Here is a 58108-nt window from a genome sequence, read left to right as displayed (position 1 = left end):
TCTCGATCACCGTCCAGGAGTGGAATAAGCCAAAGAAGGCACGAATTGCTGGTTTCACTTTTGTCGATAAGAGAACAAAAAAAGATTGCTTCAAGAAGCTTATGGAACATTTCGTTCTACCTCCGGAATACAACAAATTCGATGAGGAGGGTAACAAGATTGAGGAAAACAAGGAGAGGAGGAGGCTAGTCAAATAGTTCGCTCTTCATAAGATGGCCGACGCATTCAGGAAATTCAAGCAAAATCTAGCCCATGACTTTGTCAAGCAGAACAAGACTCCGGATTTCAAAGGACAATATGAGAAACTGAAACATGATTGGCCAGAATTTGTGAAGCAAAAGAAATCGGAGCAGTTCATTCAAATATCGAAAAAAATAAGTAAAATGCGGCTAAGAAGGAGTGCAATCATATTATGGGGCTAGGAGGGTATCGCCTTTGGGAGCCTAGGTGGGAGAAGATGGAGAACGAGCTGAGGGCGCGAGGAATCCGTCCAGGTACGGAGGGATGGGACCCAAGGGCCAAAAGCTGGTGGTACGGGCATGGGGGAACGCTGAACCCGGAGACAGGGGACTGTGTTTACCGGGGCAAAATAATTAAACCCACCCAAGCCCTTATTGACGCAATGAGGGATGCTCAAGAGGGGAAGATCAAGTTCAACAGAGAGAACGACGCGCTGACAAAAGCCCTCGGGAATCCTGAACACGGAGGACGTGTATGAGGCATGGGGCACATTCCGTGGAAAATAGGGTTCCCCCAGAACGATGACCCGTACGGTTACAGAAGCCGGAAGAGAAAGATGGATCGGGAAGCAGATGTTGTGGCGCGGTTGGCATCGGAAATGGATGTGATGAAGAAAACCGTGAGTGTACTAGTAGCCGAACGAGATGCAGCTCGGGCGCAGCATGAAGATCATCCAGCGGATCTCAGAAGCCAGCAGCGGAGAAGCAGTATGGCTTCCACGAAGGCCCCACCGGCTGGTGCAGATGCACCGACGATCGAAATTACTGCACCGGAGCCTCTGGTGGTCGAAATTACTGCACCGGAGCCTCTGGTGGTCGAAATTACTGCACCGGAGCCTCCTCGCTACCCCGTGGACGATATAAAGGAGATGAAAGAATGTCATCTGTATTATCCTATCGGGAACATGTCCGTGAAGGTAGCCATCGGCAGTGCTTTACCATGTTTACCTGGAGCACTCCACCACAACACCCCCATTCAAGATGGCTATGCTCGTGTCACGGTGGAGGACATAGTCCAAGGGTTTGAGGACCTGGAGATTGACATTGCTACACCTGAAGGGGAGAAAAGACTTGGAGATGTCAAGCGCCATTTCATTCTATGGCAAAAGAAATTTATCAAGTTTCCAGGCGAGGCGCCAAGGACAACAAGTCCACCCCCCTACGGTGGTGGCGGTTCACCTACACCTCCGTCACGTCAGCCGACGCCCCCCAGTCCACAACGTCCGGCGGGTGATCAGACGCCGCCCTCAGTCCTCGTCCGGCGGGTGATCAGACGCCGCCCCCCAATCCACCTCCGGCAAAGAAGCAGAAGCAGTCCTGGATTATTAACCCGGACCCTTATGTACCTAAGACCACAAAGGTACCAGAGCCATCATTGAAGCCTCTACCCACAAGGCCTTGGGAACGTAGTGCCGAGGAAACTGCCGCGGCCGCGGCTGCTGATCATGAGAAATGGAAGGCGGACTGCAAGAAGAAAAGAGAGGCCGAGCCCAAGCCAGTATTTTCTGATGAGCAAAAGAAGTGGGCTAAGTCATTTTTGAGCACACCGTCCCAAGCCGTGAAGAATCTGCCTGACGACTATGCACGTGAACTTCGTAGGCAGGCACTCATGTTGAAGGAGAAGAAAGAGCGGGCGGAGAACCAGGAGAACAAAGCCTTGGAGGAGGCCGAGAAAACGGAATTAGAAAGTAAAAAAAGCGGGAAATGAGTTGCCCAGCTCGGGGAACAAAGTAAACAATCGATTGCCCCGCTTATAGTGAAAGCCGCCGGTCCGGATGACCCCGATATCATAGCAGCTGCGGCAGCACGTGGATTGACTGTAACGAGTGCCAGAGAACAAGCGGCCAACTTAGGTATTACTCTTCGTGAACTGTTAGGCCTTGATGAGGCGCCAGTGAAGGAGGTAGTAATTACATATGTAAAGAATGGGCCTCTCGTCGAGCCTGCGCAGGAACAGGATCTACCTCCACAAATGAAAGGTCTGCTGAAATGGTACAAGGGTTACATAAAAAATAAAAACGCCAAAGAATATATTTATGCGGAAGTTAGATATGAGCATCACTTCAAACATTACTATGTACAAATTCATCTGAGTGAATTGTTCCAGCTTTTCAATCTGCGCGAGCTCGACAAATCTATCATCAGTTGCTACGTTCTGTAAGTGATTTATTTCTACCCCATCTCGTTCATATTGCCTGCACTATATATATGTCCTAACTATATTGTTGTGTCCGCTATTATACATGCAGAATGAAGATTAAGGAATGCAGAGTAAGGAACATCCATGATGTTGGGTTCATTGACCCACACATCGTTAATGGATATGTGTTGGAGCATCACCCCGCCGACATGGAGGCAGACCTGTGGCAGTTTCTTACAAAGCAGGAACTCAAAAGTGATATTCTATTTCCTTACCATTTTGGGTGAGTGTTTCTGTCTTGAGCACATTCTCTTTTGTTTACTCCATGCATGGTATGTGGCCGGCTAATCGATGAGTTATGCATGACGTACTGTGCATGTATCGTGTCCGCAGGTTCCACTGGATTCTGCTAGTAATTAAAGTTGACACCTCAGAATGTCTCGTCCACGACTCTCTGAATAAGGATCCAAAGCTTTGGGTCGACATGAGAAGAATGCTGCAGAAGTAATTATTTTCATTCATTTGCGCTCTATATCGATCGGCCTATTTCGTTCATTTCCTAATATCAAGTAACTAATAACTCTCTTGTTCATTTAATTTTCTTTGCCTCGTAGGGTTTGGAGACGGTTCGTAGATACAAAGGTCGGTGAATTCAAAAAAGAGCTAGAATTCAAAAGGGCAAAGGCTAAGAATGGTGAGGATATTCAGCCAGCGGGGACCAATCTATGTGCATACTATGTCTGTGAGATGATCCGGAGATACACCTCTGAGCGGGTTCCGAGTGATACCAATGCTCAGAGGAATAACCTCCGGATGATGCTTAGTCCAGAAGCTCGCTTCCGACCACTTCAAGAGGAACTAGCTGGATGGTTCAGGAGGGAAGTCCTCCATCCTAAAGGAGAACACCATTACAAGGACGTAGAACTTTATATGCATTAAATTATGTATGGAAACTTGTTCAAAATTGTATATGGTCATCAGATGATATTGAATATATATTGTATATTCCTCTTGAATTCTTTTTGGTTCTAATTTCAAATTTGTTTGAAATTGTACATTCATATGCATGTATGTAGTACCGTAGAATATGTGAAACTCCTTCAAAATTAAAATAAAGCACAAAAAAAATAAAACAATACAAATTAAACAGAAAACAGGTTTAAGGGGGGGGGGCTAAAACCCTAAACCTGCGGCGGCCTTTAGTCGCGGTTGGCCAGAAGAACCGCGACTAAAGGTCCTCCGCCCCGACGGCCACCTGGCGCCCACGTGGACGGGCCTTTAGTCGCGGTTCTTAAGCAACCGCGACTAAAGGGTGGAGCCTTTAGTCGCGCCGTTCGGTCGCGGTTGCGCAACCGCGACTAATGGGAGTTGCGAACCGCGACCAAAGGCCCTTTTTCCACCAGTGTAGCGTAGAAAAACAAGCAGTCTACACTACCAAAACTTGGCATTAAGCAACATGTTGACGAAACCTGCCAGATGAGTCACCTAAACGTCGAGTCACCATAACCCTTGTAATAGAAGAAGAGAGGACAAGAGCCGTGCATCCAATCGAATTGTTCTCAAAACCGAAACGCTGCATAATTTCAACGAGGAACGGTAATCCAGCAGAGTCAAAAGCACAAGCTATATGAAGTTTGAGCATCAGAGAAGGCACCTTCTTGCGATGCAGTTCCCGGACGACTTGTTGTATCATAAGGAAATTCTTCATGAGAGCAGGGCTATGGGTTGTGCCTCCGGGCAGGAAACGAAGCGATCAAAGGAAATAACGCCGCTAGCCTCCGTCTCCGTGCGGCGACGGCGTCGTCTCGGGAAGATCGATAGATCGATCGATCACCAGGGTTGTGTCGATCAGGACTCGGGAGAGGCTCGTTCAGGAAACTGAGGAGCAGGCCCATTCGGGAGAGCCATGGGCCCTGTGCTAGCTGTGAAAAATGGCCCAAAAGGAAACTAATACTAAACATTGGCCCAAAATCGGGGGCCCCTAGAATTTGGGGGCCCTGTGCGGTCGCACAGCCCGCACATGCCCATGGACGGCCCTGGTTGCTGTAGAAGATGTTGAGGATCTGGAGCCCGAACCCAGCCTCGTAGTACCCGAGGTATGGGACACCGTCGATGCAGTGGACCTGGAACCCAAGTTGGGCGCACCTGTTCTCCTCCGATCCCAAGGCGATGCCAAATGGGGAAGAAACGGTCAGGTTGCCGCATCGCTCAGGCTCGCAGGCTGCTTGTGCTTGCACGCTTGAACTAATGTCTGCGATGCAAGCCAAACATACAGACAGGAGCAGCAACAAGCTGGACGGGTACATCTGGAAAGGTTGGAGATCTGTGATGAATTGGGTGGTCGATATATATGCAATGAGAAATAGATGGAGGTGGGGGACAGCCAGAGTCCGAAGCAATTGACTGGCTGAGCGATGATTTTTCAAAACAAAATAATTAGTTCTACAGAACCCATGGGATAAGTCTTGACTCTTGACTAATGAGATGGTGCGGTGCGATGTGACCGCCAACTGTGGGCAGAGTGTGCTCTGCAGCTGTAAAGACAGCAGCGACATGGACCCAAGGATAGTGTGCTCTGTATGCAGCAATGCCATGGTATGAAATTTCTGTTTCAGGATTCCGCATTTGAGCTTTCTTTACATAATAAGTTCCTCAAGTAATGCAAATCATGAGTTCAGTAATTAATCATGGATAATTAGTTCAACACCTGAAAGCAAATAATAAGGGGCGATGAGGAGAGAAGGAAGATGACTGATTTTGGCGTGAGAACTTACGTACAGGTTCTGCGAGAGGGAGCGGATCCCATGTCAAGAGAAAGCCATCGTTGATGAGCTGCTTGTAGTCGGACGCGTTCGTCTGGCCCGACGATGAGCCAAGCACCGGCGTGACCACAGCGTTGCAGCCCTCCAAAGCGTAGCCGCCATAGTTCCCGGTCGCGTCGTAAGCAACCGCCATGCAGTTGTACAAGATGAGGTTCAGGCCGACATGGTCGATGCTTAACGGTTGGGCCACTTTGACGGAGGTGTTCAATATCGTTACTCGGCAACTGTTGGAAGCTTGCAGTAATTCCGGAAGGCGTCGATCAACCACGCGCAAACTGTTTTCCTCATAAGAGATATCGATGATTGCAAAGCCGAAGCTTCCGAGTATAGAGCTCCGTAGACCTGCAAAACTATTGTTATGGCAAGCGACCTCAAAATCCATGGAACCACAAGATCTTCCCACCTCCTCGTAAGAGAGCCAGAATGGGTCAGAGATGGTGAGGTTGCCGCACGTCTTAGGTGAACCATTATGTAACCAAGTTGAAGCATGATTTATTTATTAATTGTTTTCCTTGTGAGTGACGAGGACATGTATTGGGGGTAGGGTAACAGGCCTGACCTAAAGACCCTACCCATGGGCACCGTACACTTTGTACTGGGCCCCTGGGCCAGATCGCCGTCCAGATGTACCGCAACTTGAAAGTCACTCGGACGGCATCAACCACATGGAGCACGTCACTCCACTCGACGAATTCATTCCACTCAGCCGTGTAACTCAATCGGATATGCGCAGACCAGCAGTCGACAAGGCACGCGAAGCATCATCTTAGTAGTAGGCTGAGTTATGGCATTAACGCCCCCACTTTGTAACATAGGAGATGAGAGGGTGGCGCACTCTATATAAGCCACCCCCACCGCTAGACTAAAGGGCTCTGGGCTTCCACCTCTCTCTCTTTTGACCATTAGTCTCAGGACTACGGGGATCTGTTCTCCTCTCATTGTAACTCTGGATACATACTAAGATAAACCAAAGCCTCTCCGGAGCACGAGACGTAGGGTTGTTATCTCCATCGCGAGAGGCCCAAACTCGATAAAATCACTGTGTCACCCATATGCATCTCGATAGATCATGCTCCTTTTTCCTACCCCTCTCTTACTGTCGGAATCGTTCCCACGACAGTTGGCGCCCACCGGGGGGCATGGCATCTATCGAACCATGGTGCATATGGTTTTTTCTTCAATCTTCAACAGCGGATCAACTACCAGCACCCGAGAAATTGGCCGCTAGAGCTCTGGTTATCGTGCCATTCGTACAAACAAAAGGATCAGGGAGTTGCTCATCTCAACTCATCCTCTTTACAATCAAACATTGCAATGATCTAACTATGATTTGTTCTTTTCCTGTATGCACACGAGCTCATACAAAAGGACGCCTCCCTTTGTTCCGATTGGTGACTTGGCTCCCGGACGATGAAGCGTCGTCATCCGCCCGTCATCATCTCGCATACTCATCGACGATGCCGTCACCGAGCGCCCACACACGCGCAGCCGCTAAATGCTCGGCCTGGTTCCCGGGCCAGTTGAACATGTCGACCGGTGGTCCGGTCAACCCGGCTCCTCGGGCGACAAGGCCCAGCTGACGGCACTCGACCCAGCTCCACACGCGTCGAAGCACGACTCCGACATGTGCACAACTCCGGCTCCCCGAGCAGCGAAACGCAAGCACCAGCGCTCGCGCCGGCCACGCCCTTGGATGCGCCGGTCCGCGACTGGACTGCGGAGCTGCTCATCCTCCTCATCGCGACCTCTAGGCTGTCGTCCGGTTCCGGCCAGACCGGCCGTTTCCGCCGCAGCGGAGCTCTCCTCCGGCGTCCGCACCAGGTCGTATTCTCTCTCTCCTCCTCTAATTAATACCAATCCATACGCATCACTGCATACAAAATATTTTCTTCCATCCTCGCGGTTGCATGTACACGGGATCGGTTAGGCTCCCGAGCCCTTAACTGCGTACATAGCGCAGCACCCGATACACGCCGTAATTGCAGCCATTGGATCGGTTAGGCTCACATGCCATTAACTGTGTATATAAGGCTGGTTGTAATGGGGAGTATCATATACTAGTATCATGCATATGATACTAGTGTATGATACTACCTCTTTAATGCATAGTACTACCTCCGTCCCGGTGTATAAGTCATTCGCGTAGTTCTAGGTCGATAATTTAACTATCTAAATATGTATTATATGTGACAAAAAATATATATTTAGAAACTACATCCGCGTGGAAATCTAGTGATATACTTTTCATGACATATAACACATATTTAATTCCTCAAATCGATGACCTAGAACTACGCGAATGACTTATACACCCGGACGGAGGGAGTATCATATGTTAGTATCATGTAGTACTCTATTTATTGCCATGCATGACACAAAGTAGTATAGCATTTAATATGATACTACACCCTCTTTTTCTTCATTTAATGTTATGACACCTCATCAAAATTGCCTAGTTGGCATGCATGATACTAACTATGATACTACCATTACGACCAGCCTAACGCATCAGCCCATGCATGTCGTCAGTACAACCAGCATTAAATGGGGACTTGATTGGTAGCATGCAAAACCTAAGCATGCAGCCATCATTGCATGCTAATATCATTTACTGTTGCCACACTTTCAAAACTCACGTAATTAACATTAATGCTTTGCCATGACCTCCGAGTTTCACGGACCAGTTGAACTGAGTATCTGCAGGTCTCCTGCGTATTTTTCACTCGGACTTGCTGACACACAACTCGGAGATGCATGACGTACATGTCCTGCTCTATGCACTCGGCCGAGCGTTGGATAACTCAGACGCTCTGCGTGACGCCACTCCGCGGGACGCGTCAACCTCACTTGGGCACCTGCGTGTCGTCGCTCTGCGGGACGCGTCTACTTCACCCGAATGCCTCGCGCGTCGTCACTCCGCGGTACGCGTCTACTTCACCCGGATGCCTTGCGCGTCACCACTCTGCGAGACGCGTCCACATCACTCGGACGCCCGCTCGTCGCCACTCCGCGGGTCGCGTCTACATCGCTCGGACCCCACGCGCATCGTCACTCCGCGGGTCGCGTCTACATCTCTCGGACTGGGCGCGGGACAAGTCTACTTCACTCAGCCGCCCCGCGCGTCGCCATTGGTTGATCACCTCATAACCACTCGGCCGCCCCGCGTGTCGCCGTCGGTTGGTCACCTTATCACCACTCGGCCGCCCCGCGCGTCGCCCTCGGTTGGTCACCCCATCACCACTCGGCCGCCCCGCGCGTCGCCATCGGTTGGTCACCTCATCACCACTCGGCCGCCCCGCGCGTCGCCATCGGTTGGTCACCTCATCACCACTCGGCCGTCCCGCGCGTCGCCATCGGTTGGTCACCTCATAACCACTCGGCCGCCCCGCGCGTCGCCATCGGTTGGTCACCTCATAACCACTCGGCCGCCCCGCGCGTCGCCATCGGTTGGTCACCTCATAACCACTCGGCCGCCCCGCGCGTCGCCATCGGTTGGTCACCTCATAACCACTAGGCCGCCCCGCGTGTCGCCATGGGTTGGTCACCTCATAACGACTCGGCCGCCCCGCGCGTCGCCATCGGTTGGTCACCTCATAACCACTCGGCGGCCCCGCGCGTCGCCATCGGTTGGTCACCTCATAACCACTCGGCCGCCCCATGCATCGCCATCGGTTGGTCACCTCATCACCACTCGGCCGCCCCACGCGTCGCCATCGGTTGGTCACCTCATCACCACACGGCCGCCCCGCGCGTCACCTTCGGTGGGTCACCTCATCACCACTCGGCCGCCCCGCGCGTCGCCATCGGTTGGTCACCTCATAACCACTCGGCCGCCCCGCGCGTCGCCATTGGTTGGTCACCTCATAACCACTCGGCCGCCCCGCGCGTCGCCATGGTTGATCACCTCGTAACCACTAGGCCGCCCCGCGCGTCGCCATCGGTTGGTCACCTCATAACCACTCGGCCGCCCCGCGCGTCGCCATCGGTTGGTCACCTCATCACCACTCGGCCGCCACCGCGCGTCGCCATCGGTTGGTCACCTCATAACCACTCGTCCGCCCCGCGCGTCGCCATCGGTTGGTCACCTCATAACCACTCGGCCGCCCCGCGCGTCGCCACTCGGTTGGTAACCTCATCACCACTCGGCCGCCCCCGCGCATCGCCATCGGTTGATCACCTCATAACCACTAGGCCGCCCCGCGCATCGCCATCGGTTGGTCACCTCATAACCACTCGGCCGCCCCGCGTGTCGCGATCGGTTGGTCACCTCATCACCACTCGGTCGCCCTGCGTGTCGCCATCGCCAAAATCCCCCAGTGGGTGACTTAGCTGCGAATCTGTTTCCCCTAAGTTCAAGAAATCCTACCGAGTGGAGAGCAAACCTCTCACTCGGGGGCTTAGCTGCAGTCTAGTACTCGCCTAAGTTTAAAAAAAAATCCTACCGAGTGGAGAGCAAACCTCCCACTTGGGAGGCTTAGCTGCAGTCCGGTACTCGCCTAAGTTTGAAAAAATCCTACCGAGTGGAGAGCAAATCTCCCACTCGGGGGCTTAGCTGCAGTCCAGTACTCGCTTAAGTTTGAAAAAATCCTACCGAGTGTAGAGCAATCCTCCCACTTGGGGGCTTAGCTGCAGTCCAGTACTCGCCTAAGTTTGAAAAAAATCCTACCGAGTGGAGAGCAATCCTCCCACTCGGGGGCTTAGCTGCAGTCCAGTACTCGCCTAAGTTTGAAAAAAATCCTACCGAGTAGAGAGCAAACCTCTCACTTAGGGGACTTAGCTGCAGTCTAGTACTCGCCTAAATGTTTGAAATCCTACCGAGTGGAGAGCAAGCCTCCCACTCGGAGGCTTAGCTGCAGTCCAAGGACTCGCCTAAGTAGCCAAAATCCGACTGAGACAAGAGCAAACCTCTAATTCAAGGAGCTGCATCACAAGTATAATGTGCGCTCCAACCCTATCCACAAGGACACCGAGACGAAGGTCGACTGTCACCATCGCCTCGTCACCACTCGGCCGCCCCGCGCGTCACCACTCGGCCACTCGCGCGCTAGACAGCTAAGTCATTTTACATTATGTTATTTCCGTCTTCCTGAGTATCCCTTAATTCACACATCACGTTCACTCGGAGGCCACGCCATCGAGTGTACCTCTACGCTCGGCTGTTTATTTTCACATACTTGCTTAGTACTGGTTATGTGACTCCTGAGTCCAACTTCCATTTTTCGCACACATCATTCACGAACACCATGTGTCGTTCTTCATTTCAAGTTTGCATAGGCCCTCCGGGGCTGCAACTCAGTCGAAACACTACACTTCCGTTTTATTTTAGCCAGTATTTCAAAGAGTTTAGTAGGATCTCTCGCTTCGACAAGTTCGAACGAATCCTTCGCTCTTTTAGACTCTTGTTGGTTAACCAGCAAGCCCCTTGCACTCCCAGCAGGTGTCTATGGGTATTATTCACACAAATCATTTCAGCACACATCAAATTTCCTCAAGAAATTATTTTGTTGACTTGTGCCATTTTTTACACAAGTTACGTGATCACTCGACGGCCCTATGCGCCAACTTCATCGCTGCTCGGACTCGGCCACCATACTGGTCCTAGCGCACTACAACACTGACCTTGTCGCTCTGTTGGCTTCAAACACATCCGGCCAACCCCTCTGTGGAATCCTCTTCATCGATAACATAGACCTCGTTAGGCATGAGACAGATAAGTCCCTTTTATAATTAAACTTCACACGTCACTCTTTTTGCGAGTTTGCCTCTTTTGAGTATCACTCGGAAATTTATCCTCATCCTTACCCGAGTCCGACTCGATGAATTACAAATTATCCATTCAACACTATATTTCCCGTATTCCGACATGTCCGTTGTTGAAGCCTGTAGTACGCTCGGGAGCTACGCCACACTCGGGGGCTGCAACTCATTTTGAATGACACTCTCCTGAGTGGTCGAGTGCTTCGTCACCAGTTAGATCCTTCACTTCAACAAGTGTATTTGACCCACCACTTTGACAAGTTTTATAATTACCCAGACGCTCTGCGCGCCATCTTCATTCCTACTCAGACTCAGTTGTCACGCCGGTCTTGTTGCATCGCAACCACACTACATCAACCTCGTCGCTACATTAACTTCAAAAGCATCTGGCTAACTCCTTCGAAGACAATTTCATCCACTTGGCTGGACACGTAGTCCTTCACTCGGCCACCTCACATATCTTCACTCGCCCGTCCCGCGCGTCGCCACTCGGTTGCGCACGTCTTCACCACTTGGTCGCTCCGCGCATCGCCTCTCGTTGTGCATGCCTTCACCACACGGCCGCAACGCGCGTCACCCGTTGGCTGGACACGTAATCCTTCACTCGGCCACCTCGTGCATCCTCACTCGGCCGTCCCGCACATCGTCACTCGGTTGTGCATGTCTTCACCGCTTGGTCGCTCCGCACGTCGCCTCTCGGTTGTGCATGCCTTCACCACACGGCCGCCCCGCGCATCACCCGTTGACTGGACACGTAATCCTTCACTCGGCCACCTCATGCATCCTCACTCAGCCGTCCCGCATGTCACCACTCGGTTGTGCACGTCTTCACCACTTGGCCGCTCCGCACGTCGCCGCTCGATTGTGCATGCCTTCGCCACACGGCCGCCCCGCGCGTCACCACTTGGCTGGACACGTGGTCCTTCACTTGGATACCTCGCGCATCCTCACTCGGCCGTCCCGCACGTCGCCACTCGGTTGTGCACGTCTTCACCACTTGGCCGCTCCGCGCATCGCCTCTCGGTTGTGCATGCCTTCGCCACACGGCCGCCCCGCGCGTCGCCACTTGGCTGGACACGTAGTCCTTCACTCGAACACCTCGCGCATCCTCACTCGGCCGCCCCGCGCGTCGCCACTCGGTTGTGCACATCTTCACCACTTGGCTGCCCCGCGCGTTGCCACTAAGTTGTGCACGTCTTCATCATTCGACCACCTCGCACATCATGACTCGGCCACTCCGCGCGTCGCCACTCGGTTGTGCATGTCTTCACCACTCGACCGCCCTGCGTGTCGTCATTCGATTGTACACATCATCGCCCCTTAGCCACCTCGCGCGTCACCATCAGTTGGGCATGTCTTTACCTCTACACCCCCAGCACGGGAATGACTAAGTTACTCATATGATCAAACCTCATATCACACTCTGTAGCAAGCTTACCTCTTTCGAACATCACTCGGGGGCTACGCATAGTCGTTGGCCATGCTGCCCTCAGGGGTTACACCCATTCGATCAACCCATTGACCACATCAGGAATATCTTTCTTACCATACGTGCTCGTTCTGCTGAGCATCTATAAGGGTAGTACTGTCCACTCGAACGATCGCCCAAATCATTTCTTGAAGTCATCTTAAGGACTGCAAAAGGGTGAAAATGGCGGTCCTCTACGGATACACTTGGCCCTTATCCTAGGCTCCAAGGCCTCAGTCTCACAAACTTAGACTCAGAGATGGCATGTGCTAGTGTTCCCCCGGGATAATGAGTGGCGTCTCTCAGGATAGTCAGCCCACACACTAGCCTCGCCACTCGGGTTTCATGGCACGTCCACGTCAGACCACTAGTCTATCTCCTTCGGGAGAAATACGAGTGCCACCGAGTTTTTCCTTGCAGTCAACATACCCCGATCAGTTGGGAAGCACGTCTACTCGGACAAACACCCCTTTCACGCAAAATCTAATGGTTATAAGAAGTATTACTGGAACGATTACTCCCTGGAGTGTCCAACTTTTTTCTACAGTCGGCAATTTCAAAGCCGAATTCATTCACCATGCCGAGAGCACAAAGATTCAACTGCTTGACCGAGTTCCAGGCTGAATTTATTCCATGCCGAGTGCACGAAGATTAGTTCGACTGACTCAGCTCCCGGCTGAGCTTACTTTCCATGTCAAGCGCCTGAAGATGCATCTAATTGACTCAATTTCAAACTAAAAGATATTTACCGTGTCGATTGCATGGAGGTTTACCAGGAGACTTGAACCCTCTGCCTGACTCATCTAGTCCGACAGAGGCTCGGGGACTACACCCAGTGGGTGCACTCAGCGTGCCCCCACTGGAAGAGAACTCATAAAGAAACATTTTGCTCGATGCAAAACAAGATCCAGAATTACTTGACCTCGGAGTCAGAGAAGAACAAGTTCGATCAGTACCAGCTAAGAAGATTTTTAGTTCTCTCAGACCCCCGCCGACTGCCCGCAGTCGACGGTGGTCTCGGGGAGTACACCCATTGGGTGCACTCAGCGTGCCCCCACTGGAGTAATCTCCACTCGGTACGGCCTGACCAGTCCGAGTGATGAACAACAACAAAAAAGATAGGCTCTAAGACTCCCACCGACTACCCGCAGTCGATGACAGTCTCGGGGACTACACCCAGTGGGTGCACTCAGCGTGCCCCCACTAGAATGGTATCCACTCGGAACGGTCCACCCGGTCCGAGTGACGGCCAAACAACAAAAAAGACACGTTCCAGGCATGAAGAAATTTTGAGTAATCAGTTACTCGATGCAGGACCAGCTCCAAACTCAGCGGGCCCCCACGGGAATGGTATCCACTCGGAATGGTCCGCTCGGTCCGAGTGACGGCCAAACAACAAAAAAGACACGTTCCACGTGTGAAGAAATTCCGAGTAATCAGTTACTCGATGCAGGACCAGCTCCAAATCTCTCCAAAAAAATTGCTATATGGTGAGTTTAACGCTCCTCCGCGGACCCGTTTGATCTCATTTCACTCGGACACCATGCAGTCCAGAAACCGTCAAGGCAACATGCGGAGATAAGACCGCCGGGTGACTAAAGGGAGTTCATAAGTGCCTCCGTAGCACTCGACTCATCTAAGAATTCACCTCGACTTGACCCGCTCAACCTTGACCGATTCGGGGGCTAATGACGAGGACATGTATTGGGGGTAGGGTAACAGGCCTGACCTAAAGACCCTACCCATGGGCACCGTACACTTTGTACTGGGCCCCTGGGCCAGATCGCCGTCCAGATGTACCGCAACTTGAAAGTCACTCGGACGGCATCAACCACACGGAGCACGTCACTCCACTCGACGAACTCATTCCACTCGGCCGTGTAACTCACTCGGATATGCGCAGACCAGTAGTCGACAAGGCACGCGAAGAATCATCTTAGTAGTAGGCTGAGTTATGGCATTAACGCCCCCACTTTGTAACATAGGAGGTGAGGGGGTGGCGCACTCTATATAAGCCACCCCCACCGCTAGACTAAGGGGCTCTGGGCTTCCACCTCTCTCTCTTTTGACCATTAGTCTCAGGACTACGGGGATCCATTCTCCTCTCATTGTAATCTCTGGATACATACTAAGATAAAACAAAGCCTCTCCGGAGCACGAGACGTAGGGTTGTTATCTCCATCGCGAGAGGCCCGAACTCGATAAAACTACCGTGTCACCCATATGCATCTCGATAGATCATGCTCCTTTATCCTACCCCTCTCTTACTGTCGGAATCGTTCCCACGACAGTGAGTGGCGGTCGGAGACGAGCGACGGTCTTTTCCTACCAATCTATCCCCCTAGGAGTATGCGCGTATTACTTTGTTTCGATAAATAATAGATTTTTTTAATAATTATGTGAGTTCTTTATGACTAATGTTGAGTCTATAGATTATACGCACTCTCACCCTTCCATCAAGACCACGCAACTTTCGCCGGTGCTATACACCCACCTATTACATTCCTCAAAACAGCCATCATACCTATCTATTATGGCATTTCCATAGTCATGCCGAGATATATTACCATGCAACTTTCCACTGTTCCATTTTATTATGACACGCACCATCATTGTCATATTGCTTTGCATGATCATGTAGTTGACATCGCATTTGTGGCAAAGCCAACTTTCATAATTCTTTCATACATGTCTCTCTTGAGACATTACACATCCCGGTACACCGCCGGAGGCATTCATATAGAGTCATATTTTGTTCTAAGTATCGAGTTGTAATTCTTGAGTTGTAAGTAAATAAAAGTGTGATGATCTTCATTATTAGAGCATTGTCCCATGTGAGCAAAAAAAAAGAGGCCAAAAAAGCCAAACAAAAAAATAAGAGAAAAAGAGAGAAGGGGAAATGTTACTATCCTTTTTCCATACTTGTGCTTCAAAGTAGCACCATGATCTTCATGATATAGAGTCTCCTATGTAGTCACTTTCATATACTAGTGGGAATTTTTATTATAAAACTTGGCTTGTATATTTCAATGATGGGCTTCCTTAAATTGCCCTAGGTTTTCATGAGCAAGCAAGTTGGATGCATACCCACTCCTTCTTGGCATCCAACCCGTTGATATGCCTAGTTGATGTGAGACTATCTCCTTCTTTTGTCTTCTCCACAACCATCATATTCTATTCCACCCGCAGTGCTATGTTCATGTCTCACGCTCATGTATTGCGTGAAGGTTGAAAAAGTTTGAGAACATCAAAAGTATGAAACAATTTCTTGGCTTGTCATCAGGGTTGTGCATGATTTGAATATTTTGTAATGAATTTTTGTAGGGATAAACTTTCTTTGTCCATGTTATTTTGAGAAGACATAATTGCCTTGTTAGTATGCTTGAAGTATTATTGTTTTTATGTCAATATTAAACTTTTGTTTTGAATCTTATGTATCTGAACATTCATACCATAATAAAGAAAAAAATTACATGGATAAATATGTTAGGTAGCATTCCACATCAAAAAATTCTGTTTTATCATTTACCTACTCGAGGACGAGCAGTAATTAAGCTTAGGGATGCTTGATAAGTCTCCAACGTATCTATAATTTTTAATTGTTCCATGCTATTATATTACCTGTTTTCGATGTTTTATATGCATTAATATGCTATTTTATATTATTTTAGGACTAACCTATTAACCTAGAGCCCAGTGCCAGTTTCTGTTTTTCCTTGTTTTTGAGCTTCGCAGAAAAAGAATACCAAATGGAATAAAACATTCGCGATGATTTTTATTGGACCAGAAGACACCCAGGAGACTTGGAGTGCAAGTTAGAAGAGCCACGAGATGGCCACAAAGGTGGAAGGCGTGCCCCCTACCTTGTGGGCCCCTTGGTGACTCACTAGCCTAGATCTTCCTCCTATATATTCACATATATTACCAAACCACCAGAAGTACCCACAAAATCACTTTTCCATCGCCGCAACCTTCTGTTCCCGTGAGATCCCATCTTGGGGCCTTTTTCGGCATCCTGCTGGAGGGGGATTCGATCACGGAGGGCATCTACATCAACCCTATTGCCCTTCCGATAAAGCGTGAGTATTTTACCACAGACCTATGGGTCCATAGCTAGTTGCTAGATGGCTTCTTCTCTCTCTTTGATTCTCAATACCATGTTCTCCTCGATGTTCTTGGAGATCTATCTGATGTAGTCCTCTTTTGCGGTTTGTTTGTCGAGATTCGATGAATTGTGGATTTATGATCAGTTTATCTATGAATATTATTTGAATCTTCTCTGAATTATTTTATGCATGATTTGATATCTTTGTAGTTCTCTTCGAACAATTGGTTTGGTTTGGCCAACTAGATTGGTCTTTCTTGCAATGAGAGAAGTGCTTAGCTCTGAGTTCAATCTTGCGGTGTCCTCACCCAGTGGCAAAGTAGGGGTAGCGAGGTACGTATTATATTGTTGCCATCGAGGATAAAAAGATGAGGTTTACATCATATTGTTTGAGTTTATTCCTATACTTCAGGTTATCTTACTTAAAGCGTTACTCTGTTCTTCGTGAACTTAATACTATAGATGCAAGCAGCAGTCAGTCGATGTGTGGAGTAATAGTAGTAGATGAAGGCAGGAGTCGGTCTACTTGACACGGACGTGATACCTATATCACGTAATCATCGCCTTGTATACCATAATAACTTTGCACTTTTATATCAATTGCTCGACAATAATTTGTTCACCCACCGTATTATTTGCTATCATGAGAGAAGCCTCTAGTGAAACCTATGGCCCCGGGGTCTATTTTCCATCATATAAGTTTCCGATCTACTATTCTGCAATCTTTTATTTTTAGATCTATAAACCAAAAAACCCAAAAATATTTACTTTATGTTTTGTTTATTTTTATCTATCTCTATTAGATCTCACCTTTGCAAATGACCGTGAAGGTATTGACAACCCCTTTATCGCGTTGGGTGCAAGTGTTTGATTGTTTGTGCAGTTATTGGTGATTTGTGTGTTCTTCTCTTACTGGATTGATACCTTGGTTCTCTAACTGGAGGAAATACTTATCTATACTTTGCTGCATCACCCTTTCCTTTTCAAGGGAAAAAACAACGCAAGCTCAAGAAGTAGCAAGCGGCCCCATGCATGCATAGAGCGCGATGGGTGGTGTAGCTTGCTGTGTGCATGAGCGGACCAAAGGCCAGCTCAGCTTCCCTCCATGCCTGGTCTACCATCACATCGTATCCTTCATGCCTAGTCCACGTTGCCTCAAACTGGAAGAGGCGCGCTACACTCGTCCATGCGTCAGGAGCCATCACCATAACACGAATCAAAATGGCCATATGATTAGATTCTATAGTAGTGAGGTTCTCAACATTTGTAGCTGGATACATGGACATACAATTACTATTGCACGTTGCCCTGTCCAGCCTGACTTGGATGTTTTCATCATTCTCTCTCTTATTATGCCATGTAAATGAATATCTTGTATATCCCAAATCTGCCAAGCCGTAGTCGGATAGGCAATCTCTCAAATATTGGGTTGCCACCGCACTGCTCCTCCTGAGTAAGAACCTCATTAAAATCCCCCGCACACAACCACGGGAGCTTATCTTGTGCTTTCAAGTACCGCGGAGCATACCACGATTTTCTCCGTAACTCCATCTTTGGCTCCCCATATAAACCAGTGAATCTGATGGTTTTGCCATCAACACTCTACTCCGCATCAATGAATCACCTTTCGCCACCCATAATTGTTTTAGCATGTGCTTCCTCCACTCCTGACTAGCAGAATCATGTGGTTCCTTTGGACACACCCCATCCTCCTTCCTTTGTTTCCTAATATACCCGCCCCTCCTCTTGCCTTCCCTCTCAGTTGATGCCTCGAAGTTACTCACAGTCTCTTTTCCGCGATGCCTAGCTTCCTTGTCCCTCTCTGCATACCTATCATTCTTCTTGTTGAAGCACTCTTGGTGGAAGTCATTCTCCCTCTTTCTGTCTAGCTCATACCATAGATCTTTCGCTCTGGCTTCATCAGCTCTTCTCCTATCCTTGGGAGGACTATGTACTTCTCTCCTCTCCCTCCCGTAACCCTCACCAGTGTGGGATTTATTTGACCGAGAGAACTCTGAGGCCAAGTTTCGTTTTGTAGGGAGATCCCTAACCCTACCATGCATGAATCTTCCTTGGTCACTCCCGCTAGTGCGAGAGTTTTCAACACTGTTGTTACTGTTGGTAGCTCCACTTCCCATCCCTCCTTTATAAGATGCATTCCTACTCAGGGAAGCTAACATCCACTCACCCCATTGAGCTGACTTATCAGACGGCAGGCAGTGGCGGAGCTAGGATTTGAAATCAGGGTGGTCCTTCTCAAGAAACTTTTTTTTGACAACAAACATGACATATGAAGGTTCTAAGCAATTACCAATACCACACATAAATAGATCAATATAGCCTTACAAACATACTAAAATTCTTAATTAAGTCTTAGGTTCGCATAAAAGAAGCCTACATAGTAAATACCTTGAGAAGTTAAAAAGACTATGTTTCTGGCCTATGCTATTGCATGGGCATGAAAGTATCAATTATACCAGCTTCATTCACCTTGGAGAAAGCTTGATGACCCACAAGTATAGGGGATCTATCGTAGTCCTTTCGATAAGCAAAAGTGTCGAACCCAACGAGGAGCAAAAGGAAATGATAACAGTTTTCAGCAAGGTATTCTCTGCAAGTACTGAAATAAGTGGTAACAGATAGTTTTGTGATAGGATAAATTGTAACGAGCAACAAGTAAACAAAGTAAAATAAAGTGCGGCAAGGTGGCCTAGCCCTTTTTGTAGCAAAGGACAAGCCTGGACAAACTCTCATAATAGGAAAATCGCTCCCGAGGACACATGGGAATATCGTCAAGCTAGTTTTCATCATGTTCATATGATTCGCGTTCGGTACTTTGATAATTTGATATGTGGGTGGACCGGTGCTTGGCTGCTGTTCTTACTTGAACAAGCATCCCACTTATGATTAACCTATATTGCAAGCATCCGCAACTACAACAAAAGTATTAAGGTAAACCTAACCATAGCATGAAACATATGGATCCAAATCAGCCCCTTACGAAGCAACGCATAAACTAGGGTTTAAGCTTCTGTCACTCTAGCAACCCATCATCTACTTATTACATCCCAATGCCTTCCTCTAGGCCCAAATAATGGTGAAGTGTTATGCAGTCGACGTTCACATAACACCATTAGAGGCTAGACAACATACATCTCATCAAAATATCGAACGAATAACAAATTCACATGACTACTAATAGCGAGACTGCTCCCGTGTCCTCAGGAACAAACGTAACTACTCACAAAGCATATTCATGTTCATAATCATAGGAGTAATAATATGCATAAAGGATCTGAACATACGATCCTCCACCAAATAAACCAACTAGCATCAACTACAAGGAGTAATCAACACTACTAGCAACCTACTAGTACCAATCCTGGACTTGGAGACAAGAATTGGATACAAGGGATGAACTAGGGGTTTGAGATAAGATGGTGCTGGTGAAGATGTTGATGGAGATTGCCCTCTCCCGATGAGAGGAGCGTTGGTGATGACGACGGTGATGATTTCCCCCTCGCGGAGGGAAGTATCCCCGGCAAAACAGCTCTGCCGGAGCCCTAGATTGGTTCCGCCAAGGTTCCGCCTCGTGGCGGCGGAGTTTCGTCCCGAAAGGTTGCTTATTATTATTTTTCTCGACGAAAGACTTCATGTAGGAGAAGACGGTCATCGGAGAGCCACCAGGGGGCCCACGAGGTAGGGGGCGCGCCCCCACCCTCGTGGACAGGGTGTGGGCCCCCTGGCCTTCATCTTTGGCGAGGATTTTTTATTATTTATTTTAAGATATTCCGTGTAGTTTCAGGACTTTTGGAGTTGTGCAAAATAGACCTCAAATATTTGCTCCTTTTCCAGCCCAGAATTCCAGCTGCCGACATTCTCCCTCCTTATGTAAACCTTATAAAATAAGAGAGAATAGTCATAAGTATTATGACATACAGTGATGTAACAGCCCATAATGCAATAAATATCAATATAAAAGCATGATGCAAAATGGACGTATCAAAGCTCAATGTATGTGAATTTATTTGCTGATTAGAATGACAACATGCACGTCAATACTAAAGAAACACAAGATGCACCAACTAAATCGGACAAAGACCAAGGTAACAAGTAGGGTACTCCAGCAACATTTGTAGAAAGTATATAAGGATTGCTCTACACCAAATAGCCCACTGGTGACAACGACAGAGCCTAATAGGCAGTTAGCAGGCTATGTGGCTAACACAAACAAATACGGGGGGATCTCATAATGCAGAGCTTAGCACAAAAGCAAAGAGATTTTGGCTGCACGAATCAACCCTGCCGGGCGCCGGTGAGCTTCACGTAGACGCCCTTGTCGACGAACTCTCCTTGCAGTGGCAGGGGTGGCTGGGCACGCCCACGCCGACGCTGTTGTGCAGTAGTGTCGCACTTCCGGTGGAGTTGGAACCGGTAGCCGGCAGCCCGGCAGGGACTGGCGGGAGGGGCCTGCGAGGCGGCGGCAACGACTCGGGGAGGCACTGAGGCAGGCGGCTGGCGGCGGATCGAAGCACGTAGAGCAAAGGGGATCAGAGGAATCAGCTGGCGTCGACCGTCGAGAGGCACGGAATGCACAATGTATGCAGTAGGCTGTTGCTGGGCTCTTTTTTCCTTGGCCCATCCTCCTAGCAACCCTATGGTATATAGGCTGGCCCAAAATCCCAGGGTGGGCCGCGGCCCACCCTGTCCACCCTGTAGCTCCGCCCCTGATGGACCAGTCTACCACATCTCAGGCAAAAATGTGGTATCTTCTCATTGTAAAAATTGAACCATGTACCCTCTTCATCATCTTCCGATGCGTTCCAACTGAAACACCACACCAGCGGTTCATAACAGAAATCTTGGCCTGAAATCTCAGATATTTCCCCCTTACAAAGCTATCATCTTTCACATCAACCTTCACCACATGGCCCAACCAATTACCCAAAGCTTCCCCAAACTCCTTCGTCCTTTTACCCAGTGGTAATCCTCTACAGGGACCCAGACTTCTATCGTATTGAAAATCATCCCTGAAGGCCTGGTCTTACCATCGTAATCGTTTAGAATCAGAACATTAAAATCAGATTGCCAGGGTCCGTTATTTCTTGCATGCTTCCGGTCTCCTTCCCCTTCAAAGTGAACCAGGAATAGATTGTTTCCCATATCCCGAAATTGAGCGTCTCGGTGTAAACCCCACGCCCTCCTCATATAGCATTCCAGGGCGATCTTGTTCATGGGTCTTGACGAGCACACTTTTCTGAACAGAGACCACCTCCTCACGGCCGGGATCTCCTCCACTAGTCCTTGGAAGAGGAAACCCTACATTTCCTTCTTTGTTAACACCATCCTGCCGAGTCTGGTCGAGAGGCTTGCCGTCGCATCTGGCGTTCTGCTCACGCCAGCGAGTCCGCGTCCTTCGATCGCCGCGTCGTCTCATCTTCCTTAGCTGCGCCCTGCGCTGTCGATCTCGGGGTCGCCGTCTTCTGCTGTGATACATCAACTTGCCGCCCGCCTTCCTTCTCTGCTATCGCCCCCCATCTCACCCTAGTCGATCCGTGCTTTGGGAGGCGCCGTCGCCGCCCAGATCACCACCGTACCCCGAACACCTCTGATGAGAAACCCTAGCGGTAGCCCGGGATCGCCAGTCGATCGCCTCTTGTCGCCTGAGGTGGACGCGCGTCGGTCTATCTCTCGTCATGGTCTCCCATAAATGTTAAATAATTTTCTGTCGGTGTAGCATTTCTAGTATGAATGTGTGCATCTGCGGATCAAAGCCTTGGAGGAGCCATTCTTTTTGAATGGAAACATAATCATAAAGCGATCTTCTAAAAAAAAGAGGAAAAGGAAAAAGTAAGGCCGTAAGGGCAGAATTGGTTTGCGAGAACAAACTGGGCCTGGTTGCTTCCTGGGTCGTAATACTACTTGCCATCTTCGAGAAGGGTTGTAGCCCAAAACCTCCGACGTGGATCGACGTTGCGCCGCCGCTGACTTGCCGGTGTGTGCCTCAGGGTGGACACGGTCCGGGCCGGTCCGGTCCCGGTCCGAGCCGCCACTTGGACCGGCCGCCGGCGGTCCGGTCCGGACCGGACTGAGCTCTCCAACGAGCTCCTTTTCTGGGACCGGACCGTTTGGGGGTCAGCTCGGTCAAGCCCGAGAGGACCGAATGGACCGGCCAGTCACCTTGCCTGGCAGACTGTATTTTGCTGCGTATACGTCATATTTAGCTGTTGTTTATGCAGTTGCAGGTAGCTGCCGATCGCAGGATCCATCCCATGACCTGGTCTTGAGCGAAACTAGCTGAGCTACTGACTGTACGTGGACATATGCATGTGCCGGTCCTATTATTCAGAGAAGGAGCAAAGTGTATGCTAGAACATGCAACAGACTAGTCATCAGTTTAGGCATCAGTTTAGGCAAAGTGTATGCTAGAACATGCAACAGACTAGTCATCAGTTTAGGCATCTGTTGTATGCAAAGTGTATTTAGCTGTTGTTTTTTGGACATCAAAACAACTGATTTTGACAGCAAACATAGCACAAATCAGGTTAAGCAACACAAATACCACATCCACAAACATAATGTCTTATCATCATTGAACGACACGATTACAAACTTGCAATGACAATTTCAAGTCCATGTCAATTGGCAAATTGAACATAACACAAATGAGCGGTTCATCTCCAAGCTAGTTGTGACATTTCACAGTTCATGACTTGACAAGTTCGAACATAACCCAAATGCAAAAGTAGCCTTCCCATGAGAAAGATCACTTTGACATTCATCTCCAAAATAGCAAGATCAAGATCAACATCCACATGATGAGCATCTACAAGATAAGCAACATTCACATAAATAATGTTTGGTATCGTATGCCAAGTGAAACATGTAGGAAGAATTGTTACCAATCGTTGATCTCCTCCACGATGGGTAACTTGATGGTTTCAACATCATCCTCTTCATTCTCATCCCTCGGCTACAAGTGTGGAAGTTCGACAAATGCTCACATCACAACAAGACCAAGAAAGAAAGAAAGAAAAAGGTAAGGAAAAGATGGCAAACATACCACCAGATTCAAGTCAACGTGAGCACCCTTGATATAACTTGCACCACAAACTAATGCCTCCACCATAACCGGTTTTAACGAACTCCTGTAGTCATCTAATACACAAAAGTAGACAAACTAGTTTGAGGATGAGAACTTGACAAGTTTATATCCAAAGTTCATTAGTACTAGTTGACATACCTAAAATCCTTCCGGTCGTGCTCAAGGTAGATTCTGAAGACACGGAGGTAGCCGGGATAGTAAGGAACCTCCTGGCTATCTTGGCCATAATTGGGTACCTAGGAGTATTGACTTTCCACCAACCAAGAAGATAAAGAGCCTTGTTGCGAGGTTCAACCGCATCCTCTAAGCAGTTCCTCAACTCACTCTTTGATATTCTTGTTGAACGGGACGATAAGAAGGACTCATACCCAGCTTGAACCGGGATACTAGGAATGTTTGTAGAGGAAGATACACTTTCTCCATTTCCAGCTCGCTTATCTTGGGAAACACATTTGTCATACAAGGTCGCCAATTCTTTCTCCACGATTTTCATCTCAGTCCTACATCTCGTACTTCCTACTCCATATAGTTCTCCAAAGGCCCACTCTATGTAATTCATCTTGTACCTAGGATGAAAGATGATAGCATTGGAGTGAATTAGCAAGCACATGAATAAAAAAACAGCAAGCACAAGAATAAAAAAACAGCAAGCACATGAATAAAAAAACATTAGAGTGAAAACAGCAAGCATATGTACCGTGGATCAAAGACGGTTGCGATCACCATGGCATTGTTCTTTTCTTCCCAATATTTGTCAAACTTCTCCAACATTGCTTCACCCATTTCCTTGTAGTGGTCACTATCACTAGTCATTGCACGTTTGATTGCATCCTAACAGGAGCATTGGCTCTTCGCCTCTTGTTCTTTTTCCTTTCTCTTGCCTCCTCCTCACTAGATACAACATGCACAAGTGATTCCTCGGACATAGTGTCCCCTTCTAGTTCATCAGCTGATTCCTTATACCCTTCTGATGTATCATCATCCGACATATCAGCACTCGGTTGTGGCGGGACTATAAACAGATTTTGCTCCTCATATTCCTCATCGTCCTTGTCCTTGTCCTTGTCCCCATCCATGTCCACGTCCTCGTCCTCATCCTCCTCCTCGTCCTCATCCTCCTTCTCCTCGTCATCTACCACCTAACACACATGGGCACACAAATAAGCATCAAGCATCACCTATATGATTATATGGAAATATGGCTACATCAAGCATCAAGTAAAGCAATCTTACAATAGTAGAGGCAGCGGCTTCCGCGGCACGCACGCCGGCACCGGTGCGGTCGGGGAGACGCCTCGGAGGTGGAGGGTGTTTTTTTAACCTACAAATCAACTCTCCCGTTGGGGCATTGGGAAAGTCTTTCGCCTTCCTAATCTGCACCTTAGGCTTCCTCTTCTTCCTCGGAACCGGCGGAGGCAACGCCGAATCTTGCCTAATTAGGTAATTCACGCTTTTCTCCTTTGCCTTCGCCTTCGCATTCTCCTTACTAGCACCCTTTCCCTTCTCATTCCCCTTCTCCTTCACCATTATCTACAAAACACAGTACATAACTCAGATTATCAGGTTACAAAAAACAGCAAATATCTCAGACCATGGTACACATCACAGGGAACGAGTATGAACAAAATACGCACAAAATCAGGTTGCATCATACAAAATGAACAGGAACAGGCTTTTGTAGCATAGAAAATCATCTACTACTAGTGAAAATGAACATAATTATCTCCTGAATCCTGACCATTATCTAAAAAAACAGCAGCACCAGGGGATCACTAGCGGCATTCTCGAACCTGCGGCTGCTGGTGTCTAAGAATTTAGCTGAAAAATCAGGTTCGAGAATGAACACCAGCATCACACAATTCCCCTCTCATTCCCCTTCTCCTTCACCAATCACCATTATCTCCTGACCAAACACTACATCTCCAGATCTCCTATCTAAGTTTCTCTGAATCATCTCAGTTTGGCGAGGGCCGAGGGTTACAGGTTAGGGACACATTACCTTTTCCTCTTCGTGGCGCTCGGTGAGGAACCAGGGAAGGACGGACCGACGGCGTGCTGGCCTTGCTGCCTCCCCGACGTAGATGTGCTCCTCCAGCTCGGACTCGGAAGAGATGACGCCGTCGGTGAAGGGAGATCCGCGGGCAACGGCGCCGTCGCCTTGGGTTAGGTTAGGGATAGAGCAAAGGAGGAGGCGCCTCTGTTTGTGAGGAGGGGGAGGAATCGAGCGAGGAGGGAGGGGATGGAACGAGGCCACGAGGGGAAGGGGTGCTCGGCAGGGCCTCTATCGATCTGTTACATTAGATGGGCTGGGCCTTGCGCCATCGGTCCGCTCGGTCGGCCCGGTTAAAAACCGGACCGGACCGAACTTTTTTCGGTCTGCTTTTCTGGGCTCGGACCGGCACACTTTTCTATCGGGCCTGGACCGTACGGGCCGGTCCTAAATGGGCCATGAGCGGGCCGGAAAGCCCGCTCGTGCCGTCCAGGCTGAGTGTGCCCCTATTCCCCGCACCATCTCCCACCGCGCTCGCTCCCTTGCCGGCGCACGCTGCAGCGTGCGGCTGCCATCGTGGCCCACGCAGAGAAGAGCCTGGCCTCTCGCCGCGGCGTCCCCTGGGGCGTGGACCTCCGCCAGTCCGCCACCACGGATGAGATCACCAACCAACCGCTACGGACCCGCTCGGCGGCTACAGCGGCGAATGAGGGGCAGCGGAGGCGATGTTGTCTGAGAAGCGGCGCAAACCCTCGGCTCGCCAGCGGAGGGAGAGGAATACACGGGCGGAGTTCGGCGGTGGTCGCCGGCAGGGTCCTGCGCGAGTCAAGGAAAAGCACGGCTACAAACTACGGAGAAGAACGGCTTGATTGAGTGGATACAATCTACGAAGAGGACCAAGGGCTTGTTCGGAGTCCCTCCCGCTCCGTAACTCCGCTCTCGGAGCAGCCGGAGCAGCAGTTTAAATTTACGGAGCGGGGAAATAGGTACTCTGCGGATCTTTGAATCTGGCGGAGCTGGAGGCTTCCCGAACAGCTCCCAAGTATGTATACGCGTTCCGCTTTTACGATTAATCTGTTTGCTATGAATTGGCATATAATGTTACAATGCTTAGATGGATATACATTGTATGCATCCGGATTATGAAATTTTGGGGGCTGTAGTTACAGGCAAGAAGGCCTTGGTGGCTGTCTGCCTCCGATGCCTTTTAGCAGTTGGAAGTTGGAACATAAAACTCATCACAATAAATTGTATTCCTTCTGTGGTCGGTAACTTAGGACGCTGGTACATGGACGCTCTTGACTCTAGGTCATGCATATATGGAATATGGTCTACTACAATGCCGAATTTCACTGCGCTTGTTCAATTTCTGAATGTACTCTAGTACAGGCCACCTTCTCACAGTCTTGATTCACAAGGCCTATCTGCTCAAAGAGTTGGCGATTGTTGTAGGATTTTTGAATTCACAAGGCTGATCTCCTCAGATCTAGTAGAACTTGAACTTTGTACATCCATATTGTGAGCTGAACTTTCACTGTAATGAGAGATAAACATGCAGGTCAGGTTGTTGCAAAGAAACAAACTAACAAAAATATGAGAGAAATATCTTACAGTAGTTCACAGAAGTTCTGCTTTGGCGGCATGTCCAGATCATCTAAGCTTCTCTCAAACATTTCTAGAACTTTGGTTATAGTAGGGCGATACATAGGTAACACTTGTATGCACCACAAGCCAATGAATGTCATCTTTCTCGCAATCTCCTCAATTTCTCTTGTCACTTCACATGCTTGTAGTCCATCATCTTGTGCAAAGTGATCGTAAATCCAATCTGGAAAATACTTTTCGCTGGATTTTGCAACAATCAATTTTACGTTTCTCCTACCTCCGACCATCTCCAACAGCATCATTCCGTAACTATAAACATCCGACTTTGTTGAAACCACCCCGAAGGTTCGAGAGTGAACTTCTGGGGCTATAAATCCAATTGTTCCTCTAGCTCCAGTCATTGAAAGATTGCTCTCTTTTGTATGACACAATTTAGCTAGACCAAAATCAGCAATCTTTGGGCTAAAATTTTTGTCTAGAAGGATATTTTTGGGCTTGATATCGAAATGGACAATACGTGTATTACAGCTATGGTGCAAGTATTCGAGGCCACGAGCAATCCCGATTGCTATCGCATAAAGCCTCTCCCATCCTAAAATTTCTTTGGGGTGCTCTGAATAAATGTACTGATCCAAGGAACCGTTGGGCATGTACTCATATATAAGAGCTCGTTTTGATCCCTCCAAACAAAACCCAAATAAACTAACAACATTAACATGAGAGGTCCTGCCAATGCTCATGACCTCATTCACAAACTCGTCCCCATTTCCTTTGCAGTCATGCAAGAATTTCACAGCCACCAGACGACCATCATGTAGTCTTCCTTTGAAAACCACACCATAACCACCTTTCCCAAGCTGATTGTTGCGAGAAGACGTTATCTTCAACACCTCTGAGTACGTGTATCTTGTTGGAGCTAGGGATCCATATGACACTATCATTGCCTCGTAATTCTTTTCAGTGTTGCTGCTAGTCTTCTTGCAAAGGAGAAACCATGGTCTTTTTCCCTTTCTATGCCATATCAGCACATAAAGACATGCAAAGAGAAATGCTGCAGCTGCTGATGTCATACCTGAGATGGAAGCAGATGTTATTTCCTTTTGTAAAACAGAAGTTATAATACTATGATTTCCAGACAGTCAGTAGTTTAAATTTCTCCTTCCACAAGAGTACATGGTGGCAAAACTAGCAGCATTATTTTTGCCACACTTGACTAACTTGAGTTGCTCAAATTGTTAGCCACACTTTGCCTTGCCTAAGGGAATCTTGCGACACTTTTTATGCGTATGACACGTGGGGTTCACTTCTCATAAAAAAAAAATCTTGCCTTAGGTGTGGCTCGAACCAAACACCCACCTAACTTGATCAAATTTGCTTAAGGTGGGGTGTGGCAAAGTGTGGCAAGATGTGGCTAGAAACCAAACAGCCCCTAATTGTCAAAAATTGACCAGTCTTGTTATTAATCACAAACTTAGATTGATTGTTTCAGATTGGAGACTGCTTTTTCTAAACACAGCCGCACTGCACCCCTTATCTGAGCTTTTCAATACTGCTTTGATGTGTGCTACTCAACTAACTTACTACATGGAAGTTTCTCTCAAATGAAAAAACATATGGACTTCAGACTTTGCAGATCAACAAAATTCGGAACTACAATGTGTGAAAAAAGTTTCATAGTCTATTGGTCCGGAAAAAATATACGAAATCAGATTTTTCGGTTAAGAAATATTATTTGTAGTATATATGATGTAAGAAAAAGTCGAAAAGTTTTTTTCCACACATTGTAGTTTTAGTATTTTGTTGACCTGCAAACTTTGAAATTAATGTGCTGCTTCATTTGAGGGAAACAAAAAAAAAATGTAAAGTTCATGCACGGATCAAAAACCAACAAATAGATGGTTGGATAAGGGGGTGCAGTGTGCCTGAGTATAGTCACAACCTTCTCTTCAGTTTTTTCTTTTAGAATCAATTTTCAGTGATTACAGACATGATAATTTTTTCTAAATGTTTAAGTTCTTATTTTATCATAAAGAATCACTATTAGTGAACTACTTATATTCAAATTGTTATATATGAAAAAATGGAAAAAAATTACCTACCTATTACCATAATCTTCTTCCCTCTCCTCTCGCGACCTGGAATATAATGTAACAATTAGAGTAGAAACAATGTCACCTAATAGTACTACATTGGTTACTTTTCCAAAAGAAAGAGATAAGCATCGTCTATGAATATCCAATATTCTGCTGATGAAGTATACAAAAAAAATCATTGCAAGATAGTGAAGAAAAGAACATGGGCTTTCTTTTGACTTAGCAACTATGTCGCTCAAATACAGGTTTAACAAAAAATATACTTTAATTATAGGCCTGCGTAGATTTGATAGCCAATATAAGAGATTGCATAGACTGTGAATTATGAGGATGTGTTTCAATGACATTGCAACGCGGTACCAGCATGATCCACAGTGCACCAAAACGGAAGAGTACTTAGGGTACAGAACTGGACCGATCGCACTAGTTATTACTACATTTTAGTACGAAGTGTAGTAATTAGCAGGTATAGATGCATCATGTGTTCACTTCTCCTGTAAATCTCCTCTATACCAGAAGTTACTTATTTTCAGATAAAAAAAAGAACTTATTAATCTTGCCAAAACTGAACTAAACCGCAAATGTTCAAACTCACTGTCGCTATTATACGTGTGAAGCTCACCGCAAATGTTGGACGGAGACACGCGGCCTTTGCAGGTGGCACTCGAAGATATCGTAGGTGGTATTAATCAGGCAAAGCCCTCCGCTCTCCTCGCACGCCTTGCAGTCACCCACCATGTACTCCAGAAGAAACCCGCTCTGCATCAGCCGCCCGTAGTCCGCCCCGGACGTGCCCTCGTACCCCATCACCGGCATCATGGGCACCCTGCAGCCCCCTGGCACCGGACTCCAATGGCCGTTGGGCTTGTACGCTCCGGCAAGCCATGTGAACGAGTTGGACGTCGGCAAGGTGAATCCATCCGAGCAGTTGACAGGCGCCCACGCAGGTGGTGGCGGCTGTGACCGGAGCTCGGTGCAGTTGTTGAGGAAGAATAGCTCCTGGTTGGTCGCACTAATGCGGAAGGGCGTGAGGCCGAGGTCGGAGGAGGCATTAATGTTGAGCTCGCTGTCACAAATGCCGCCGTAGGAGATGTCGGGCTTGATGACCCGGAATGACTTGTCTTCGTAGGAGATGTCGAAGATCTGGTACGGCTGGAGGTACGCCCTGCCATCTACGCACCTGACCTGAAAAGCGCTGTAGCCGCACTCTGGCGGGTGTGTGCCGTTGAGCCAGAAGGGGCACACGGCCGGCTTGCAGGACGACAGATTTTTGGCACTAGTGGTCGTGCTAGAAAGGAGGCTGAGGGCGAGCAGAAGCATGGCTGAGCCGAACATGGCAGTTGCATCAGCATGGACGTGAAATGGATCCATCTTCTTGCTCTTGCACTCTAGTAGTAGTAGGGGACTGGAAGGTAACACGGAGTTGGAAGACTTGTTTACGCGGCTTAGTTATTGACCAGGGAGTTAGTGACCAGTCCACGGGATTTTTTTTTCAAAACTGTGATGATTTTTATAGCAAATTCGGAATCTATACGTTCTCACGCACCAAAATCAAAAGTAGCACCTCGTCGGCCTCCAGTTGGCCGAAGAGGGGCTCTTCGGCCTGCGGTTGACCGAAGTGGGCTCTTCAGCCTCCCGTTGGCCGAAGAGTGCCCCAACTGGGTTGAACAGGACTCTTTGGTCTACCGTAGGCCGAAGAGCACTCTTTGGTCAACCGTAGGCCGAAGAGTCCTCGGGCCCCAACTTTTTGCATTAACAGGAGGCCGAAGCTGCATGGCTGCGCTCTTTTGCCTATGCTAGGCCTTGGGCCCCAAAGAGTACTCTTCGGCCTACGGATGACCAAAGACCACTCTTCGGCCAACGGTAGACCAAAGAGTACTCTTCAGTCCAGTTGGGGTACTCTTCAGCCAACGAGAGGCTGAAGAGCCCACTTCGGTCCACCGCAGGCGGAAGAGCCCCTCTTCGGCCAACTGGAGGCCGACAGGGTGCTAGTTATGATTTTCTTGTGTGAGGACGTATAGATTCTGAATTTGCTATAAAAATCATCACAGTTTTGAAAAAATATCCAAAGTATCGTTATCCTTTAGTTATGAACTTTGGGATGACTATACAAAATCTTGAGTGATCATTTTGGTCAAAGTATCGTTGTCATTTTCCACCGGCATTGACCGACTGTTGCAGGTGTCACATCTACACTTTTTTTTTGAGAAATTCTTTTATCACTCCAGCTTGTTTTCAACTATGCTCTGTTAGTTGTGTAAACCTGTTGTAATATGGTCGTGGTAAAACCTGGAGGGTGCCCATGTGTTGGTGCACTGTGGGTGAGTGGAGTGATGGTGAACTGCATCTGTTGCAACCATCAGTTCACGTAGTGGGTGTACTGAGTGTGTACCCAAGTATTGTAGCAGAGTGTGGGCTGTGTGCGTGCACTGGTATGGCTACAGTGGTGTTGGTTTCTGTAACTGGACATCAAAAGAGTAGAGCCGGAGTGTGTCGCTGGTTTAGTAAAGGAAAAAGGGCATTCGTTGCCTGGAAAACCAACCTGTGTGTGTGCTGCTCTGCTCCTCCTCTGTTTTTGCTTGTGTCCATTTTGCTCGAACAGCTTGCGTGCGTGTGTGTATCCACCCAGAACTAGGCGAGAGAGAGAGGCTCTTGCCAACAATTGGCACCAGAGCCAGCGAGGGGTGATTGGCGGCCATGGACAAGACGCCGGAGGCGGCGTTCAAGGCGGCGGAGGATGCGCTAAAGGAGGCGGCGGCTGCGCGAGCGGAGGCGGACGCAGCCAAAGCCGAACTGGCGGCGCTAAAGGGGGAGATGGCTGGTGCAGAGCAGAAACCGGGGGAGTTGATGCCGGTGGCCCAGGCGCTGCCGGTGAGGCCCCGAGGTCCCATCAACTACCCGCAGCTCACCCGCACCAACTATACCCTCTGGGCGATGCAGATGCGGGTGGCGCTACAGTCAGCCTGCGTGTGGGAGGCAGTCCACTCCGACAAGGTGGAGTTCGAGCTGGATCGTGACGCGCTCCTGGCAATTTATCAAGGCGTGCCGGAAGATGTGCTCGCGTCGCTCGCCGGCAAGGACACGGCGAAGGCGGCGTGGGAGGCCATCAAGTCTGTGCACGTCGGCCATGACCGCGTGCGCGAGTCGAACCTGCAGGCGCTGCGTAAGGCCTTCGAGGGGCTGGAGATGGGCGACAACGAGCAAACAGAGGTCTTCGCCACGCGCGTGAACAAGATGGTGTCATCCATCCGTGCGCTCGGCGATGAGGTGAAGGAGATCACCGTTGTCCAAAAGATGCTTCAAGCAGCGCCAGCGCGGCTCATGCATTTGGTCACCGCATTGGAGCAGTGTGTCGATCTGAAGACGCTCACGGTGGAGGACCTACTCGGGCGCTTCAAGGCGTATGAGGAGCGCATTAAGCAGCGCTTTGGTGATCCTGTTGATGGACAGCACCTCATGCTGACCAGGAAGCAATGGGAAGGTTACGTCGGGAAGAAGAACTGGGGCAGCAACGGAGCAGGTGGTAGTGGAAAGGGAGGCGCTGACCGTGGAAGTGACCACGGAAGAGGCGATGACCAGTCGTCGAGCGCGAAATCTGCTGCAACTCCGAAGAAAAAATTCAAGTGCTATAATTGTGGTGAAAAAGGGCATTTCTCGAGGGAATGCACCAAGCCAAAGAAGAAGAAGCAAGAAAGAGCCATGGTGGCTGAGAAGCAAAATGAAGAACCTGCTCTTCTACTGTCAGAAACCTGTGTAATATCAGGTAACTCAGTAGAAGCAAAGGGCAGGGTGTACCTCAATGAAGAAAAGGTGAAACCACAACTTAGTGATGATGGAAGGTATGACACTAAAATGTGGTATCTTGACACTGGAGCTAGCAACCATATGACAGGCTCCAAAGCAATGTTTACTAGTATTGATGATTCAGTTACTGGAGTAGTCAAATTTGGAGATGGTTCCCTGGTTGAAATTGAGGGCAGGGGTACCATACTTATTACTACAAGAGATGGGGCTCATCGTGGGCTAACTGATGTTTATTACATACCAAAGTTGAGAAGTAATATCATTAGTCTCGGACAGTTGGAAGAGTATGGTTGCAAGGTCATATTAGAAGATGGGTACCTGCAAATATTTGATCAAGGGAGAAAACTGCTAGTAAAAGTACCAAGAGGAGAGAACAGGCTGTATATACTGAATATTAGTTTGGGCATGCCTGTGTGTTTACTGTCATCTATCACTGATGTGTCATGGTTGTGGCATGCTCGTTATGGTCATCTAAATTTTGATGCCTTGAGGTCTTTAGCTCAGCATGACATGGTTAAAGGGCTTCCTTTAGTGTGCCACAAGGACAGGGTATGTGACGGCTGCCTCATTGGCAAGCAGCGTCGACTACCATTTCCAAAGCACGCAACTTTCAGAGCAGAAAAAAGTCTTGAGTTGGTGTATACAGACCTGTGTGGTCCAATTACACCTGCAACTCCTGCCGGAAATCGCTACTTTATGCTTATAGTAGATGATTTCAGTCGGTTCATGTGGGGAGTGCTGCTGAAAACCAAAGATCAAGCATTTGTTGCATTCAGAAGGTTTAAAGCAGCTGCAGAGTTGAAAAGTGGGCTGAAGTTGAAAGTGCTCAGGAGTGATAGAGGAGGAGAGTTTACATCTGTTGAATTCAATTCCTTCTGTGAAGATCATGGAATTCAACGCCAACTCACTGCACCCTACAGCCCTCAGCAGAACGGAGTTGTGGAGAGACGCAACCAAACTGTAGTTGCAATGGCACGGTGTCTGCTGAAAAGCCAAAATATGCCGGGCTGTTACTGGGGGGAAGCAGTTGCTACTGCCATTTATATCTTGAACCGAGCCCCCACGAAGAGTGTTGCTGTAAAAACACCTTATGAAGCTTGGAATGGCTATAAACCAAATGTTGGCCATCTTCGGACTTTTGGTTGTTTGGCTCACGTCAAGGTAACAGGTCCATCTGGTGGGAAATTAGCTGACAGAAGTATTCCAATGGTATTGATTGGCTATGAGAAAGGCTCAAATGCATATAGACTTGTCAATCCAGAGACAAATCGTGTGTGTGTATCAAGGGATGTAGTTTTTGAAGAATCAAAAGGTTGGCAGTGGTCCAGTGGAGATGATGTCACGATCAGTGATGACACTGATAGGTTTCTGGTTCACTTTGAACCTGAACAAACTGAATCAGTGAATGACCATGCTGCTCAAGAAGGTGAAAATGCAGAAAACAGGGAAGGTACAGAACCAATTACACCTAGGCAAGCAGTGCTTCCAGGGTCACCTGTTATACCTGCTATGGTGACACCAATATCCTCTGTTGCTGCAGAAAGTCCTGAATCATCTGCTCCACTGAAAATGCGCTCCCTTGATGAGATTTTCGATGCTACCTCTCCACACTGGAGTCCAGCTGATTATGACCATATGGAGGAACTTGAGTTGTGTATGCTAGGTGCAGAGGAGCCAACTCACCACAATGATGCTCTGAAGCATGAGCATTGGAAGAAAGCCATGGAGGAAGAGCTGAAATCCATAAAAGAAAATGATACATGGGAAATGGTAACACCACCTACTGGAGTGCGAGCCATTGGACTGAAATGGGTATTTAAATTGAAAAAAGATGTTGAAGGCAATGTGATACGCCACAAGGCAAGGCTAGTCGCCAAGGGGTATGTGCAACGTCATGGCATTGACTTTGATGAGGTCTTTGCACCTGTGGCACGCCTAGAAACTGTGAGGCTACTAATGGCATTGGCAGCAAATGAAGGGTGGAGGGTACACCATATGGATGTGAAATCAGCATTCTTAAATGGAGAATTGGAGGAAGAAGTGTATGTAGCACAACCTCCAGGTTTCATTGAAACTGGCAAAGAAGGAAAGGTACTGAAACTCAGGAAAGCCTTGTATGGGCTTCGACAGGCTCCAAGAGCCTGGAATTTGAAACTGGATCAGACTTTGTTGTCTCTTGGTTTCATTAGAAGTCCTGTTGAACATGCGGTGTACATGAAGAATTCTGGAAATGCACGACTGCTGGTTGGAGTATATGTTGATGATTTGATCATAACCGGTTCTAGTGCAGAAGAAGTGGCTATGTTCAAGGAACAGATGAAAGACATGTTCAGTATGAGTGACTTGGGTCTACTTTCATATTATCTTGGCATTGAAGTTGCGCAAGTTGAAGATGGCATTTCACTCTGCCAATCTGCATATGCACTGAAGATACTAGAGAAGACTGGCATGCTGGATTGCAATCCTTGTCAAACACCCATGGAAGAAAGGCTGAAGTTAAGTAAGAATGGAGAAGGACCCAAAGTGGATCCAACATACTACAGGAGTGTAGTAGGAAGCCTCAGGTACTTGGTTAACACCAGACCTGACATCTCCTATGCTGTTGGCGTTGTAAGCCGATACATGGAGAGCCCAAATTCCCAGCACATGGCAGCGGTGAAACAAATTTTGAAGTATATCCGTGGAACTCTGAACCTTGGATGCAAATACTCTCAGAATAAAGGAGAAAAGCCCAGCCTGCTTGGGTACTCTGATAGTGATCACGGTGGAGATGTTGATGACCGAAAAAGCACAACTGGAGTACTCTATTTCCTTGGCAAGAGTCCAATTACATGGTTGTCCCAGAAGCAGAAAGTAGTTGCAATTTCATCATGTGAAGCTGAATATATTGCTGCCGCTAGTGCTGCTTGTCAGGGTTTGTGGCTTGGACAACTACTTGCTGAGATGGAAGGGAAGCAGCCAGTTCAGGTTGAGTTGTTGGTTGACAACAAGTCGGCTATTTCATTGGCCAAAAATCCTGTTCACCATGATCGCAGTAAGCATATCGATATACGTTATCATTTTATCAGGGACTGTGTGGAGAATGGCAAGATCGGGGTGAACTATGTTCCAACGGGAGATCAGCTGGCAGACCTACTTACCAAGCCCCTTGGGCGTTTGAAGTTCCTGGAGCTCAGACGAAGGATTGGCATGGTGGTTGTCAAATGAAGACAACAAGGTTTAGGAGGAAGATTGTTAGTTGTGTAAACCTGTTGTAATATGGTCGTGGTAAAACCTGGAGGGTGCCCATGTGTTGGTGCACTGTGGGTGAGTGGAGTGATGGTGAACTGCATCTGTTGCAACCATCAGTTCACGTAGTGGGTGTACTGAGTGTGTACCCAAGTATTGTAGCAGAGTGTGGGCTGTGTGCGTGCACTGGTATGGCTACAGTGGTGTTGGTTTCTGTAACTGGACATCAAAAGAGTAGAGCCGGAGTGTGTCGCTGGTTTAGTAAAGGAAAAAGGGCATTCGTTGCCTGGAAAACCAACCTGTGTGTGTGCTGCTCTGCTCCTCCTCTGTTTTTGCTTGTGTCCATTTTGCTCGAACAGCTTGCGTGCGTGTGTGTATCCACCCAGAACTAGGCGAGAGAGAGAGGCTCTTGCCAACATGCTCCAGCTTGTTTAAAAGTGATGGTTTGCACCCTATGGCAGACGATTTTGATCATCTTAGTGAATAAAATTGCTGCGCCGAAGCATTGATCCTAGGCACCTAGCTAGTACTCCCTCCGTAAGAGTGATCTAAACGCTCTTATATTTCTTTACAGAGAGCAACTGCCTAGAGAAGTATTTCACGACGGATCAGTGAGCTTACCTCTAATAAATGTCGGGAGAGGGGGCTGATCCCATGTCAGGAGGAAGCCATCTCCGATGAGCCGCTCGTAGTTGCTTGCATGCGCCTCGCCCGACAAGCTCATCACCGTCATGGCTGTGGTGCTGCAGCCGTCCAAAGCGTAGCTGCCGTCAACCCCGCTTGTCTCATTGTACTGCCCTCCCACACGGACAAACGTGTTATTCCGGCACGCCGTCTCCACCAGCCCCGCCGTCGCCGGTACCGGTGCCATGGTGCAGTTGTAGAAGATGAGGTTCCGGTTGAAGGTGCTCATGGAGAATGGAGGCCCGATCTTGGTGACTGTGTTGGCCCTCGGGACATGGCAGCCTTTGTGGCTTGAACCATCGAGATCTCTGAGCTTGTTGATGTCAGAGACACGCAGGGAGTGGTTGCCGTAGAAGATTACGAGGATCTGGAGGCTATACCCGCGGTCGTTGTACCCGAGGTACGCCGTCGGTGCTGCAGTGGACCTGGAAACTGAAGTGTGCGCACCTGTTCTCCTCAGGATGTGAGACGATCCCAAATGGGGAGGAGATGGTCAAGTTGCCGCATGGCTCCGGCGAGCATCCACTGTCTGCCGTCGCCGCGAGCATCGGTGCCAGCATTCCGGAGACGATGACGAGGAAGAAGAACAGCATGGCCCGACACGTGGGAACACACGAGGAGAATTTTGGTCAATGATTTCAGTGAGACAATGGTCTATGGCGCAAGGAGGATAAGTTTTTCGCGTAGATGTGAACCAATCCTGAACTGGCATAACTCATGGTAGGAGGAGGGGATATGAAGAGGGAGAAATTGCGTGGATGATACCAAGATAAATAAATGGAGGTGAGATGCTGAACGAAGGACCAAAGAAGGGAAAACAGTGAGGTTGAATACATGCCAACAGTCTGATTTGAAGATGTAATATTGATTGAAGGGCGATGATAAGGGAGAACAACTCTGATTTGAACATAGTACAAGTGGTGCTAGCCAACAAGTTTGACTGGTTCTGTCGACTGAAGATATAATTTTGAAGGGCGATGATAAGGGAGAACAAGTCTGATTTGAACATAGTATAAGTGGTTTTAGCCAACAAGCTTGACTGGTTCTGTCGACGCATTTACTTCTCCATACCCACTACCACTATAGATACTCGATGCTGTCGTGCTGTTTTGGGTGCTAGTGGCGGTGCCAGAGAGGAGGGTAAGCAGAAGCCTGGCTGAGTAGAACATGGCAGCTGCAGAGAAGTGGAATGGATCCATCTTCTTGCTCTTGCACATGGCAGTAGCGGAGTATTACATAACAGTGGGCAAACTAGATGAGAGGCAAGAAGGTCTCACTTGGCCTAACTATTCCTGCACTCATCCACTGTCAAAGTATCGTTGTCTTTACTTTCTGATGACTTCAAAATCTTGATTGGTCAAATATTTTCTTGTGTGTAGTGGCAGATTGGAAGGACCACCGCATAGGTCGACGGTGCCATTTTGCCGCTAAGAATGCCTGACGGTGACAGGTCTGGCATCTCTCACTTGTTTTTTTTTTTAGGAACCCATATCTCACTAGCTAGTCATCTTAAACGTATTCTCATTTCTAATCAAATCTTCAACTATGCTCCAGGTTGTTTGAAATATGGGACTCAGACGCCAAAGGCAGGCGATTTCGATCATCTAAGTGGGCTGAACTGTTGCGTCCAAGCGTCTAATCCTGGGCACTTTTCTAGTGCCTGGCGCCTAGTTGCTTCACTAAAATGTATTTGACGACAGACAAGGACGAGTAAGCTTACCACTGTGGTAATTTGGCGGCTGCCATGTCAGGAGGAAGCCATCACTGATGAGCTCCTCGTAGTCGCTGGGGTTCGCCTCTCCAGATGCCCCCAGCAACGGCACGGCGGTAGCGTTGCATCCCTCCAAAGCGTAGCTGCCGTCTATCACGCCGATGCATTATAGCGCCCTCCCGTGCGGACAAACATGTTGTTCCGGCACACCGTGTCCACCAGCCCCGCTTGGGCCGCCGGCGCCCGGGTGCAATTGTAGAAGACGAGTTTCTGGTTCCGGGGGCTTATCGAGAACGCAGGCCCGATTTTGGTGGCCACGTTGGCCTTGGGGACATGGCAGCCTTTCTCCCCGGAGAGATTGAAGTCACCGAGCTTGTGGACGTCGAAGACGAGCAGGGAACCGTTGTTGTAGAAGATGTCGAGGATCTGGAGACGGAACCCAGCCTCGTAGTACCCAAGGTATGGGACACCGTCGAAGCAGTGTACCTGGAACCCAAGTTGGGCGCACCTGTTCTCCTCCGATCCCAAGGCGATGCCAAATGGGGAAGAAACGGTCAGGTTGCCGCATCGCTCAGGCTCGCAGGCTGCTTGTGCTTGCACGCTTGAACTAATGTCTGCGATGCAAGCCAAACATACAGACAGGAGCAGCAACAAGCTGGACGGGTACATCTGGAAAGGTTGGAGATCTGTGATGAATTGGGTGGTCAATATATATGCAATGACAAATAGATGGAGGTGGGGGGCAGCCAGAGTCGGAAGGAATTGACTGGCTGAGGGATGATTTTTCAAAAGAAAATAATTAGGTCTGGAGAACCCATGGGACAAGCCTTGACTAATGAGATGGTGTTATGCGATGTGACGGCTAACCGTGGACTAAAGATGGACCCAAGGACTAAGTCTGCTCTGCAGCTCTACAGACAGTAGCGATACGGACGGCCCAAGGATTGTGTGCTCTGCACGCAGCAGTGTCATGGTACGAAATTTCTCTCTCAGCATTTCACTTTTAAGAATCGGCATTTCAGCTTTCTTGACATAATAAGTTGTTAAAGTAATGCAAATCATGAGTTCCAGTAATTAATCATGGTTGAGCATAGTTAACCACTTCAAAGCAAAGAGAAGGGGTGATCCGTAAAATATCTAACAAAAACAAGCATATCACAATTTAATTGATTCCTTGCTAGATAATGGAAATCCAAGCAAATTAGGCACTGGGCGCCCTAGCTCACCTACGAACTAATTAAAAGATGATTTAGCAAGTGAACTTACATGGAAGTATAGAGGGATGAAGCGGGGGATCCCATGCCAACAGGAACCCATCGTTGAAGAGCTGCTCATAGACGCTCGCATTAGCCCTCGCCGACGAGCCCGACACCGGCACCACCACGGCGGCACAGCCCTCCAGAGCGTAGCTAGCATAGTTCCCGGTCGCGTCGTGAGGTACTCCCGCGCGGACAAGCACCTCCCACTTGTTCATGCAGCTCACGTTCATCTTCACCAGCTCTCTGTTCCGACGTGCCGCGGCCGCTGCTCCGTCCTCCTCGGTGCAGTTGTACAGGATGAGGTTCAGGTTGACGGGGGTGATCCTGAACGGGTGGTTCAATTTGACTGAGGTGTTATAGAACACCGCACGACACTTGTCGGTGGCTTGCAACACGTCCAGCTTGCCCAGATTGACTGCATACAAACTGCGTTCCTCGTAAGAGATGTTGAGGATTTTGAAGCCCTTGCTGAAAGGTATGGAGCACCGTAGAGATGGATAACTGTTGTTAGTACAAGCGACATCGAAGTCCTGGTAAGGAAAAGCACCGCATGATCTTCCAGTCTGTATATCGGTGAGCCAGAACGGACTAGAGATGCTGACGTTGCCGCACTTCTCGTCCGAGCAGTCTCCACCCTGCTGGTCCTCGGCCACCACGAGTATCAGTGGCAGCCACCACACCCCCACAAAGACCAAGAACCAGCAGGCCTTAGCCATCGAACGATGAGCCATGAAATTTGTGCCAACAACAAAGAGAAGGGGAGCAAACTGGATCGATGATCATGCACGAGCTGTGGGGAGATACGAGAGAGAAATAATGCGGCTAAGAATGAATGATGTACGGATGGGGCAATGGAGTCCTTTGGTAGTCATCTTCCGCTTAACATGGGAACTCCTTGAGTATCCCACTTGACGGGGCAAAGGGAAGACCTGGCACAAAATTATGCGTGGCTGCAGATCAAGTGGGTGCATGACTCTTCAGACATGTCGATATCGCCATGGTTGGCGACACTTGCGTGATCGTGTGGTAAAGCAACACGAAGCGTTGACGTGACCTGCAATGACGATGCCTCGAGAAGGGAACAACGTTCGAGACACCGCCGTCGTCCGCCAAGACCTGGGGTTGCCGCCCCAGCCGCCGCCTTCGGATCGTACGAGAGAAGCCGCCTGCCGCCTCAGATGAGATCCACAGCATCCACCCGCGACCACCGGGCAGGCCCAACGCAGCCATCACCTCGCGACATGCAGGACGCCATCGCCGCGCCGCGCACGACCCCGCCGGGAGACCCGCCAGCCGCACCACCGCACCCCACGTACGCCCGGCGCTCCTCTCGACACCGCTGTCCCACGCCAGCCAAGACGAGAAGGATGGGGAGAAGCCAGACAAATAGATGAGCATTGCTATGCAGCCGATGCTTTTCAGACGATACTCAGACGAAATTGATGTACACACGACATGGTATGGCCGATGTGCAGCCGACACAGACTCTACACCGTGTGATTGACGTGAATCTAATTAACAAACGGCTTGGTGGGCAACGTCGTCTGAGTATCGTCTGAAAAGCATGGGCTGCATAGCAATGCTCATATATGGAGGTGGGGGACAGCCAGAGTCAGAAAGAATTGACTGGCTGAGTTATGATTTTTCAAAAGAAAATAATTAGTTATGAGAACCCATGGGACAAGTCTTGACTAATGAGATGGTATGATGTGATGCGATGTGACGGCCAACTGTGCACTAAAGATGGACCCAAGGACTGAGTACGCTCTGCAGCTCAACAGACAGCAGTAATATGGACGATAGGGCACGCAGCAATGCCATGGTACGAAATTTCTCTCTCAGCATCTCACTTTTAGTTTTTTCGACAAAGGGTGGATTTTAACTCAGAATGGAGCATCAAGATGATACAAACACAATGAGTACACACCCGGCCTCTGCATAGATAGGATGCACACAGCCAACAACACACACACACACACACACAAAAACACGCCAACAAAAAGCAAAGTCATATAAGACCAAAGCTATGCGTAGGCGATGAAAAAAAAGCGATCAGATGCACGATCAGCAAACTACAACAATGACCATATCCGCACCAATCATCTCATGACACCACACGGATGAGGAGGTTCTTCAACAGCAACGCCTTCGAAGGGAGCAGCACTCAAGCGCCGTCGTCACCGGATCCAACCACCCATGGCTAGATCTAGATTTTCATCTTTTAGTTAAGAATTGGTATTTCAGCTTTCTTGACCTAATAAGTTATTAAAGTAATGCAAATCATGAGTTCCAGTAATTAATCGTGGTTGAGCATTAGTTAACCACTTGAAAGCAAACAGAAGTGGCGATCTGTAAAATATCTACCTAAAACAAACATGTTACAGTTTGATTGATTGCTTGTTCGATACGGGAAATCCAAGTAAAGTATGCACTGCGCGCCCTAGCTCACCTACAAACAAATCAAAACATGATTTGACGAGTAAACTTACGTGGAAAGATAGTGGGATGAGGCGGAGGATCCCATGTCAAGAGGAAGCCATCGCTGAAGAGCTGCTCGTAGTCGCTTGCGCTCGCCCCTGACGATGAGCCCAGCACCGGCACCACGACGGCAGCACAGCCCTTCCGAGCATAATTGTTGTAGTTCCCGGTCGGGTCGTGAGGCACTCCCGCACGGGCAAGCACCACCCACTCGTTCGGGCACCTCACTCTCGTCGGCGCCAGGGCTCTGTCCCGGCTTGCCGCGGCCGCTGCTCCGTCCTTCTCCGTGCAGTTATACAGGATGAGGTTGAGGTTGACCGGGGCGATCGTGAACGGGCGGTTGAGCTTGATTGAGGTGTTATAGAACGGGGCAAGGCAGCTGTTGAAGGACTGCAATATGTTGAGCTTGCCCAGATCAACCGCGTAGAAGTTGCGTTCCTCGTAAGAGATATTGATGATTTTGAAGCCCTTGTTGAAGGGTATGGTGCTCCGTAGAGATGGATAACTGTTGTTAGTACAAGCGACATCGAAGTCCTGGTAAGGATCAGAACTGCATGATCTTCCCGTATCTTTGTCATAGAGCCAAAACGGGTTGGAGATGTTGACGTTGCCGCACTTCTGGTCCGAGCAGTCTTCCCCCTGCTGCAACTCGGCCGCCACGAGCATCAGTGGCCGCCACCACACTGTGACCAAGACCAAGAAACAGCAGGCCTTAGCCATGGAACGATGAGCCTTGAAATTTGTGTCAACGACAAAGAGAAGGGGAGGAAACTGGATCAATGATCAAGCATGGGGTGTGGGGAGATACGAGAGAGAAATAATGTGGCTAAGAATGAATGACATTTGGATGGGGCAATGGAGTCCTTTGGCAGTCATCGTACGTTTAACATAGGAACTCCCTGAGTATCCCAATTGACGGGGCAAAGGGAAGACCTGGCACAAAATTATGTGTGGCTGCAGATCAAGTGGGTGCATGACTTTTCAGACATGTCAATATCGCCATGGTTGCCGACGCTGGCGTCGTTGTTGTTGCTAGGACGGAGAGGAGGGCGTGCAGCAACGGGCGATCCATCGTGCCGTTGGATCGGTGGACCCGTGGGTGGCTGGTGGACGTATGGCTCAAACTGCAACGAACAGTATTGAAGCACGAAGATAAGGCAGAAGATGTTATGGATGGCGTTAGCCAACTACTTTGACTGGTTTGTTAGCCAACGAGTTTGACTGGTTCTCTAGACGCATTTATTTCTCCATATATACCAGCCAGAGAGAGTCAACATCCAAATGTCTCGATCCATGTCTAGTTGGTGCAGTGTTCCACAGTTTTATCGTGAACAATTTTCCACCATAGAATGCACTGTTATGTTTAGAGCAAGGAACTGGAGGCACGGAACGTTGTCAATGTCTGTATAATCCCATATACTCTTTGAACCAAGTGGAGCACTGCTCGTTTTGGGTGTATTAGATCTACATCAGGTTTTCAACCAGCGGGGTGTTGTCTATTTTTGTGAGTTTAACAGGTTTGTGAGTTTAGAGGCAAGAAATTTGGAACAGCAACAACAACTAAGCTAGTCGGGGACATCAGAATTGGTTGGAGACAGATCTGGCGATCAATTGCGCCCTGATGAGCTTTCATCAAAAGACAGATAGATGTAGGTGGGATACAGGCTAGTGTCGGAATTGCGTGGATGATGATTTTTCAAAATAAAGTAAATAGTTCAGCAGGTCCCAAAGGACAAGCCTTGACTAAGGAGATGGTGTGATGCGATGTCGGTGTCAACTATGGACTAAAGATGGACCCAAGGACTGAGTCTGATCTACAGACATCAACACCATGGTATGCTAATTCATGTCGTATATTTCACTCTCAACATTGTACTTGTAAGAATCAGTATTTCATGTTCCGTGACATGATAGTAAGGTTGTGTTCGGTAATACTCCGCTCCTTCGCGAGGGAGCGGAGCGGGCGGAGCGCCCATTTTGCCGCTCGCCAAAATTCTACTGGATGCCGCTCCACTCCGCTGCTGAGTTACGGAGCGGAGAGTTTCCGAACGGCCTCTAACTCAAACCATGAGAGTCCTCTTACAGTACCCCAAAAAGTAATATAAGCCAGCCATTTAGACCATTCAGGTGGCCATTATCATCTGGCACTCCAGAATTAGTTTGTGGCAGTACCAACTCAAAAGGTCACGGAGTACCTTGGTCACAGGGGCAAAAACGTCAAACAAACCTCGTTATCATTCTTTTTACAAGAAACAAATCGATAATATTAATTTGGCAAATATTTCTTCAAAAACTATTCTTGTTCGCCCTGGCCGGAAGTCGGATTCAGCACCGCAGGAAATCAACTAGATGCAAACCGTGCACGCGCGCTTGGATGGGTGGGTCATGCATGGCCGAGAGCCTGAGATCTATGCGGATCGACGACGGTGACAAGACGTCCATAGTGGAGGAGGCGTCCTTCGGTGCAGCAGCAAGCGGAGGAGTGAGCAGAGCCAAGGGTCATGGGTACGTTAGATCACAAGCGTGCGGTCGCAAGCTATGTGCCATGGAAAACGTCAGTAGGACAGGAGGCAATCCTGTTGGTGGGCAACGACGTGATAGGAGATGCCACACCGGCCATGGCGAGGGCGGGGGGACGTACAGTCGCCATGGTGGGGATGGCGGCCAGGGCCGTATGATCCGGAAATGATTAAGTTGCCCTCGTGTACAGTACAGATGGTCAGATCCATTTCGTACTCCTATATGTTCTTGGAGCACCAAGGTACCGTAAAAAAGCTCAACCATGATAATTGAGTAACATGTTTGATTGCTTGGTTCAATTAAGGAAATGCAAGCAAACTAGGCACTACTCGTCCTAGATTAGCTACAAACTTAATTAAAAGGTAATTTGACGGGTGAACTTACTTGCACGTGCAGGTGTAGAAAGAGGGCGCTTCCATGTCAGGAGGAAGCCATTGTTGATGAGCTGCTCGTAGTTGCCCGCATTTGCCTCGCCTGACGAGCCCAGCACAGGCATCACGGCAGCGTCACAACCCTCGTAGCTGTCGTAGCTGCTCATCTCGTTGTAATGGCCACCTGCACGAACAAACACCTCGCTTTTGTTCTCGCACCTCATCCTCGTCTGCACCAGCTCTCTGTCCCGATGTACCACAAACGCCGCTGCGGCTTGCGTGCAACTGTACAAGATGAGTTTCAGGTTGATGGGGTCGATCCTGAACGGGATGCCCAGTTTAGCGGACGTGTTCCAGATCGGTACGCCGCAGATGTTGGGGGCTTGCACCAAGTACAGCTTGGCAAGAGCAGCGACACAAAAGCTCTGTTCCTCGTAAGAGATGTCGATGATAGCAAAGCCGTAGCCGAAGGGCACAGAGCTCTGTAGAACTGGAGTGTTGCTAGAGCAAGTGACCTCGAAATCTGAGAGACCACATACTGGTTCCGTCTCCCAGTCAGTGAGCCAGAATGGGTGGGAGATGGTCATGTTGCCGCATCTCTTGGCCGAGCCTGAGCAGCCATCCCCTTGCTGCTCCTCAGCCCGAGCAAGCATCAGTGGCAGCCACCAAACCCAGACGAAGACCAACAACCAGCAGCTTGGAGGCATCGGAGAATACGAGTTTAAATTTGCTGCAACAACAAGCAAGAGGGCAAACTTAATACTCTCTCCGTCCCAAAATTCTTGTCTTACATTTGTCTAGATACGGATGTACTAGGTGTAGGTGAGCACGGATGGTGGGGAGATAGAGATACAAGCAAGGGAGGATACTGTGCCTAATAATGAACGGTAGTACGTATATGGGGCAGTGGAGTCCTTGGCAGTGGTCGTGCGTACGTCCACGCATACGAATTCCCTGACTACACCAATTTTCCACAGTTCCTCCAACCTGTTGAGACTTGAGAGTGACCTCATCTCTCCGAGGTACAGTGGATGTAGGCTGACGAGCCAGAACGGGTACTGGGCGTACTGATGTTCCAGTACGCCTTGGGCATGCAGGTCGCCAGGGCTGCAGTTGGCGGCGGGGGCGCGTGGTGCAGCAGCACAAAGCATGTAGCCAGGACAGAGAGGAGTGCCCGTAGAAACGGGGGATGCATCACAAGGTTCGATTGACCGAGCCGTGGGTGGGTGGTGGTTGTGGTCAAGGTTTTGGTTACTGAATGAGGCAATTTTACCAAGGGGGACTGATAAACGTGGTTACCACGGTTACCGAGAAATACCGAGAATATTTTGAATGAATTTTTAGTGGAATTTTGAATTTAAATAAGTGAATGAACGAACATTCGAACCAGAGACCACTCAAAACAAGAACTAGTTTGCTACCAACACGTTAGAACCAACTCTCATGGCATTAATTAGATCCTACATACTTTACTATAAATCGAGCATTCAAATTCAAAAAGTTCAAAAAATTGGTATTTTTTGCTCGGTATGGGGATTTACCGAGGGGCACGGAGATACGCGGTAACCATGGGAAATCTAAATTTCGACTGGTAACCAAAACCTTGGTTGTGGTGATGCTCGCCTCAGAAGATTGAGATTCGCAGTGATAGGTGAGTGCACACCTTCGCTCGTGATTGAACTTGAACAAAACAATCTTCCAAAAAAATGGAAAAGGCAAGTGATGGGCCGTCTATCAAAACGAACAGCCAACTGTGGGTCACACACGGCTCGTTGTGTTGCTCTGATCTGGGCCGTTACATGACCTTATAGCCCAACCCTGGCGTCCTTACGCCACCGCTGGACGTCCGGTAATGGCTTATTGCCCCCGATTCACCGCGCGCATCCCCGTGCCGGTGCCGCTGCAGCGTGTGCGGGTGCGGCCGTGACCCGCACAGAGCAGAGAGTCAGAGACACTAGCCTACACCACATCAGACTAGCGTTGGTTAGGCCGGTGAAGGGGAGCCACGGTAGCGATGTTGCCTGAGAAGCGGCGGAAACCTCGTCTCGCCAACGGGGGGACAGACGGAGCTGGGCAGTGGTCGCCGGTGAAGTAGTGTACGCGTGAAGGAAAAACACGGCGCCATTTCCTGTAGTGGATACCACCTGCCGAGCAGAGGACCAAGTAAGCATCCTCCTTCGGCTTCCGCGATTGATCTGCTCGCTACGAATTGGCATCTAATTAGTCACAATTTTAGATAGATATACACTTATATCCAAATTCTAAAATTTTAGGTCCGCAATTGGAGTCCCAGTCGCATTTATTGAATTTTGGGGGGATTTATACTCTATGAGGTCTTGCTAGTTGTGTCCCATTTTTTTAGAAATAACTGCCTGCCTTTGGCATAAGATCGAATCCTTTTATCTGTTCGAACTTGTAAGGTGGGACACAAAACAAATAGGAGGCTTCAGTTACCACCTGGTGACAGGCAAGTTGTATAACCTTGGTATGCGCTAGTACAAATATGACATGCATTTAGGTGCCTGTCGGATAAAATAATTGATTGCCATTGACATCTCCATATGCAGGCTAATTTTTGTTTCTTGCAGAACTATAATGCGAACCTGTGATGACATCATAGTTTTAAATAGCGCGCTAAGCCTGTTAGCGGCGGACCTTTTCTAAATGCTATAGCGTGCTATAGCGAAGCTATAGCGAGCTATTTAAAATGTTTGTTCATTTGTTTGGATCAAAGTCACTTAGCGCAAGACCTTCTGTAAATGTTATAGCGTGCTATAGCGGAGCTATAGCGGGCTATTTAAAACAGTGGATGACATTGCTGTGAGTTTTATCAACAATGGTTTTATGATAACCGGCTATGGAAGTTTGTTGTCGCCACTCCTAATGCAAGACGAATTCAAAGGTATGACATTGTGCCTCTTCTATTCGGCACGCCCTTCCCAACTACCAACCTGAAAAAACCATAATGTCTTAGTCAATATAACCCCCATCTATTAATGCAGTGATTATTTCCTTACATGGACAATGCTTTTCCGTAATGGAACTTCAGTTCAACAAGACATTTATTGGAGTTTTATTTATAATCAGCAGAGAAGCATGCTTTACAGATAGAGCCACCCTTTACTCTAGGTCATTCGGACACAACAAATGGAATAAGTGTCTGTTGCAAATAAACTAACACTTTTGATTTCACCACCGTTAGATCCCCATAACATGGCCCTTCTCTATAATGTTAAAGCGCTTCTTATTAGGGCTTTTCAAACAAAATTAGAATACTGAGTAATTTAGATTGGACGAATTTCCAATCAATTATGCATTAGCAATTCCTTAATGATTATGATACAATGTCGAACTTAGTTGAGCCTGTTCAATTTCTGAATATACCCTAGTAAGGTTACCTTCTCAAAGAGGTGGAAATTGTTGTGTGTTTCCTGAATTCACAAGCCTTATCTCCTCAGATGTCGTAGAGCTTGCACTTTGTACATTCATATTATGAGCTGCATTTTCGCTGGAATCGGGGATAAGCAAGTAGGTCAAGTTACTAAAACTATTTGAAAAAAAGGAACTTCACGAAAAAAGGAAGACAAATAGATGTAGAAGTATCTTACAGTAGTCCACTGAAGTTCTGCTTTGGTGGCATGGCCATATCATCTAAGCTTCTCTCGAACATTTCTAGAACTTTGGTTATAGTAGGGCGATACACAGGTAATACTTGTATGCACCACAAGCCAATCAAGGTCATCTTTCTTGCAATTTCCTCAATGTCACTTGTAACTTCACATGCCTCTAATCCATCATCTCGAGCAAAGTGATCATAAATCCAATCTGGGAAATACTTTTCGCTTGATTGTTCAGCCACAGATTTCACATTTTTCCTGCCTCCAACCATCTCTAGCAACATCATTCCATAACTATAAACATCTGACTTTGTTGAAACAAGTCCAAAGTTTCGTGAGTGAACTTCTGGAGCAATGAATCCAATTGTTCCTCTAGGACCAATCATTGAAAGCTTGCTCTCCTTGGTACGACAGAGCTTAGCAAGACCGAAGTCGGCAATCTTGGGGCAGTAATATTTGTCTAGAAGGATATTTTGGGGCTTAATGTCAAAATGGATGATCCGTGTATTACAACTATGATGCAAATATTCCAGTCCACGAGCTATCCCGATTGCTATCGCATAGAGCCTCTCCCATCCTAAAATTTCTTTTGGGTTCTCTGAGTAAATGTATCTATCCAGGGAACCATTGCACATGTACTCATATATAAGAGCTCGTTTTGATCCCTCCAAACAAAAGCCAAACAGTCTAACAATATTCACATGAGAGGTCCTGCCAATGCTCATAACCTCATTTACAAACTCCTCCCCATTTCCTTTGCAGTCATGCAAGAATTTCACAGCAACCAGACGACCATCTTGTAGCTTTCCTTCAAAAACTACACCGTAACCACCCTGACCAAGCTTCTTATTGCGAAAAGATGTTATCTTCATTACCTCTGAGTACATGTATCTTTTTGGAGCAAGCGGCCCATATGATACTATCATGGCCTTGTAATGCCTTTCAGTGCTGCTGCTATTCTTTTTCCAGAGGAGAAACCAGTTTCTTTTTCCCCTCATATACCATATCAGCACATAGATACAAGGAAAGAGCAGTGCTGCACCTGCTGATGTCAAACCTGAGATTGAAGCATATGTTATTCTCTTTGTACCCGTAGTTATAACATGGATATTTAGATCTCTATGAACATCAATAATTTTAAATTCAAGTTAACTGCGCAAAACCACAGGTTTGGGGTGAAGATTTCAGATGATTACATATGCTTTTGATTGTTTTTTCAAAAAAAAAAATTTACAGGTTTTGTTCTAATGTTTTACAGGTAAGCAAACAGTTAGGTGCCTATGTGGAGTTGTGGACGCTTGCGTGGAGTTTCTCACACATGGACATAAACCTCACCAGTCAGGTTGCGCTCCTCTCTCTCTAGTCCCTACCTTGTCCCTATCTTCACAGACATCTCTCAATTTGGGATGGAATGCTCTTCTGTACGACCGCTCCACCATTGCGGAGTTCCTCATTGATCCGGAAAACTACGAGTACCCGCTGCCACTGCCCAGGAGGCCACCTCTCTCGGCCATCCCCGAGAAGAACTGTACTCCTCTGCTCTGCACATCCCTCCTCCCCTGCCATGATGTATGCCGCCGTCCCATATCTGATGCCGTTCGTCTAAGAGAGCACTGGGTTGGATGGCCCCAGGAGCTGAGAGGTTGATGATGGTGCTGGTTTTCAAGGCTAACAACAGGTGTTCCTGATTCTCTGACACTCGACTAAGCAAAAATAGGAGAAAGATAAAGACAATATTTTGTTGCTCCAAATTGTATTGTGTTAAGCACAAATTTATAGTCAAAACTTAAACAATAGGTGTCTTAGAAATCACTGTTGAGTAACTACTGAGATTTAAATGATAACATGTGAAAAGATGGTGAAAGTGTTAGCATACCTATTAGTAGTATCTTTGTGCCAGCCCTTTTGTTACCTGGAATATCAAATAATATTTAGTTTAAAAACCAATACCGTCCAATAGTACTATATTTTTTTTTGAATAACAGGCATAGTATAGAATATTTTTGCCAACGAAATACATAAAACAATTTACTACATCACAATACTGTGAAGAGCAGACTGCATATCTGTCTTTTTTAAAATACTAATTTGATAAAAAAAATGCAAGCTATATCCCCACATAATCATGGCGTTTACTGGCTATGTCTTGAAGTCGTTATCATGAACACTGATTCCCAGATTGACACTACTGCCATGGCCGCGCAGCTGTAGAGGAAGGCTCCTGGTTCGTGGTGCTAATTAGTGGCGAACTGCATGATGCCATCCGACAGCTTAAAATTGGTGACTGAAGAAAATGTTTGGGTGGGATATGTCCAGGATCTGCTACTTCCAGGAGTTCTTGAGTGAAGCCTTACCTTGTCACCTACTCCCTCCGTTCCAAAATAAATGACCCAACTTTGTACTAACTTCATAACAAAGTTGGATCATCTATTTTGGAATGGAGGGAGTAGGAAATTAGGAACTACAACGCGGGACCAGAACAGGTGCCAATGCTGAATAATTCCCCACACACTGCAGGCATGCAAGATGATGTTATCCCTTTCTTTACGGTGATGTTATTCTGTTGAGCTAGCTTGCTTGCACTAGAATGAGCAGTCACATGGAGCTGGGCAGAATACCGCGGTTGCAGGGATATTAAACATCTTCTGCCATTTATGGTCAATTTCGAAGGACACAATCGGGTGCACCCTGCAATGGTCAGGACCTAGGAGGGTGTCTTTGTAATTGATTTAGGCATTTGCTGGTGCCTTCAAAATCTCGACGTACTTGGTAAGTCTGTTCCTATTTCTTCTTGCTAGTCCATTTGCGATTTTTCTGGTGCAATAATCAATATACTTAGATTTGAAGGGTGCAACCATGAGTAGGCCAGCATCTGTAATCTCGGGTCCGACCTTGTGGTCATGTTTTCTTCAAATTTGTAGTACTGTCTAATACTCGGTGACTTGAACTTGATTTACGTTGAATAAAATAGTTTTGTGCATCGTGTGATGCAGAGACTGGGGTAATCCCCTTTTCAAAAAATAATATGAGTCAGCCTTCTGCAGCGGCTTGCCTTCACAGCGGTTTTTTCCCGAATGTTTACATTATATAAATTGCCAATACTACCTTTTTGTAAGTAAGGGGTAAGTTGGTTAATTGGTCTCAAGTTATTTAGCAGAGGTGTAACGGTGATAACCAATGGATTTTTTGTGGGGCTTAGCCAACTTCATTTACTGGTTTTGTGGACACTTCAACTTCTCTATCCCCACTAGAGAGAGTCAACATCTAAATGTCTTGATCCATATTTAGTTGGTGCGGTGGTCCATAGTTTTACTTTTCTATACCCGCTAGATAGTCTCTCTCAACATCCAAATTGACTAGTTGAGCAATGAATTTTCAGAAGAAAAATAGCAGTTCAGCGGAACCCAAGGGACAAGGCTTAGACCAATGAAGGTTATGCGATGTGACTGCCGACTGTGGACTTAAGATTGACAAGCTGTGCTAATTGGAGAGCAGCGCCATGGTCCTAAACTTCCCTCAGCATTTTACTTCTAAGAATCAGTATTTCAAGTTTCTTGACATGAGAAATTGCAAAAGAAATGCAAACCATGAGAAATTGCTCTAAGTTTGCCTGTTAAAGATACCGCTCTCAGTCCATACATGAGTTTGTGGTATGAAAAACAATCTGATGAGTGAGCTTACCACTAACAGACGGCTGTTGCCATGTCAGGAGAAAGCCATCGCTGATGAGCTGCCCATAGTCGCTTGCGTTCGCCTCGCCTGACGACGAGCCCAGCACCGGCACGATGGTAGCATGGCACCCTTCCATAGTGTAGATCCCAGTTGCGTTGTAACGGCCTCCCACGCGAACAAACGTGTTGCTCTTGTTCCCGCACCTTAATGTCGTGTGCAGCAGCTCTCTGTCCCGACGTGCCGCAGCAGCTGCTCTGGCCACCGTGCAGTTGTAGAAGACGAGGTTCAGGTTGATGGGGTCGATCCTAAACGGGAGCCCCAGCTTGACGGAGGTGTTCCACATCAGTACTCGGCAACTGCTGGAGGGTTCGAACAATTCCAACTTGCCTAGATCAATGACATGCAAGCTGCGTTCCTCGTAGAAGATGTTGACGATTGCAAAGCCGCGGCCCATGGGTACAGTGCTCCGTAGAACTGGATGAGTGTTGTTAAAGCAAGTTACCTCGAAGTCTGATGAACCACATGGTATTTCAGTCTCCCGGTTAGTGAGCCAGAATGGGTCGGAGATGGTGAGGTTCCCGCATCTCTTTGCTGAGCTAAAGCAGCCTTCCACTTGTTCTTTAGCCGCCACGAGCATCAGTGGCATCCACCAAACCCATGAGAAGGCTAAGAACCAGCAGCCTGGAGGCATGAACATAAGGCTTGGAATTTGTTGCAGTGGAAGATGAAGGAGATAACTTAATCGGAGATCAACTGAGGATGGGATCTGGGGAGATAGAAGTATAAGGAAGAGATGTTGTGGTTCAGACTTCAGAGTAAAGGATATATACGGGGCAGTGGTTGTGAATGGTTGAGCAGTCGCGGTCGGCGCCAATTGATAGGGTAAGGGAAGACCTGGACAAAGTTATGAGTGGGGCAGCAGATCAGCACAAATTTCCTTGGAAAATGCTCATTTTCCAGAGGACTTCCCAGATATATGGAACTTTTGGAAGGGTGACTGTGGATGGTCTCACACTAATTGAGAGATGCATATAGATGCCGTGAGCATTCGGGCAGGTGTGCACGGTCTACACATTTCAAGCCGGAGGTGGGTGAGAATATTTTCAATGTATTGTTTCAAGTTGACACAAATGCGTATTACTCCCTCCGTCCGGAAAACCTTGTCTCTCAAATGGATATATCTATCACCAAGTTAGTGCTAGATACATCCATTAGAGGGACAAGCTTGGGACAAGTTTTTTCAGACGGTGGGAGTAGAAAAAAAAAGGTAGATAGATTGCCGAAGTCCACGGATTTCCCCTTCATTGAAAAAAGAAAACAAAATATTGAAGTTGAAATTCTGTTTCCCCTCTCCTTTTAGCCGGTTTAACTTACGTGTGGGTTGGTGTTAGTTTACACCAAGGTTTTGGTTACCGGTCGAAATTTCAAGATTTCCCATGGTTACCGCATATTCCCGTGCCCCTCGATAAATCCTCATACCGAGCAAAAAATACCATTTTTTGAAATTTTTGAATTTAAACGCTCCATTTGTAGTAAAGTGCGTAGGATCTAATTAATGTCATGAGAGTTGATTCTGACGTGTTCGTAGCAACCTAGTTCCTATTTTGACGGGTCTCTGGTTCGAATGTTCGTTCATTCATTTATTTGAATTCAAAATTCAAATATACAAGTCGTTCGAAATATTCTCGGTATTTCTCGTTATTTCCCGGTAACCGTGGTAACCATGTTTACCCATCCCCCACGGTAAAATTGCCTCATTCGGTAACCAAAACCTTGGTTTACACTGTCTTGTTGTGCACCTGCACTGCTTTCGGAAGGAACCTTTATCTTGACGTGCAATAATACTGCTTTTATTAGAGTAATGGAGTTGTGGATGTTGCCTCCCTTGTTTATCTAAAAATATTCTCACCGGAATCTGGAGGGCATTAATTCTTCTTGATCCTCAGAAATTCAGTTGCATCATGTGACATTCGTTGGTGTAAGGTGAAGGCTAGCTAACTTAATTATCTTAATTACCAAAATCTGCCAATTAGATTATTTTCTATTAGTTCAGAAACTGCGTGTCATCTGCCAATTCGATCAGCGCCTATGACAATCGCCGTCAGCTAGCAAACCAAACGTCACCTAAGCGCAGGTTTGACACAATAATACAAATTATTCGCCTGTTTCGATTTGATTTCCGGATAACCGTGGGAAAAATCTAGATTCTATAGGACTGTACATCAAACGCATTATCATGTGAACTCGTTCCTCGGCCACTCTTCGGAGCAGATGACGACGCCGAATCCGAACAGAGAAGTTGGGTACAGGAGCGATGGACAGATCGTGCGATAACCCTACCTAAACACAGTCAAGTTATGTTGATCTATCAATTCGATCACCGTTTTCGGGAACTTCATCTTTTCATCCGCCAATTCAATCGGCGCCTGTTTAAAAATTAAGTCTATGCAATCAAGGTGCAATACTTTATTTTCACAACAATGAAATTAAACGCTCTGTTTACCTGGATGAGCTGTTGAGTTGGTCACTTGGGTGGTATTGGTAATGGGGCAGAGCTTCCCGTCGGGGCAGACGCACTGGAACGCAAACTGATCGAACCTGCACTCCCCGCCGCTCATCTGTCTGCATCTGTAGCAGTCTCCCAGCGGCGCCGGCAGCTCCAGGAGGAACCCATCTCTGATCAGCTGCGCGTAGTGCATATGAGGCTCCATCCCTCTGCGCACCGGCACGCTCACAGAGATACAGTTTGTGGGAACCCCCTGCGGCAGCGTGCTGCCTTCACTGCTGCCCCAAAGACCGGAAATGTACGCCCCCATCGTGTTGTTGGCACACAGCCGCCGCAGCATGAACCTAGCGGGCACGGTGCAGTTGTAGAAGAACACGAGGCGCTTGTTTGTGGCGCTGATGTTGAACGGGAAGAGGGCGAGGCTGGCCGTCACGTTGAAGTCGGGGACGGGACAGCCGGTGTCGCCGGCGAAGGCTGTCTGCACGGCGGCCACCATGGAGTTGTCCGCGTAGGAGATGTTGTCGACGCGGAACAGGTGCTCCCTGAACGTGTTGCTCAGGTAGGCGGGGCCGGTGCCCGTGTCGCAGGTGAGCTCGAAGGATGGGTAGCCACAGTAGAGTGGCTGCACTCCAGCGAGGGAGAAGGGGTATCTGATGGTCAGGTCCCCGCATGACTCCGGCGTGCAGCTTCCGCTGCTGCCGGTGGCTGTAGTTGGGCGCAGCAAGAAGAAGGCGAGCGGGAGGAGCAGCAGCATGAGCATGGATTTCAACGAGGAAGAGGGAGGCAGTTTGCATCTGCGTGCCGCTCGTGTTGCCATGGCTACGTGCTATACTTCTACGAGCAGCAAAGGAAGCATCTGCCTAACGTGACTCGCAACTGCGATGCCATCTCCATTCTCAAGGTGGAGCATGGAGAAGGGACGCTTGGCTATGCGTGTTCGTCCTTCTGGGCATGGGGAATTCTGGTGCATCTCGGGTCAGATATTCTGGCCATGCATGCATGTTCAACTTTTCTCTAAGACAAAATCCGGATCCGTCAGACTGCTATTCATTATGGCATTTGCGTTTCCTTTTCAAGTCCGTCTAGTTTCTTGGATAGACACTGCTGATAAATCATGTGTCTGCTGTCCCCCGTAGACTTTTCCGTCGAGTTTGCTTGGTCTTGGGAGCGATCAAGAGGCCTTGGCAGCACGTCCCGACTACAAAATGTGCACTGCGCCGATGTTTCTCTTGTTATTGTTTTTCTCTCGAAAAAGAGGATTCCCTTGTTTTAACAGGTCAATATTTGTAAAAGAGTTTCGGTCTAATTAAAGCCTGATCGAATATGTGTAAAAGAGGATTCTTTGTTCAGAATTCAGAGAATACCTGGGAAGTGGGGAACGCATCACCCCTCAACCGTGGGGAAGTGGATCCTCTAACATTAAGGAGGAATGTCACCTAAGCTACAGTGCAATATAGTGCAAAACAAAGAAGGAAAGTCAGGGGCGCTGTAGCAAATATTGTATTTAGCTACTGTAACAGGTTATGTGCGTTATTACTGTTCATGTAAATAAATTTGAAATTAATTTTATTACATCATAATTTTGTTTGTATGTAATTTTTGTAAATGTATACAATAGATTTGTAATTTGCAAATTAAATAAGTCATTCTAGCCTTAATCATATGGATGCGAAGAAGGGAAGTTAGGGAATTGTAACTTAGGTGACTTCTCTTCTTCATGTTAGAGGATCCACTTCCCAACCGTGGATCACTGGATGAGCATCTCTTTACGGATACTAGGAAGATACAGTCAAGCCTAGCATCAGCTGGAAGGCAACTAACTCTTCAGAACAGAAATGACATTTGTGGTACATCATGGAATCCATACGAAATCTGGCTACTGTTATTAATCTATTAATAAGCACTCTACTTTTTTTTTGGTGATTGTTATGCACGTAAAGCAATATGATCTGCTGATTTTGTATGCTACTAGGTTCATGGATAAAAAAATGAACGGAGGGAGTACTTGAATCTTGGCATGGCATCCGTTGTTGATGCACCAATGTTCCTGATTTTTCTAACATGGACAATACTTTCAATCAACGGAAATACAACAATACATTTATCAAAGCTTTTTTATAGAGTTTTTTATACATTGTTCCAGACATTGCCACCTTACTCTAGTTTATGCATACCTGGAATAAGCATCTATGGCACAGGCTACTCAAATTGTCATTTCCATTCTTACACCCCCACAGTATATCCCTTCTCCTTAATTTCTAAGAAAAAATGGAAGTGATGGTATCTCAAAGCAAATCTGAAGTCTGAGATAGTTGACTGGAACTAAGGAATTCTAAGCAATTGTGCATTAGTAATAATGTATGTTTAACGATACGATGCCGAACTCCACTGGGCTTGTTTATCTCGGGTGCAGGTCACCTTCTCAAAGAGTTGGCAATCACTTCAGCACTATTGAATTTACAAGTCGCGGTTGACCAGATTGCAAACGCAATGGTCCTGCGTCTGACCGGCGTGCCCTGTGCAACAACCTAGAGGACTCAGATCGTATTTTCTTTGGCTGTGTCCTGGCTAGGCTGGCGTGGTCTTGTATCCGCGAGTGGATTGGGGTCTTGGGCTCTGGCCTCTTTTGCTGAGCTTCGGCCTTTGGCTTCCGGCCTGTTGGTGCAAAATAAATGGATTTTCTGGGTGGGGCTCCGGGCGTTGTGTTGCGCGTTGTGGACCACTAGAAACAAATTCACTATTAGGCATATTTTCACTAACAGGCCGGCTGATTGCTTGTTTAAAGTATTGATCTTCTTGCAGCAGTGGGAATTATTGACTAAAGACGCGGATCGTGATGCACTGGAGAAGCTGATTCAAGGATTCGTGCGTCTAGTTTGCTGATGTTTCTTTTGTTATTGTTTATCTTTCGAGAAAGAGGATTCTCTTGTTTTA

The 58108-nt window shown here is 47.8% G+C and overlaps 3 protein-coding genes and 1 long non-coding RNA gene across 5 annotated transcripts; all 4 read right to left on the bottom strand.

Moving 5' to 3' along the window:
• Positions 1-23387: 23387 nt before the first annotated feature.
• LOC123068442 (uncharacterized) lies at positions 23388-23859 on the bottom strand. Its single transcript, XR_006431762.1, has 3 exons — positions 23775-23859; positions 23595-23689; positions 23388-23504 (listed from the first exon to the last, which is right to left on the bottom strand). It is a non-coding gene; the product is annotated as an uncharacterized lncRNA (long non-coding RNA).
• Positions 23860-26861: 3002 nt separating this feature from the next.
• LOC123068432 (cysteine-rich receptor-like protein kinase 7) lies at positions 26862-45344 on the bottom strand. Its single transcript, XM_044491017.1, has 5 exons — positions 42500-45344; positions 40018-40425; positions 29331-29366; positions 27238-28303; positions 26862-27160 (listed from the first exon to the last, which is right to left on the bottom strand). Exons 1-5 carry the CDS (start codon positions 43206-43208, stop codon positions 27055-27057), a joined length of 2325 nt encoding a protein of 774 aa, XP_044346952.1. The 5' UTR covers positions 43209-45344; the 3' UTR covers positions 26862-27054.
• LOC123068438 (uncharacterized) lies at positions 29412-30793 on the bottom strand. Its single transcript, XM_044491025.1, has one exon. The coding sequence runs from the start codon at positions 30693-30695 to the stop codon at positions 29943-29945; it is 753 nt and encodes a 250-aa protein (XP_044346960.1). The 5' UTR covers positions 30696-30793; the 3' UTR covers positions 29412-29942.
• Positions 45345-47818: 2474 nt separating the features above from the next.
• LOC123068433 (LEAF RUST 10 DISEASE-RESISTANCE LOCUS RECEPTOR-LIKE PROTEIN KINASE-like 2.4) lies at positions 47819-56131 on the bottom strand. Of its 2 annotated transcripts, none has more exons than XM_044491018.1 (5): positions 55172-56131; positions 50873-50908; positions 48988-50053; positions 48778-48887; positions 47819-48330 (listed from the first exon to the last, which is right to left on the bottom strand). In XM_044491018.1, exons 1-4 carry the CDS (start codon positions 55989-55991, stop codon positions 48782-48784), a joined length of 2028 nt encoding a protein of 675 aa, XP_044346953.1. In that variant the 5' UTR covers positions 55992-56131; the 3' UTR covers positions 47819-48330; positions 48778-48781. The 2 variants fall into 2 exon arrangements, with proteins under 2 accessions (XP_044346953.1, XP_044346954.1); XM_044491019.1 differs by lacking the exon at positions 55172-56131 and adding an exon at positions 52678-53628 and having other exon boundaries at positions 47851-48330.
• Between the last annotated feature and the right edge of the window lie 1977 nt (positions 56132-58108).

The sequence above is a fragment of the Triticum aestivum genome, chromosome 3B (assembly GCF_018294505.1).
Source record: "Triticum aestivum cultivar Chinese Spring chromosome 3B, IWGSC CS RefSeq v2.1, whole genome shotgun sequence".
Classification (NCBI taxonomy): Eukaryota; Viridiplantae; Streptophyta; class Magnoliopsida; order Poales; family Poaceae; genus Triticum; species Triticum aestivum.
The sequence above is the reverse complement of the archived record's forward strand: the minus strand, read 5'-3'. Positions and strand labels throughout refer to the sequence as shown.

Coding starts and splice junctions, on each gene's coding strand:
- LOC123068438 (XM_044491025.1), bottom strand. CDS start 30,695: ATGGATCCATTTCACGTCCATGCTGATGCAACTGCCATGTTCGGCTCA.
- LOC123068432 (XM_044491017.1), bottom strand. CDS start 43,208: ATGGCTAAGGCCTGCTGTTTCTTGGTCTTGGTCACAGTGTGGTGGCGG. Junction 40,426..42,499: donor TCATCCCACTATCTTTCCAC/GTAAGTTTACTC, acceptor GTTTGTATGCAG/TCAATCTGGGCAAGCTGGAC. Junction 27,161..27,237: donor CAGAACTTCTGTGAACTACT/GTAAGATATTTC, acceptor CTCTCATTACAG/TGAAAGTTCAGCTCACAATA.
- LOC123068433 (XM_044491018.1), bottom strand. CDS start 55,991: ATGGCAACACGAGCGGCACGCAGATGCAAACTGCCTCCCTCTTCCTCG. Junction 50,054..50,872: donor CACAAAGATACTACTAATAG/GTATGCTAACAC, acceptor CTTCAATCTCAG/GTTTGACATCAGCAGGTGCA. Junction 48,888..48,987: donor CAGAACTTCAGTGGACTACT/GTAAGATACTTC, acceptor CCCCGATTCCAG/CGAAAATGCAGCTCATAATA.